General features: G+C 35.5%; 1 protein-coding gene and 1 long non-coding RNA gene across 3 annotated transcripts; both read right to left on the reverse strand.

Annotated features, from left to right (window-relative positions):
- Nucleotides 1-10204: 10204 nt before the first annotated feature.
- On the reverse strand, nt 10205-11146 carry LOC125491885 (uncharacterized). The gene has a single exon (XM_048633965.2). It carries the CDS (start codon nt 11144-11146, stop codon nt 10205-10207), a length of 942 nt encoding a protein of 313 aa, XP_048489922.2.
- Nucleotides 11147-33922: 22776 nt separating this feature from the next.
- LOC125499659 (uncharacterized) lies at nt 33923-50445 on the reverse strand. 2 transcript variants are annotated; one of them, XR_007276649.2, is made up of 4 exons: nt 50224-50445; nt 37067-37386; nt 36865-36906; nt 33923-35564 (listed from the first exon to the last, which is right to left on the reverse strand). It is a non-coding gene; the product is annotated as an uncharacterized LOC125499659 (long non-coding RNA). The 2 variants fall into 2 exon arrangements; XR_007276651.1 differs by lacking the exons at nt 33923-35564; nt 36865-36906; nt 37067-37386 and adding exons at nt 49663-49895; nt 50060-50145.
- Nucleotides 50446-72089: the final 21644 nt, after the last annotated feature.

Below are 72089 nucleotides of genomic sequence, written 5' to 3' on the forward strand. Positions count from 1 at the left end.
TTCACTATCTTTTGCCTTACTCTGCATATTGACTGATTATTGTTGTCTATAATGTTGCTCTCTGCATGCCTATTCTATTTGTGTGTTTGGATGACTAATATTATGAGATATCTGTTTGAGCAACTTGCTTGCTGCCTAGACTGTTGACTCTCTAGTGCTGCAGGTACAATCCGTGGTTTTGATAATGACAAAGGGGGAAGAGATATAAGTGTGTGTAAAATTTTTTTTATCTTAGTTCCTATGAATATTTTTCTCATCCATGTTCCTAGTCATGTCTGATCCTGTTCCCAGTCTCAGTAGAGTTTTAACTAGGTTAGATTGTGGATATTTGTAGATTTTTTTGTAGATTTTTTTCAAACAAATAAAAAACTTAAAAAAAAAAAATTTATTATTTTTCATAATAAAAAAGGGGGAATATTGTTATTTCACTATTTTGATAATGACATATAATTAACTTTTTCATGATTTTAGTTTATTAATTTGGTTTTTAGTTTATTATGTTAGAAGTAATTTTTATATGTCTTAGATTTATTTTTCTGTTTTTGTTTATTCTATTTTGTGTGGTTTATTCTTTCTAGTTTTAATTAGTTTATTTATCTTTAGATTTCACAAATAACATGTTAAATAACTTATGAAGAATTGATTAAGTGTTTAATCAAAATTAAGTCGTTTATAACTTATTTGTGATATCCAGTTAATATTATGGATGTAACAAAATTGAATATATTAAGGTTCCATAATATTGTGTTGAGTTAGTGTGTGTGCAGCATCTTTCAGTTGCCTACAATCTAGGAGCCGCAAATCACTAACCTAAGGATGCGCTTAAAAATAGAACGTTGAGGTAGTTCCTACATTTTAGGAACCACAACAACCACTCTATTTTTAAGGCGTGTGAACGTGGATAAGTAGCTATGTTTAAGGAAGCCAACTGCCAACGGAATTATCAACGGACATATTATGGAGAAGTGGCTGAAGCTACGTGGGATAATGGAGAAGATCTTGAGAAGATCGTGGAGAAGAATTCGAGAAGAAAAAGATCCCTACAAATAGAGTATTTGTAATGGTCTCAAAATATACTTTCAGAATTTTATGTAATATTCCAAGACTAACAGAGAGGAGGAGCTAAGTCGACGCGTGCGGCTTGGGCTTCCCCGACGAGGGGCTCGAAAGGGATGAGAAGAATATCAGCATCCTCCCCGTCGCGATCAAATCGGGTCGACTTCGGGTTTGGTACGTAACAGTGATGACGACCCCTTACCTTCCAAACAAACCGCTCAGTGTCGGGGGTAAAATCAATCCACCCGGCGGCTCTAATATAATTCAAATCAAGGAAGGGGTTCTCATCAACTGGAGTCAACAAAGAGAGTTGCTCCCCAAACCCAAGGGCGGAGGCAATGATAGTAACCACCCCCAACAATGAATATCGGATTTGAATAGTTCCCCACGGCGTATAGCAAGACACCATTGGAGAAATAGAAATCCGAAATTCAACTTGCCCCCAATTTCTTTAGGATGATGGGCGGCATTGTAGAGTGCACTCACCTCCTCCGATGCTACCTTACTTGGTTCCTTTTTTGAGTAAATGGCGGTAACCAAAAGGCGGTGAATGTATCTAATGATGGGGGAATGCATGTGAGAGCTACACCCGTCTTTGGATCAAAAAATATGTCCCTTTGATAGAAGACTGGATATTGCCAAGTCTCGGGGTTGCGAATGGCGTTTAAGGCATCACATTGGAAAATTTGATTAATTCCCGCCAAAGAGATGCATTAGGGTTGATTGAACAATTGGAAGGAGATTTCGTACTCCCCCTCATGTCCCTCAACCTCACGTCTCTCGATAGAGGCTAAGTATTCTAGGGTGAGGCGCTCATACGTCAAAGCACTAAACGTGTAAAAGCGTTCCATGCCTAAAACAAAGAAGGCACGCCTTACATCACGCCTTATCCCTAGACTTTCAAGGGTAACACCATGGAAAAACTTAGAAGCTTTAATCTTCCAGTGCTTAAGTTCGTCATACCAACGTTTATGTTCGAGGTAGAACTTAAGGGCCGGAAGGGTGCCCTTTGGGTTCTTTTGGGAAGAGGAACCATGGTCTTTCTTACTTTTTTTGCACGAACAAAACATGCTTGGAGTTTACAAAGAATAACTCAACCAAGTGATAGTTTTGAGAAATCAAAAGACACAAGCTCAACCCGACAAATAAGCACAAAAATGAGGGCACCGACTAAGACAAACATTTCACTAAACAAAATAAAATAAAGAAAAAAAACAAATAGTCACACAAAAAAAATCAAAGTGGGTTCCAAAAATCAACTAAAAAGAAAAGAATGAAAGAAATAACACAAAAATTAAGCTAAGTAAGCTAAAAGGAGTAAGCAACTAAAAATAAAAGAATGAAAGAAATCACACAAAAATTCAAAAAATCATATAAAAAAAAATCTATCTAAATCTACCAGCTAAATCTACAAGAAGCACAACAATCATCATATATTCAAATTTCCTAACCAAATCTAGAAGAAAAATGAAAGTTAGGGTTAGTGTTTTACCTCCCTTTTAAGAGGGGTGAAGAAATTCCACAATTGCGAACAATGTAGGTTAGTTCAAGCTTCAACCGTGTTCCTTAACCTTTTTTCTTCAAGAAATCTTCCCCAAACTTCAACTTTTAAGTGATGACGAATTTTTGAATTTAGGGCTTTTGGAAGAAAGTGGGTTCTTTGTGTAGAAGAGGAGAAGAGATGAAGGTTTTGTGAAGGAAGTGCGTGAAAATGTTGAGAAATGAAGGAGATATGGAGGTTTGAAGGTTGAGTTTTAATGGAGTTTAGAGAGAGAAAAGGGGGTTTGAATGTGAATGAATGAGTGAAAGGTTGGGGAAAGTGAGTGAGTGAGAAGGGGGGTGAATGAAAATGTAAGGGAGAGTGGACGGATGGGAAGTGGGGGTTAATTAAAAAAAACACGTGCCAAAAACAAAAGACAACGAAGGGGCGTGTCAACGAGCTGGAGCGCCCGCTCCAAGCCTGGAGCGGGGCACTCCTTGAACGCTCCGCAGACGCTCCAACATTCTGCTTCCCTTCCTTCTTTTTGCGGGGGATGGAGCGCTCGCTCCAGTTTTAGAGGAGCGCCCCCCTTTGGGCTCTTTTGGCTCGCTCCTCCCTCTCTTCTTCACACTTATCCATTTTTTTTTTCATCTTTTTCACTTCTCTTTCAATCTTTCTCCTGACAAACCTCTTATTCACTCCTCTTTTTTTTTTTTTCATTATTTCTTTTTCTCAAAGCTCAGAACCCGGGTTGCCTCCCGTAAGCGCTTCTTTAAAGTCATTAGCTTGACCTCCCTACGATTAAAATTCTCATACGGGAAGGGGGTAGTCATCCAAAGCAATATGACAAATGTGCTCAATTTGGGTTCCATCGTGGTATACCTTGAGTCTTTGCCCAGTTACTTTGAACGTCCCTTTTTCTTCGCTCCTCACTTCCACCGCTCTATGCGGGAACACTGTTTTTACTTCAAACGGTCCACTCCACCTAGACTTAAGTTTCCCCGGAAAGAGTCTTAGCCTAGAGTTGAAGAGAAGGACCTTGTCTCCTACCTTGAACTCTCTCTTCATTATCCTTCGATCATGCCATGCCGTTCTCTGCTTGTAAATCCTAGCATTTTCATTGGCATCCCGCCTAAGCTCTTCGAGCTCATGTACATCCAAAAGTCTTCTTTCCCCGGATGAGTTGAGATCAAAATTCAAAACCTTGATGGCCCAATATGCTTTGTGCTCTAACTCAACTGGCAAGTGGCATGATTTGCCATACACAAGCTTGTAGGGGGTTATACCAATTGGTGTCTTCAAAGCTGTCCTATAAGCCCATAAAGCATCATCGAGCTTTAATGACCAATCCTTGCGAGATCGGTTCACGGTTTTCTCCAAGATGGGCTTCACCTCCCTATTTGACACTTCAGTTTGGCCGCTACATTGTGGATGATAGGAGAGCCCCATGTTATGATGCACCCCATATTTGGAGAGGAGTGCTTGGAAGCTCTTTTTGACGAAATGGGATCCCCTATCACTAATCACGGCCCTCGGAACCCCAAACCTCGGAAATATCACGGACTTGAAGAGCTTGGTAACTACCTTAGCATTGTTTGTAGGAGAGGCGATTGCTTCCACCCATTTGGAGACATAATCACCCGCCACTAAAATATAGGAGTTACCAAGTGAAGAAGGGAAAGGTCCCATGAAATCCACCCCCAAACATCAAAGATCTCCAACTCTAGAATGTTGGTGAGGGGCAATTCATGCCTTTTTGATATGTTGCCAACCCTTTGACACCGATCGCAAGCTTTAACAAAGCTCCAAACATCCTTGAACATTGTGGGCCACCACAATCCACATGATAAGATCTTGGCAACGGTCTTGTCGGCACCCATATGTCCTCCAAAAGGGGATGAATGACATTTCTCTATCACACTTGCTATCTCATCATCGGGAAGGCATCTGCGATATAAACCATCCTCCCCCCGCTTGAACAAAAGTGGGTCCTCCCATGCATAAAACTTAGAATCATGGAGGAACCGCCTTCGTTGTTGATATGTAAACTCAAAAGGAATAATCCCACAAGCCAAGTAGTTCGCCATGTCGGCAAACCATGGGGTATCAAGGGCTTTGATGGAGTATAGGATATCATCCTTTAAGCTATCATCAATGGGAAGCTCATGGGAGGGGGAGTCTTCAATCAAAGGTAACCGTGAAAGGTGATCGACCACCAAGTTTTTTGTTCCCTTCTTGTCTCTAATCTCAATATTAAATTCTTGAAGGAGCAAGATCCATCGAATCAACCGCGGCTTCGCATCCTTCTTGGACATAAGATACTTGATTGCCGAGTGATCTGTGTACACTACCACTTTGGAGCACACAATATAAGGCCGGAACTTATCAAAGGCAAACACAACCGCCAACAACTCTTTCTCCGTTGTGGCGTAGTTCTTTTGAGCCGAATCAAGTGTCTTGCTTGCATAGTGAACAACATGAAGCTTTCCCTCTTTTCTTTGCCCTAAAACGACAGCCACTGCATAATCACTAGCATCACACATTAGTTCAAAAGGCAAGCTCCAATCCGGAGCTTGCACAATGGGGGCGGAAATAAGGGCATGCTTTAAAGTCTCAAAAGCGTTCATGCAATCATCATCGAAAACAAACTCATTATCTTTTTGCAAGAGGCTAGATAGGGGCCTAGCAATCTTAGAAAAGTCTTTTATGAACCAGCGATAGAAACCGGCATGACCCAAAAAAGGACGCACTCCCTTCACCGTAGTAGGTGGAGGCAACTTCTCTATGACCTCAATCTTGGCCCTATCTACCTCAATTCCCTTTTGGGAATGTAACACCCTCCAAATTTAAATAAGTGTAAAATCCAATAAGTATAGTTTTAAGAAAATCCTTTATTCAAACTTGGAGGATAAAACCGCCCATTTACTCTCTAAGAGTAAATGAAAGGCAATAAAAGATAAGTTAACCCAAAAGTCTTAAAATAGAAATATCATTACAACCAAAGTTAATAAAATCTAAAATAGTAACTCCAAATAAAAAAAAAACTAAATAAGGTCGTCTAGGTGAATTAACTAAGCCTCCTCACACGAGATCCCGTCACCAAGTCCAACCTGCAAGTAATAGAAAGAAGACAACAAGGGAGACAACTCCCAAAAATCAGAAAAACTGAGTAATTCGACTCCATCCCGTAAAAATAATAATTTTAAAAATAAATTTTGATTTTAGAAATGGAATAAAGTGCTCCAACAATTCAACACTAATGATTGGATTTTCAACGTTTGTATTACTAACTCCAAATACAAGTCATATATCATAACGTTTAGGCACACCACTTAAAATAATAATTTTAAAATTAAGAGAGGGAAATGTGAACGCCAGTAGGCCGGGACTAATCCCTATTAACCGCCTACTTCAACAAGAGGTCATCACCCTAATATAACCATGGCCAAAATCATAGAGTCCCTAGTGTGCACACCCCTTCTACTTGGATCACAACAAATAGAAGGAAGACAACAGTTCGTATCGTATTTATTAATCAACCTATAGATAGTTATACCATCGTATAGGGCAACCTGTTCAACACCCTTTCGGGCTTCATTACCCTCCTTAGTTTTTATTTAAAGGTCACAATAAACATAACTTCTCAAGTTGATAACCATACAATTCCACATGTTTTGTTAACATAAAACATACTCTAGTCATAAAGGTTTGCCACAAGAATATTCACATACTAATACTTTAGTTCAAAAGAACACATGATTATAACATATTTATACTCTTACCAAGTTATAATAACATACTCCAGTTCATAGTATTATGAGAATCCAACTTTTATAATAGTGATTACTAACTCAGAAATTCATAATATTAGTCTATAAAATATTTGTTACATACATAATCACTTAATCATATAATCACACAGATAGCCGTTTTGCAACGGGAACTAGAGTACGATGAACATCGAAATTACCTCGAGTAGCGCAGATACGAAAAATAAAGTCACCCCTAGAAAGCTCCTTCTACATAATCTCCGTCTACAATAGTAAGTGAAGGAACTAAATTAGTCACCTATGTAATATACGAATCTATTAAGTTTATGAATTGAAGGTTGATGAAATAATAAAGTTTTCACAAGATTTAATTGTCAAAAGTAGAAAAAAGAAAAAAAATCTTTGTTTAAAAATTAGAGAATGAAGAGAAAGAAAAGATAAAATAAATAATGAGAGAAAGTAAGAAGTTGCATTAAACAACTTTACTGATTCAAGGAATCAGTTAGTAAGAAAAGACAAAAAGTAAAACCAAAGAAAATAAAAGGAAAAGAAACAAAAAAGTAACTAAAGAAAATAAAATGAAAAGAAACAAAAATAAACTAAAGAAGATTGAATCAGGAAGGCAGAAAATTTTGTACGAAGGAAAACAAAAAGGCAGAACCAAAACAAGACCAGAGGAGAGAGAAAGAAGAAAGAAGAAAGAAGGAAGAAGATGAAGATGAAGGAAAAGGGCCGGCCATCCGCGGCGGTACACGACCCGTTCCCCCCTCTCTTTTTTTTTTTTTCTCATCTTCTTCTTCTCTGATCTTGTTTAACAGAAAAAAGGGTTTCTCACCTACTGAATTTTTGAAGCGAAAATTGTGTTTGAATGAGATGTAGGAGTCCGGTATTTATAGTCTTAGAAGAGGGAGAGAGGAATAATTCAAGAAGGAAGGAAAGATTTGATTGAAACAAAGAAGGAAGGTTAGAATTGATTTTTTCGAAATTTTTGGGTGATAATTGATTGAGAATCAATTTGACAGATTGCTTGGTAAACTGACAAAATTCTGGAATTTGCGTGAGATTTGCTTCAAAACAGAATTTTTTTTTTTATAAGATTATTATTTTCGAAATTTAGATTTCCAAATAATTCAAGTATTTTAGGTAATAAAGGATTTTCGAATTTTTAAAATAAAATCATGAATTTTGTAGTTTGGAGAAAATAATTATTTAGGAGTTTAAGAATTTCGGGATATTACAGGGAAATCTTGTGTCCCAACACAATGCCATCCTCAACCATGAAGTGACACTTATCCCAATTAAGCACTAGATTCATCTTTTGACATCTTTGAAGCACATTTTTCAAGTTCTTGAGACAATCGTCAAAAGATGAACCTACCACGGAGAAGTCATCCATGAATACCTCAATGGTATCTTCCAACATGTCTAAAAAGATGGCGGCCATACCTCTTTTGAATGTAGAGGACGCATTGCACAAGCCACATGGCATCCTTCGATAAGCAAAGGTACCAAATGGACAATTGAATGTAGTCCTTTCTTGGTCATCGGGGTGGATGGGAATTTGAAATAACCCCGAATAACCATCAAGGAAACAAAAATGGGAATGACCCGCCAACCTTTCCAACATTTGATCTATAAAAGGGATGGGGAAATGATCTTTCCGGGTGGCTTCATTCAATCTCCGGTAATCTATGCACATACGCCACCCGGTCACCGATCTAGTAGAGATTAGCTCTCCCTTTTCATTGGTGATGACGGTCATGCCTCCCTTTTTAGGGACCACATGGACGGGACTAACCCACCGACTATCGGAGATAGGGTAGATTATCCCCACCTCAAGGAGTTTCAAGACCTCCTTTTTTACCACTTCCTTCATATTGGGATTCATCCTCCTTTGAGGCTCAATAGAAGAAGCATGATCGTCATCAAGATGAATTCTATGCATGCATAGGGTAAGACTTAGCCCCTTGAGATTTTCAATGCTATAACCAATGGCACTTCTATGTTCCCGAAAGACATCAAGAAGTTGAGCAAGTTGAGTGCCTTCAAGCGTAGCATTGACTATCACCGGGTAAGTCTCACCCTCACCAAGAAATGCATATTTCAAAGGGGGAAGGGGTTTCAATTCTAACTTGGGAGGAGGCTTAGAACTCTCCTTAGGTGAAGGCACCTCAAGGGCTTCGATCTTCTCCTCCTTAGCACAATAGGTTGGAGAGGCATCCATGGCAAGCTTGAATTTTTTCCCTTCCTCATTATCCTCCAAATCCTCTCCCAAAAGTACATCTTCCAAGGGGTCCTTCTTATCCCTCATACCCTTTAAACTCAAGACCTCCTCATCAAAACTATCTATCCTCTTCACCTCTTCCATGATTGGAGACTTCATTGATTGCTTGAAAGCAAACTCCATGCTCTCATCTCCTACCCTTAATGTAAGCACATCACGCTTCATATCAACAAGAACCCCAGCCGTTTTGAGGAATAGCCTCCCAAGTATAAGAGGAACTTGGGAGTCTTCCTCCATCTCCGTAACCACAAAGTCACAAGGGATGAAGACCCTTCCAACTTGGACCGGCACATCCTCAAACTCTCCAACCGGGAACTTCACCGATCTATCGCCGAGTTGAATGATCCTCCTTGTAGGCTTGAGTTCAAAATTAAGTTGCTTAGCTATGGACAAGGGCATCAAACTCATACTCGCCCCCAAATCCGCCAAGGCCCTCTCGGGCTCCAAGTCCCCAATCTTCAAAAGAATAGAAAATGTTAGTCGAGTACAAACACTTAAGCAACTACAATAGGGGGGTGAATTGTAGTTGGGGAGATTTTCTTACTTTTTGCGGAAATAAAAGAATGATTGACTAACAAAGAGATAAATGCATAAACAAGAAAGAAATAAGAACACGAGATTTTTACAAGGAAAACTTCCTAGGCCCAATAGGAAGAAAAACCTTGACCACGAGGGATTTTGACTCAATTCTCTTTAATAACTTTAGGCCAAAAGACTCACTTTTGTACAACCTAAGCTCGGACCTACTCTGTTCCTCTAGGAACTGGTTCCCAATCAACTTGTTCCCTGAACAGTTGACTTTCTCTCTTGACTTCACTCGAAGTCTTTTCTCTTTCTCTCTTCTCTTTCTCTTTCTCTTTTTCTCTCAAAATGATTACAGATTTAGATTCACTCGACCCAATCTATAATACACTAAGTAATAATGAAACAAGAGTAAAATCGAATGCACTTTCACTAAGATATTACACTTAAAATTCTGAAAGCATACATTAAAAGATTGTTACACAAAACTTATTTGTAGAAGACAATCTTCCCATGATCTTCTCCATGATCTTCTCCACGATCATAATGGAGCTTGTATTCAGCCACACTCCTTCCATGATCTATCCGTTGCAAATTACCGTTGGGAGATAGGCGGTTAGTTTCCACAACTTCAGCCACTAACACACGTGTATTCATTTTCCACGCCTTGTAAGTAGGTGGGTTGTTGTGGTTCCTAAAATCTAGGAACTACCACAACTCATCCTCATTAGGCGCTTGTTAGGTTAGTTTTTGACGGCTCTTCTTTGAGGATTTTATCCAAAAGGCTGCACACAAACTAACTTCACAGAATATTATGGAATCACAAAATATCATAATTTTTACATCCATAATAATAAACGGTTTGTCACAAATAAAGTTTAACAACTTAATTTTTGATTAATCTCCTAATCAATTCTCCATAAGTTATTTAACATATTATTTGTGATATCTAAAAGATAATAAATTAAAAAGAATAAATCTAAATTATAAACTAAGTTCAAAAAATAACGACTAAATCTAATAACATAAATAAACTAATAACACACGAACAAAAATGAAACTAAGTTAAACAAAGTTAATTATTTGTCATTATCAAAATAGTGAAACAACAGAAAATGACCCCGGATCTTCAAGCTTCTTGGGGAGTTTGTTTTGAAGTACGACACTACCTTCGGCGGTCAAAGCAATAGTAGCACTTTCCTCGAGCTTGGTCTTGTTGGAGAGGAGCTCCTTAAGAAACTTGGCATAAGTGGGCATTTGAGACATGGCTTGGAGGAAAGGGATATGCACTTCAAGTCCTTTCATGACTTCCAAGAACTTCATGAATTTATCATTGAGTTGTTTCTTAGCTAGCCTTTGAGGAAAAGGAATCGGAGGCACATAAGCCTTGGGTGCCGCTTGACTAGCCTCGTTGCATTGCTCATAAAATTCTTTCTCTTGGCTCGGTACAACATCACTTTCATCCTCCACTATTACCTCTTCAAGAAGCTTCTCAACCTCCCCTTCGCTTCCCCTTTTCTCAATTTCCGGGCTTTTATTCACCTCACTAGGCATCTTAAACCCCTCATGATTTGCTCCGGATCTCAAAGTAATGGCCTTGGCATGCTCGTGAATCACGGGTTGGCTTGGGAATTGAGTAGAAGAAGAAGTGTTGCTTACTTGTTGGGCAATTTGAGCAAGTTGGGTCTCAATCATTTTGTTGTGAGCTTGCATTTGTTGAAGGAAGAGTGAATATCCCAAATTCTTATCATTATCGATTGGTCTTGGTTTGTTGGGCAAGGAAAAGTTGAAGTGTAGACTCAAGTGATGAAGGCTTTGGTTGGTTAGGCTCAAAGGGTGGTCTTTGTTGTGGTTGGTTGAAACCGGGTGGTCGGAAGTTGGAGTGTAGTTGTTGTGATTTTGTGGTGGAGGGTGTTTCCATGATCCTTGAGAGGGGTTGTTCCACCTCCCTTGGTTGTTGAAGTTTGAAGGCCCCTCTTCCTTGCACCAACCCATGCAGATGTTCCGTAGATCCTCCACAATAAGAGCTTGCATGATCGGTGCCCCCAAAATTTCACAAGAGAAAGCTTGGGAAGGTGGTTGGCTTGGGGATGCCAAGTTCACCTTCTCAGTTTCTTAGCTAGAGTGTCTAGCTTGGCATGGATATGATCCATAGCATCTACATCATACTTCCCTTTGCCACTAGCCTTCTTGCTTGTAGACCTTGTGTTCCCCGAAGAGTAATGCCTCACAACCTCCTCTATGGTGGGCTCAATGTTATCAACCGGATAGTTTGGTGAGTTGACCCCCGCTCCGGAACAAGACTAGCTCTAGTCATGGAAGCAACCCATCATAGAAGCTTTGCATCAACATCCATTGACTATACCCATGGTGCGGACACGACTTCGGAGGTCTTTGAACCTATCCCTGCCTCATTCAAACTCTCATCCTCATCTTGTATGAAATTAGAGATCTTCCTCCTAGCCTCGGAAGTCTTCTCTTGGAATAAAACTCATCAACAAAAGCCGTCGTTACTTGTCCCAAGTAGTCAAGGAATCGGGGGTAAGACTGTAACCACTTTTGGCCTTCCCGTGAGAGAGAAGTGAAAAAGATTAAGCCTCACGAACTCTTGATTAACATTATTTTGCTTGACCGTGGCACAAAGCTCAAGAAAGTTCCCAAATGGTCAAGTGGAACTCATGAGAAATCCTCCATAAGGCTCTTGCTTGATCATTCTAATCAAATGTGGAGAGAACTCAAAGTTAGCGGTTGTGTGCGCCTCGTATCCCACTTTTGAGCTCAAATGCTTCGGGGTGACCATAGTCCTCAAAGCTCTTGGAGGGTGGATCTCCCCATGATACTAGAAGTAGAAGAACGGATTATCTTCCTAAATACCTCCCCGGTTGCTCCTCACTAGTAGCTAACCCTTGGTTCCCGAAAAATCCTCCTCAACTCCCGTAAGTGCCCTCAAGATTGTGGTCGATTGGAAGCAATGATCTCTTGTAACCTTCTTGACATGCAAAACAAAAGCTAAAGGGAAAGATTAGACACCAAGGCTTACCACCAAGTAGCAAGCAACCAATCGGTAACCAAAGAAAAATAAAAATAGAAAAGGGGAGGGGGAGGGGGAATAGAGTTGACTTAGACTCAAAAATTACAATTCAATGCAATGTAATCCGTTGCCTCCCCGACAACGGCGCCAAATTTTGACGCGGTCGTTGCACGTGCCAAATCAAATACCTAACTAGGCCTAATATAAGGTAAGAAAGGGTCGAATCCACGAGGAAGCAATGATTAATCAAGGGTTGAATTCGATTTAGCGAGCTAAGCCTATTTTTGGGGGTTTTGAGATTAGTGAACAACTACGAAATTAGGAACTAAGAAACTAACAAATAGACTAAATGATTTGAATTATACTATATTAAGAGGACTAGGGATAGGGGATTCACGAGCTAACAGATAATTAACCAAATTGCCAAGCCAAGGGGATTCATTAGGGTCGATTAGGGGACTAAGTCACTCAAATGTTTCCTAATTACTCTTTCGAGCTAATTAGGAGGACTTAATCGACCGATTTTACCTATTCTCATGGTAAATCAATTAATCAAGCATTTCCACAACTCATAGTGATCCAAATAAGGTCCTAGGGAGTCAATCACCTATTTGCATGGTGAAGTCAACCTAAAATCTAGCTAAAGGTCTATCTAAGGTTTCATTTCTCAATCCTTCACCTTAGATTTCCACAACAAGCTCAAATGGTGATCAATCAAATAAACACGGCAATCAAATTAGATAGACAACACAATCTCACCTAAATCACATCCCCAAGCTTGACTTTCAAGGTCAACACATGATTAGCAAGGTCATCCCCTTCCCCTAGCTACTAATCTACTCACTAGCGATGGAAAGGAATAAATAAAAAGCTTGAAGCAACAATAGTGAAGCAACAATGGTGAAAATAATATCTAATAAGCTAATCATCAACTAATTACTACTAATTAATACTAAACTAGGTATGGAAAGGAATAAATAAAAACCTTGAAGCAACAATGGTGAAGCAACAATGGTGAAAATCATATCTACTAAGCTAATCATCAACTAATTTACTAATCAATACTAAAGCAGGATAAAACAAGTATAAAAGTAAATAAAGAGAAAAGATAGAAGAAATACTCAAGATGGATGCAAATCAAATGCAAAACTCCATTGAAATAGCTTCAATAATCCACATTCAAAAGCTTAGATCTAGTTTTTATCTCTAAGTTCTACTTCTCTCTCTAAAAACTCTCTCTAATTAGAACTAATTAGTTCCGAAATTAAAAGCTAAGTATTAGGATTATTACAAAATTGGTTTTATACCCCGTAGAAATAAGGGCAAAATTGTAAAAGACAAAATAAAAATTAGGAAAACTGGACGACGGAGTGCTCGCTCCTTGCAACATGGAAAGCCCGCTCTAAGCTTGGAGCACCCGCTCCTGGAACGCTCCTGGGCCGCTCCAAGCTACTGCCATTTTGCCTTTGTTTCTTCACATATGGAGCGCCCGCTCCTCTTCCTCGGGAGCGCCCGCTCCCCTATTTGGAGCCTCTTCCTTGCTTATCTTAGCTTCAAAACTCTCCAAGAAAATATTAGATGGAGGAGGGGGGATGCACATGCAAATGAAATGACCTATATGCAACCTAACAATATGCAAACGAACTAAAACTAAATGCTAAGTATGAGACTATGAGAAATGATGAAAAAGGGAAAGAAAAGGAAACTATATGGCCTAAAATGAATATAAATGACCTAAACTAAATGCAAATAGGTGAACCTAAAGTCCACTTATCAATTTCCCCCAAGCTTGCCAATTGCTTGTCCTCAAGCAATTAACAATCTCAAGGAAACCAATGCATGAATAAAAACTAGAAAGGGCATCTCAAAATCAAGGTCCTCGTCTTATAAGAGGTGTCAAGGCATAGAGAAATCTCGACCAACTTTTGAAGCTTATAGCCGTCCTTCCTTATCCACAAGTTACGGGTCAAAGGAGTGGTCTAAGCTAGTGCGCGAAGAAAATGATCGTCCTAGAGGTCCCTCAACTATCACACAAGCCCTCATTGATCCTAAGTGAAACCTTTCCCTACAAAATGGAAAAACTCACTCAACCTTGTACTAATCACGCCCCACAAGCTCACAAGATCCCCGAAGCTAGCCTATTTATTCACTAATTAAGTACTTTTTTGTTGCAAGGGCCCTAGACTACCTCCTCACGCGGTTTACCTCTCACCCGATTGTCATGTTTCCGAGGCACGGTACCGAGCACTCGGTATGAGACGCGATAAGAGGGTAAGGTAGCTCATACCCAAGGCATTGGAGCATCTCTAGAGGCCAAAGCATGATTTTTTTTTTTATAACTATAAGCTACTAGCCTTGTGGGAACTTATGCACCACTTATTTGGTCCAATTGGCAAAAGGGCTCTTTTTCTTTTCCTTTTTTTTTCTTTTTGTTTTTGTTTTGTTTCCTCTTTTTTTTTTTAAAAGGCTACTAGCCTTCCACTTAATTGAGTTAGATGGGTTCTCAAGGTCGCTAAAGGGCTTATCCAAGGTCAAAGGAGACAGTAAAGACTTTTTATAGGGAAATAGTGACACTAATTCACGCTAAAGGCGAGTCTCGGACAATCGAGGGGTCTATTCGTACCAAGACCAAGGCATCCAAGCTTAAAGCAACCCTAATACTCCTAACGAGCACATAAGACACTCAAGCTAATTCACCTCTACTCAAAAGTCAAGTTCCCAACCTCTAACCTCTAAATTCAAATCATATAGTCATTTCTGAATTAGGTGATTCAAAAATCTTTTTGAATTTTTTTTTTTTTAAAATTTACATTCAAACTACAAAAGACAAATCCTATATGCAATTCATAAGCTACATGCAAAACTATCATGCTATGCAACTATACTACATGCAAGTCTAAGACCTAAAGGAGAAAAGAAGAAAATAAAAAGAAAAGTAAATAAAAAAGATATATACCAAGAAACAAAAAGGGTAGAAATAGGAGAAAGTCATATAGATGTAATATACAAGAAAAACAGTAAACCATGGTCCTTATCACCAAATTCCTTAAGGCAATAAATAATGAAGCACACTCTCCTATCATGCCCCGTAAACCCGACCAAGCAATGCATCCTCTCTAAGTCGCGCACCCATAAAGACACCCCAAACCCTAAAAAAGAAGCCACATCCTGCGAGCATAATAAAATATAAACACCCCCAAAACAATCAAGGCACCATCCTCGGTATTCATTCAAAACAAGTAAAGGGGGAGCGAGGCAAGAGGAACTAGTCCTCGCCATGTGATATGGACCTTCTCCCGAAGGGGGAGGTGGTGGCATGTCTCCCGAAAGGGGAGGGTGCGGCATCGAGCCGTAGAAAGCTAAAGGGGCGGGGCCATGAGGCTCCCAACCACCCTTGTAGCCCGGTGGCCAAGCGCCACAGGGGTGGGGATAAGCGGGATCACCCATGGGGTTGGAACCCCCCGGGTGCTCGACAATCATAGGGTGGGTCGCGGTGGGGCCAATACGGGTACGTGGGTTGGCGTTCATTCCATCCCGGTACCGGCCCATGTTGAGGAGGCCAATTTGGAAAGTTGACATATGGGTCAACATTTCCACTCTCCACGTGGTGATGTTACATAGCATTAGTTTGTACCATCATACCACTCAAGTCTTCTCTCATGCCTTGGATCGTATTCATCATACGATCTTGGTTGAGAGCAAGACTGTAATAGGCCCCCTCGTAGTCAAAAGAGCAGGACAACACTAAGGCACGACGGCCGGAAGTCGGCTCCTCTTGATGGAGATGAGGAGCTAAGTCGATGCGTGCAGCCTGGGCTTCCCCGATGGGGGGCTCAAAAGGGATGAGAAGAATATCAGCATCCTCCCCGTCGCGATCAAATTGGGTCACCTCCGGGTTTGGTAGGTAACAACGATGTCGACCCCTTACCTTCCAAACAAACCGCTTGGGGTCGGGGGTAAAATCAATCCACCCGGTGGCTCTAATATAATTCAAATCAAGGAAGGGGTTCTCATCAACTGGAGTCAACAAAGAGAGTTGCTCCCCAAACCCAAGGGCGGAGGCAATGATTGTAACCATCTCCCCATAATGAATATCGAATTTGAATAGTTCCCCACGACGTATAGCAAGACACCGTTGGAGAAATAGAAATCTGAAATTCAACTTGCCCCCAATTTCTTCACGGTGATGGGCGGCAATGTAAAGTGCATTCACCTCTTGCGATGCTACCTTACTTGGTTCCTTTTTTGAGTAAATGGCGGTAACCAAGAGGCGGTGAATGTATCTAAGGATGGGAGAATGCATGTGAGAGGAGAAACCTGTAAGTGCAAGTGACACTCAAGAGAGGGGGTGAATTCAGTGTTTGTGTCCGAATGTTGTAGATTTTTCAATTATAGTAAGCACAGTAAAGGAACAGTTCTCTAGCAGCGGAAATAAAAGCAATGAATAAAAAACACAAGGATTTAACGAGGTTCGACTTTCTAATAAGTCTATGTCCTCCACTCACTCACTCTTTTATTAATCAACTCAGAATAACAAAAGAATTACACTCAATCACTTATGCACCTATGCACAAGATGATTCCCCAACTTCCACCTATGGAAGTTCGACCCAACCACCAACTATGCTGATTCATTCTTTTAGTCCTTATTGTGGTATTTGGATTTATGCTAGGTTTGAGAGCTTGAGAGAGAGAATGCTTTTGCTTAGAGTATACTAAAAATATGCGTGCAAAAGCCGTCTCGTTTTTGTGCTAGCACAACTCCTTAAATAAGCCTTTGATAAGTAAATGTTACATGATATTATGAGAGTATATTTTCCTCGGAGGTATGGAAATTATTCCAACGAAAATATACTCACTGATTTTATTTGATAATAAATAAAATCAGTATAATATCATATAACACACTTACCATATTTAAGAAATCTTGCTCACGCAACAAACCATGCATCCGTGTATTTTGAAAATCAATTTTGCGCGGAAAGAAAACTTTCCTAAAATACTAATGCATGAAATAAACTCTAGAGGACTGGTTCAGATCTGTTCCCAGACTGTTCTAATCAACCAAGTTTACTTGTAGTTGTGTATGACAAGTAACCAAGGTTTATTGTCATCCACAACTAACTCATCTCTCTAGTTTCAAACCTTTATAGTGCATCAACATCTTTATACCACTTACATTGCATCTAAGACCTAAATGTGCTACAACCATGCATGCAATATAATAGTTCAATGTGGTTTGTCATCACTCAAAACTCAAAACAGGGAACTCAACAAATTCCCCCTTTTTGATGATGACAAACCCTGAAGTTCCCCCTGCAAATAATATCATTAGTTTTGAAAACTTTTTTGTCAAACAATTTGAATTCTTAAGATAAGAACTCAAGGCAATGGTCTCGTACTATTCCTGCAGATTAAGCATCATTTACAAGTACACCAGTTCACAACTAACTGACAATAGTTTAAAAAAGAGTTTCTAAGTACCATAGGCAAATACTAATTAGACTCAGAGCTCTTAGACTTAAACATGCATTCGCAAGAAGAACATCAGTAGTCGTTGTTCAGACTTATTACTAAGCCATTAGGGTGAAAAGAAGTAAAGTGCTTTGAATACACTCACTTCCAGACCACTTCTGGTCTGTCACCTCTAACAAGGCACTCAGCCTTGCTCTCGTTACCAGTTTGTAACACCAGACCTGCTTCCCCCTAAGATTAGGTGGAAAAAAAATCAGATCAGAACTTCACACCTGATTCCCCCTTTTGGCCTCATCAAAATAAATCAAGTGAACATTCAAATTAACAAAACACAATCAGTAGATAACTACTAATTCAAGCTAAGTAGGCAGCTCAAATAACATTCTAGGGATGCTGATGCTACCAAAGTTCCTGCAGAGTACTAAAAGCTACTTGTCCTAAAGAAGAGTTATTACAGACCAATAGTAGACCAAATTACATAAGATCAAATGTTTTTGTAACTTGGGAAGGGGAAAACCAGATATAGAGTTCAATAATAGAGAGCGGTTAGCAGCAATAGATAAGAGAAGAAAAAAAAAGGCAATTCAATCTGCTCCAGAGTCATGTTCAGTCTCATCTTCCTCCTCGTCTTCCTCGAGGTCCTCTAAAGCAACTTCGTCATCTTCCTCAGCCTCCTCTTCTTCCTTCTCCTCAGAAACTAGTTCATCTCCCATCGCCTATAGCAGCAGATGAATCTTCCTTCTCTTCAGAATCCTTTGTGACTGAATGCCAGCTCTGTCAAGGCAAACCTCAACCCTCTTGTAGGATTCCTGAAGTGCATAACACAACACAGTAACAGTGTTCATCATGTTCTGCGTCATCTGATTCTGCTCGCTCAACTGCTTTACCAAAGCATGAGTGGCTTGAACTGATTCCGTACTGGTCTCTGCACTAGCTGCATCACCCTTTCCTTCAACCTTCATTTTCAGAACACCACCTGCATATGTCATGCCCTTCTGACCTATAATCTGATTCGTAAGATGAGACATGGTGCCATAGTCTCCAACCATATTAATTTTCCAATGCTTGAATACTAAGGTCAGCCATCCTCCATAGGGCAGTGCATGCTTAGCCTTCTCCACACAGCAGATCATGTGACCCAACACCATAGCAGGGAGGTTTACTGGAATGTGTTCCATTAGACAGTATATGAGAACATTATCCATCAACCGTACACTCATGCGGCCTTGTGCTCTGGGAACAACAATCATTGAGGCTATTATTTGAAATATTCTCATGATTGGCTCCTTTAAGTGGCCAATGGTGTACCCCTGCTTAGGGTCAGGTGGATCAGTGAACAACCTGGTCTAGATTTGTTCTGCTGTGAGTCCTTTAACTGTGGGCCAGTTCTCCCTTGAGTACACATCAAGTCCCATGTTTGGGACTTTGAGAATCGTCCTTAGTATGCAGGTGTTCATAAAATTCCTCAACCAAAGGCATAAACACATCAAGTTCTTTTGCAAACAAAACAGACCATTTCTGAAATTCTAAAGCTTCCTTAACCTCATGCAAGAATTTCTGATCAACCCAACTCTTTACAACAGAAAAACCAACCAGAATAGACCTATGCCTCAAATCATACAAAGGCTCGGGAGTGATAGATTTACTTTTCTTGGGTTTAGAACCCTCTGCAGCAATAATAACAGGCAGCTTCCTCTTTTTGTCAGCTGGGAACCGGTCTGGTTCTGGTTCCTGCTCAATCTCCTTGCCTTTGGAAGATTCAGCACCCTTCCTAGCAACCATCTTTATCCTTGTGCCCTTGCTAGCAACAGCCTTAACACCCTCCTTGTCAGTAACTTCCCCCTCAACATCAGCACCTTCCTTCTTCTTTAATTTCTCTACTGGTTTGGGTGTGATCTTAGGTGTAGGGATTTTGGGCTTGGTGGTTTTGACTGGATGTTTTGTGATTTTGGTAACCTCTTTCTCAACTTCTTCTTCCTCCACCTCCTGATTTTCCGAATCTGACTCACTCAACGGCTCCGACTCCTTTTCTGGTTCTGACTCCTCCATCTTCTCTGACTCCTCTGGCTTAGACTCCTCAACCGGTTTTGGTGAGGGAGCCTTTGATTTTGGTGTGACGGCTTATTTGGTGTGGTGGTTTTTGTAACTTTAAAAGTGGCGGTTTTTGGTGGTTTTGGCGGTTGATTTTGGAGTTACCGCTTTTGTGGTGATAGATTTTGTAGTGGATTTGGGTGTAGTTGTTTTTGTAGTGGTGAATTTTGTGGTTGTTGGCTTCTTTGAATTCCTCCGTATTAAAGATTCTTCTTCCTCATCTTCAACCTCTTCCTCCACAACCGGTTCCTCCATTGGTTCAGCAACTTCCTTTGTTTTCTTAGTTTCAATTTCGGGAGATTCTTCAACCTCCTTTTCTACCAACCTTGTACTCCTTCTTTTTGACATGATGAGACTGAATTCACTCTGTTTTGAGCACTTAAGAACAAGAAAAGAAAACTTGAATAATTTGTGTTTCAAGAATTCGAGAAAGAAAGAAGTAGAAAAAGAAATTAGGGTTTGATCGAGAGAATATAAGCAACGAAAGGAAAGAAAATATCAGGAAAATATGTGATCAAAGAGAATAAGAAAGAAATAAGGAAAGTATGATCACATGCAAGAATATATATAAGATGGCAAGAAAATAATCAAACGGATATTCGAAGCAAAATATATCCGTTCTTCGCAAACTGCAGTTGCCTTAATTACAACTGTCACTTCATTTATTTTCTGATTTGAAATTTGGAAAATAAATAAAATATTCAGAGAATAACCGCCTCAAGAATCTGGTTCCCAAGTGGTCTGCAACTGGTCTGTGCCAACTTACCTTTTTAAGACTTATGCTTAAGACCTAAGTACTAAGATGATCAGTTCAGCATAGCATAAGAACTTTATGAGCCCTAAAAAGAAAAACAAAAAATGTACAAAGAAGAATAAATATATACACAAATTGACATCATTTGACTAGCCACAAGGGACAAGTCAAGACCTAATAGCTCATTGTCTAATCTTAATCATACCCAACAAGGTACGAAGCTTGATGAACACTTCTCTGCTCAAAGGTTTTGTAAATATGTCAGCTAGTTGATCTTCTGACCTGCAAAACTCCAACTCAACATTACCTTTTTCAACATTGTCCCTTAGAAAATGATGCCTAATTCATATGCTTGGTTTTAGAATGCTGGACATGATTTTTCGAAATATTGATTGCACTTGTGTTATCACATAAAATAGGAACGCTTCCGAAACAAACCTTAAAATCCCTTAGTTGTGACTTTATCCACAAGAGTTGAGCACAACACAAAGTAGCAGCAATGTACTCAGACTCAGCTGTGGATAGTGCTACAAAATTTTGTTTCTTAGATCCCCATGAAATGAGAGAAGAACCTAAGAAGTGGGCCATTCCAGAAGTACTCTTCCTGTCCACAATAAAACCAGCACAGTCAGCATCAGTGTATCCAATGAGGCTCGTGCTGCTGCCTTTTGGATACCACAAACACATATCACACTACTAGAAAAGGAGTGTTGTGAAGACGCCTTTTGGCCCAATTGGCGACACTTAAAAGCGTCGCGGAATTTGCTATCGACGCTGCCAAAAAGCGTCGAGTAGAATCAGTCGGTAATTCGCGTCACCAAAAAGCGTCGCCATTGGCGACGCTGTACAGCGTCCCCCTTACCTATATAGGCGTCGCCACATTGGTTAGTGGGGTGCCTTCAATTAAATTATAAACGCTTTAAAGTGTCCTAATTCGAGACGCTTTTTGTCGACTACAATTAGTCACGACGATTTTTAGTGTTGAGAGAAATTTGGCTGGAAAATTATTCTGATATTTGTCATAAGTTTTTGACAAGGAAAAGCGTCAAGATTTTGTATGGACTCTTTTGATACGTTTTTCATAATTAATTAATTAAAAAATAATTATATTATAATAATACAGTAATAATATAATATATAATAATTTAGAATATAAAGTCAACAATGGAACTTAAAGATTACATAAAAATACTTCGAACAATGTATATGTTATCATAAATCATAAATGTAGTTCGTACAATTAAAATTCCTGCACACTTTCATCAATAATACTTCATAACTAATATGCTACTAAAAATACCACAAAATTAAAACACAGTAAAAATGTAATTGTAGCCTTACAAAACTAACTAATTAATACTAAGATCTAGTAAAATAATGATGGTAGCCAATTTGAAGCCTCAAGTAGTGTCCTCTTGTTCTTGATCTGTTGGACTTTTATTATTATTTTCGAGTACCTTCAAAAGATGAAAAATAAGACCAAAATATTAATTAGCACATGTAATATATCCCAAAAAATAGGTAACACGAGCATAAAATAATTTACCCTGACAAAACAACCCACATTCTATTTTCTTCCTTAACTATGATTCATTGAAAGTTTGAAACAGTACCACTATGAACTAATCATTCAACATTAACAATATACATTCGACATGTGTCCAAGTGAGTAAACTACCAAGAGCAACTATTCCTTCCTGTGGTAACTCGAACAAGAGAGTGGTGGTCTCAAATCCATTGATGCTAATTTGACTTTTAACCACATTGTTATGTTATTTCCGTTTTTATCACCTACAGACCACATAATCAAGTAAAGGCAACACAGCCAGAGTAGTGGAGCATAATTTTACTTCGAAAGTATAACTTTATATAAGTGTACTGGCCAACCGTGGAGTTACGGTGTCCATTCAAGTAAAGATCAATAAGATTGACATAGGAAATAATCTAGTTGGCTCCTTTCAGACTCGACCACGAGTTTTCTAGACACAAGAAATGAAGCCAACACATACTCAAATCAGTGGAAGCTTCTAATCCTCACTTCTTGACACAGTGCTTCAGAAAACAACAGTCCAGTAGCCATACACATGCAAAAGTATCCCAAGAAAGATCTGCTAGAGACTGGATCAGATTGTTTAATGTTAGAGATGAGGAGGAATTCTGATTGGTAGAAGAATGCCCGCAGATAGAACAGGAGGTCAGAAAGTATAAGGTCGTTTAATTGATTGGCAGACAAGTGTCTCCAATTACAAAAGGCATGCTCATACATATATCTGAAGTCCTTTCTCTCTCTATCCTTCCCTATTTATTACAGTTCAATGGAAAAGCGAGCTACTAGAAAGTATAAGGTAGTTTAACTGAGGTTGTTAGGTGAGTTAGCTTGTTCAGTAGGCTGATAATTCTAGAAGCATTACAACAGCAACAATAGGAGCATATATGAGCATACCTTTTGGTTTGTCACTTCCAAGACTGCTTGTGCACAATCTAAAAGGTGCATTGAAGCTTCTCCTTTACGAACTTTACCTACTAGTTGAGAACATTGTCCAACTAGCGTTTTGAGTAGAGAGTTGTTCTCTTGAACTTGGGCTTTCAAGAAGCTATTTTCCTTCTTAAGAACGGAAAATTCTTCTTTATCCTTCTCCACAACCACAGTCCTCTTTCGAACCTTTTGCTTATTCAGAACACCATGCACACCGTAAATGTCGCCCTTTCGAACTCCAAGTCCATAGCCTACGGGACGTTCTGGAATCACTCCACCGTACATGGTGTGCTCAAAGGCTTCATCTTCGAGTTCTAAGTCAGACTTAGAAGGGTATGCTTGTTTCAATGATTCCAACTTGGCATATGCATCATCCTACACATATAATTGAAATATAAAATTAAAGAAGTATTATTTTACATTCAAAGGAAGCAAGCTTAAAAAGTCATTCTAATATGTACTTATACCACAAAATCTGCTGTGACTGTCTCGGGTAGATAGCCTCCATCCTTGCCCATATGAGTTTTTTACAAAGAGCTAACAAGCTCATTTTTTCTCCATGTTCATCTTCCTATTATTTTATTAATATAAAAAAATTAAAAAAAAAATCAACAAGATAAGATGTGAAACATTCATATTTTTCCATAAAGAAGTCGAAACATTCATATTATTCAAGCAAAATATAAGTGAAAGGCTTAATTCATCCTTAATATGAAATATATAAAAACCTACTATATTCACGATTCATACATAATCAGCTTGCTCGTTCGTGAAGCTCTTCGAACCACATCTTCAAACCACATCAGCTTTCCCCAATTCTGACAGTTTCTGCACTCATTTTCATGTAGATTTATTATGGAAAAAAAGTTGATGTTTTCATGAAATAAAATAAGCAAAGAGTAAATAAAGTTTAATTGTAAGTATGTTACTTACTTTCCCTTCTTGCGAATCCTAACGCTTAACCAACTTTATCCACTGATTACTCATAATTCCGTACGGTGGATCCATATTGCACATCTCATCGAGTGTCTTCTCCTCTAGTTTATAGTGATTTGATTTGAGAGAGTGTTTGAACTGCCTCCAACTTCTACTAGCATGCTTGAGTATTTGTTTGACGTATTCAGCACCGTCGGGAATCACAAACCGTGCCTTAGTTTGAACAAAGAAACAAGCCATATATTCGCTTTGTCAAAAGTTATTCACAACAAACATATTAGAGATAGCTACAATTGATCAACAGCCAAAACTAAAACCAATATATATCATTTAGTTCATACCTGTCAAGTTCTATCATTTCATAAGCTTCATCTAGATTCTGGTTTAATAGTCAATTTTGTTCTCTTCATGTCAAAGTTAATTTGTTTCACAAACAATCTTATACATCAAATGAATTATCACATTCAGAGCATCAACTTGAACATCATTAGTTTAGAGATTATGACAATAACATCAATCTTTACTGAATATTAACAAGAACAATATGTTAAGGTCATAATACTACATCACATTGCTTGTTCAAATTACACTAACACAATGTCAAACACTGGTGTATGAGGTAGTTTTTGTGTTACATGGGCATCAAATGGCCCTTTTCATATCTCTCAATTTAGTCTTATATATGATCTAATTTCGTCGTTGAACTTGGAATATAAACAGATAGTTAGAGCTCTTGAAGGGAATATGTCCCTTACTTATTTCTGGGTTAATAATTAGCAGAATAAGCATGCAATTTCCTTCATCAGCTCATTAGGAGTAACACTTGGACTCTATCAGCATAATAATAAGCAGATTCAAACAATTATTTAAAGTAGTGAGTTCCATATACCCTCCAGCGCAAATAGTAAGTAGAAATGATATAACTCAAATACATTCGCCACTAGAACATCACAAGTTATATATATATTTCCACAAGTTTTGTGATCTTGTTACAACTGAGTATTCTTAGCTTTTCTATACGGTTCTAATCAAGTTTAAGTTGAAATCACTCTGCTAATGCAGTTGAAACTTCAATTCTTCCACACCATGCAAAGGAACATCACAATAGTTATATATATATTTCCACGAGCAAATTCAAGTTCCATGTTCTGAAAAACAAAGCAGAAAAAACTACTTTCCATTCTTTAGTTACTCTCATGATTAACTGAGCAAGCATAAGGTCTCCTATCACTGCCTATTTGATGCGTTCCATGTTTATTTTGATGTATATTATTCAACTTTAAACAGATTTCTGTAAATTTCCAATCTTAATGATTCGTAGAACGTTTTCACAGATCACGAAAAAAGGCCAACCTTTTACCTATCAATGTTTTCTGTTTAACTAATACATGTCAGATCTTGTAAATCATGTCATGTCCTCAAACAATAAAATGAATTTACTTAATCATCAATACTCTTTCACATCATGCATATTTCCATACATCTTTTTTGTCCAAGCTGTTCTAAGGTCAATCACAGCAGCAGTCTAGTATAGCATCATTACAGATTCTTACTAGCAAACATTAGAGCTATGATGTTAATGAGTGAAAGTTACTTACTTTGATCTCATCTACCATCTTAGTTTTGAGATTCTTGTCGACAGAATGCCAATTTGATTCTCCAACCGGACAATATGTCTCAACCTTTGCAAAGCTGCCAATGAATCTAACCAACATACTTCCACCTTTCCTAAGTGGTTGGCAAAACTCATTGAATTCAACGCAATATCTGACATCGTTGTTACTCCACACGTCCATTATCGGAATAGGACCATTAACCGGTGCTATGTTACCCTGAGCATCTGCATAAAAAGAAACAACGAACAATTATATTACATATTAAAGTACTTAATAGTTCACCTTTATATCAAATGATAAACCAGATCCTTAATGAAGAATAAAAACAGAATGATTTACCCTGCGTCATAACCTCCTCCTTGTCATCAAATTCTACATCTAAAGTCCAATATGGATAAGACTTTGACCGTTGGGATTTCGATGTTTTTGACTTATGTAATGGTTCTTCACCACCTTTTTGGTTTGTTTGATGAGTCTGACAATTTCTTATTGATGTATCAATATGATCAGAAGGTGGGATAGGACCAGAGCTAGTAGAAGGGTTTTTGAGTGGTTTTGGTGTAGTAAAAGATGGTCCTTTTTGAGATGGAATAGTAAGGGAGATATGAGTGGAAGGAGGATTACTATGTGACTTATGACCTGTGGAAGTAGAAGGGTTTTTGAGTGGTTTTAGTGTAGTAGAAGATGGTCCTTTTTGAGATGGAATAGTAGGGGAGACATGAGTAGAAGGAGGAATTCTATGTGACTTATGACCTGTGGAAGTACAAGGGTTAATGAGTGGTTTTGGTGCAGCAGAAGATGGGTCGTTGTGAGATGGAATAGTAGGAGAGATATGAGTAGAATGAGGAATACTATGTGACTTAGTACCAGTGAAAGTAGAAGGGTTAATGAGTGGTTTTGGTGCAGCAGAAGATCGGTCTTTGTGAGATGGAATAGTATGGGAGATATGATTAGAAGGCAGACTACTACGTGACGTATGACCAGTAGAAGAAGAAGGGTTATTGAGTGGTTTTGGTGCAGTAGAAGATGGTCCTTTTTGAGATGGAATAGTAGGGGAGATATGAGTAGAAAGCGGACTACTACGTGACGTATGACCAGTAGAAGAAGAAGGGTTATTGAGTGGTTTTGGTGCAGTGAGTGGTTTTGGTGCAGTAGAAGATCGATCGTTGTGAGATGGAATAGTAGGGGAGATATGAGTATAAAGTGGAATACTACGTGATTTATGACCAGTGGACGTAGGTGGGATTGTTGTAACTTTTGATGCAATTGTAGGTGGATTTTTCCATGTAGCTCCTGATAGTGGTGTTGGACTTTTTGTTGTGTTCAAACATGGAGGTTGAACCTTAGATGTAATGGTACTCGGTGGACTTAATGGTCCAAATCTGACACAAGGAGGAACTTGAAGTGGTTGTGAATGGAGATGTTGTTTTTGGTTGGTTGTGATGCATTTTCGGCCAAAGGTGAGGTGTTTGAGGTTGGTGACTCCGAAGAAGAATTAGGTTTAGTATTTGAGGCATGTATATCCCTCGTTCTCTTTCCTCGATAAGTCATCTCCTACAATATAGGGCAAGGCACATAAAAATAAAAGTGGTTAAAGAGAATAAAATCCGACAACATAGTGAAAAGAGAGAAACCAAAAACATTTAGGAAATAGTTTAACATTTAGGCATGTAGAGCTTGAAAGTTATTACATATTTCCCTCCAAATGTCATTATTATGTACTTTCATGTCACTTAGTTTAGTAGATACACCCACAAAAAGGACCCACTACATTCCTGATTTTTCACCATCTTCATAAGATATTAATCAGATTAAAGTTAAGGCCTTTGAGCTTATAAGAACATATATACTCAGATAATATTGACAAATAGACTGATTAGATAAACTCCAAACTCGTAAGGTGATCTATTTGCTTCTCCCAGCCCTAAGCTACAGTCATCTCTTCTAATCATCTCTAATCTCCTAATCAGTTACATCACTGGTAGCTTAAAAAGGAAAGCAAGTATAGGGAATATTATAAAGGGAAGTCTGAACTACAGTCTACACTTTAACTAGAACTACCCAAACTAAATCTAAACTAAATGTCACATAAACTATTCTTTGCTGCAGCCTGCAGGTGTATTTGAAATAGCAAATCAGTCTATGATATTTCATACTAGAATCTAATTAATTACCATGTTTATAGTTGCAGGGATAAGTCGTGTACATAGGACACCCCTTAACTTGGCCTGATCATTGGCCTGATCAGGAGCCTTGTTGGGAGAATTAGATTAATGATAACGTCTGTTATTTGGTTCAGTTCAATGCATTCACATGAAATAATTCGAAGTGTGATACAGCTTGAGAATATTCATGAATCATACTATTGGTAGGCCTTCTTTCATTGTCCAAAACTGGCAAATATAGTGTTTCTTGATATGGCTTCAACATGATTTCATACTTCATCAAGATTAACAAACATAGAAAATAAAATAAATAATAATTAAGGAAAATAATAGCTTATGACAAAAGATTGAAACACAACCTTACTTCTCTAAGAGTGTCATAAAATCCACCAAACACTATAATCTTGTGCTTGTACAGAAACTGCATGACATTTCTTATAAGACGGATGATAGACAGATCTGCAACACTCAAAGTAAATTACAAGAGTGAAGCAGATAACTGTAGATGCAACTTTTCACAAAAAAAAAAGGAAAGTTACTGATACATCTATCACTTCATACACTGCAAAAATTAACTAAAGAGGTTGAGTTACACAAAATAAACAGCACAGAGTGGATCCTAATTCCTACCATTGGCATTGTCTAGGGAGGTCTGGGGATAAGATCAACATTCATGCAATTTGTGGTTACGTTAGAGATCTTAATTGGATTTAGTTATTTGCATGCAAATGTTAGACATCGATCTTGTGTTCAAAGTGATATATAAACACTTCTCACTTGAACCACTTATATTTCAATTTTTTTTTCCAAGGTGTCGTTGCTTATTTACATTCATATGTAAAATCATATCTGCAAACAATTTGAAAGACCTAATCTTAAGTGTAGTTTTCTTCTGGATTTTGTATTGACATATGTCCTAATCGGGGTAAAATTCTCAGATATCATTCATGGTTTTGGGAAACAGATAACTTAGTGGTTGTCTTTGAAGGAACAGGAGGAAACCCATTTGAGATCTGATTGACATCACATTATAGACAAATTATCTGTGCTGGTACATCAGAATCTCACTCATTTCAACACGGATAATGGCGAAGGGATCAAGAGTATGATTTACATCTTTGTTCTTGGACTTCTAATGAGCCAATATACTATCCTAGGCTATGATGCATCTGCTCACATGGTAAGGATCCTTGAAAAAATTGCTCACTAAGCAACTCATAAATCATTCTAGTGTCTAGGAGACTTCATTTTTGCCAATATATTTTACCATGTAATAGTAGTAGAATTCAAATAGAATTTAAGATGGATGACACAACAATTATTTTGGAAAAGATAAAACAAGTTCATAAATTATAACATATTCTAAAAAAGGTAAACAGAATTGGACTAATAAGTTCAATTTAAGTTCTACTAATGTTTAATAGTTTCACAAAAGTTCAGTTCAGATAAGTTCAATACTTTTAGTTTACAGGTGAAGACAACAAACGTAAGTCTCCACAGGAACAAGAAAAGAACAGCTTACATCCTTCTCAGAGAGGCAAACCTAGGGAAACAAAAAAGAGAACTATTCGTCCTATAATCCATAAAAGAAAATCAAGCTTACTGAGAAACATATGAGAAAACATCTAATCATCCTCATCATGTGATGCCTTCATGTGGCTAGTTGGCTACCACCTATTAAAGAGGTAGTCGATCAAATATACGCAACAGTATTTCTGAGTTTGCAGAAAGGCTGTATTCAGTCAGTCTCTTGATTAAAGCAACAATGAGTAACTGCTATTGCACTACTTCATGAGAATCTGAAAGTAGAGGAAAGTTGAGCAAGACCTCCAATTCTGTCCACCACAACTAAATTACTGGAAAACTACAACACCTTCAGCACACTGGTAAGGTGAGAGAGCACTTATAAGTTATAACCTTCAGTATACTATGAATCCATAATGTAGGCAGGAATAGTTGATTACACTTTTGCCGAAGAAAAAATAGTTTATTATTCTAGCGACTGAAGTCTAAAAAAAGACACAGACATGTAGAAGTCTGTAAAGCTAATTAGTGTCAATCTAGTTTCCTTCTCTGTGTTTCCTGCTTATGGCGTACCTTAACCACAACAAAACTTTCAACATAAATAGTTTTCTCCATATTCATCGAAAAATCAACACTTTCTATTCATTACAGATACTACATGTACATCAGGTATTCAGTCATGTAAAGGAAATCAACTTATTGCACTGAATTATGAAAATTTCAAGAAACAATAAAGCATAAAAATTTCAGTTAGTCGACATTTGTATATTGTATAATGAGAGGCCTTTTAATTATTCAATTTACAATAATTCCATCAAAAATCATATCTTTGAGATTGAAGAATAAAAAGAGGCAAGAAAAACCTTTAGAATTTATGAATTATGAAGTCTAAATTGATGGGAGGTTGAAGATAAAGAATTCAATTGTAATTCGAACAAACATATTGACATTTACAAAATTCATAAAAAAAAACAACAATTCGAGACAATTTACAGAAGGCATTGATCCAGTCAGACTCTAGTAGGGCATCATTGTGATCTAGAGGTTCTGTCATGGACATAAAGGAATGGAATGCACATAAGTTATTGAGATGGGATCTTGTCTGAGTTCCCTTCTCAATGTTACTTATGATTAACTCCAAAGAATGGGATCTCTGGTGTTTCCAGGGCCTTGGTTCAAAACTCCTTGTTCATGTTCCTTTAACTTGAGGTTCTTCAGTTGCTTCATTTTCTGGATGAATTTCTTCTACCTGTGTTCGTTCATCTGCTTGTTCCCCCTGAGGAATAGGATCAGGAACAATCATCTAATTTTCTCTTATTAGTACCTTCAGGTGTTAGTTCCTCATCAAAGTTGACTGACTCTTCAGAACGAGTCAATCCAATTTGAAAATCATTTTCATAACATGGTTCCTACAGAGAGTTAGTTTCATCAAAAGTGATATGGACACTTTTCTCAACACACATTATTCTGTTGTTAATTAGACTCTATATGCTTTATTATTTAAAGCATATCTTATAAAAACTGCTTCATCACTTCTTGCATCAAATTTTCTTAAGTTATATTTATCATTGTTGTGTACAATACATCTACATTCAAAGACTTGAAAATAAGAGATATTGGGTTTTCTTCCTTTGAGAAGCTCATAGGGGGTTTTCAAGGTAATGGGTCTTAGCATTGACCCTATCGATGATATAGCAAGCGGTGTTGATTGCCTCTGCCCAAAAGTTCTTTGGAAGATTGCTGGCTATGAGCATTGTTCTAGCCATGTCCTGCAGAGTACGATTTTTCCTTTCAACCACACCATTCTGTTGCGGGGTCCTAGGAGCAGAGAAGTTGTGATCTAATCCTTCATCACTGCATAAATCATCAAACTTGGAGTTTTCAAACTCCTTACCATGGTCAGATATTAAATGTTTTAATTTAAAACCACTTACCTTTTGAATTCTTTAAGCAAAGGTCACAAGTTCATCATAAGTGTCATCTTTGCTATGAATAAAAATAACCCAAGTATATCTTCAAAAATCATTAACTATGACTAATGCATATCTTTACCTGATCTGCTTTGGACTCGTACAGGGCCACATAAGTCCATGTGAATCAATTCAAGTGGACTTTGTGTACTTACCATCTTCTTTGGTTCGAAAGAGGATCTAACATATTTTCCTTTTGCAAATGCGCCACAAACTTCATGATTGGAGACCTTGATTGTTGGAAGACCAACAACTTAGTCCTTACCACTTAGCTTATGGAGCAAGTTCATACTTTCATGACCACACCTTTTATGCCAAAGGAGTTGTTCATCATCTATCGCACTTAGACAAGTCAGATTGTTCCTAGGAACGAGGTTCTGGTCAACAACATAAGTGTTTCCCTTCCTAGTTCCTTCCAGAATCTTGGTACTTGTAATTACATCACTTACTACACACCATTCATTAGTAAACTTCGCATTGTTCCCCTTGTCACAAAATTGAGAAATACTAAGTAAATTATGTTTCAAACCCTCGACAAAAAATACATTATCTATGGAATGTGACTGAGATTTCCCAACCTTACCTATTGCTACTATATTACCTGTATGATTGTCTCCAAATGTCATAGTTCCTCCTTCATAGATTGAAAGTGATAGAAATTTGGTTTTGCCCCAGTCATGTGCTTAGAACAAACCGCTATCGAGGTATCATAGCTTGTTCCCCCTCACTTTAGCCTGTATCCAGAATAATTAGTCAGTGGTAGGAACCCAGTCTGACTTGGGTTCCTCTATAGGGCTTGATTTCCTTTTAAGTTTCCACAGTTGCTTAACTAAGCGAGTGTTCCTTTCAATATGTTCTTCTCTGGTGGAACAGTTAGATACTAAGTGACCATTGTTCCCACAGTAAGAGCATACTCGGTTGCTTGGTAGATCAACATATTTTTTCATTTTATTTTTCTTCTTATGATTGAAACCTAGTCCATTTCTTCCTTCATTTTTATACTTTTGTATCCCGCTTACTAGATCAGGAAGTTTTATTCTTGAAGATTCCAATTTCTTTTTAAATACCAAATTTTCATTTAAAACTGTATCGTATTCAGATTTCAAGTTTTCGAAATCTGTTCTGATATTTTTTAGAGGAACTGGCTCCTTCAGGAACAAAGAGTTTCAATTCTGCCATCTCCATATTAAAGAAGTAGTTTTCATTTTTAACCTTCTCAAAGGCTTCTTGAATACGTCGGTTTTCATCAAAAATCACAAAGAACCTTTCCTCAATACTTGCATTTAAAGTTTTAAACTAGCTTGAATGTTCTTTGGTGACTTCCAACGCATTCTCCATATTCTCTTCTCTAATGCAGATTGCCTTGTAATCGTCCAAAGTCTCCAAAAGTAGTTTTGTAAGTTGGCTCTTTTTAAGTTCTGATAACTCTTCTTCAATAACATTAACACATACCTTGTTGTTTGGCAAGTCCTCTTCATCATCTGTCTTTGCCATGAGACATAGATGAGTGGTTTCTTCTTTAGGTTGTTCCTACTCCTCGTCAGAATCGGAACCCTCCCAGGCTGCAACCATGGCCCTTTCATTTCCGTTTTTGACAAAGACTTTTGTTGTTCCTTTCCTTTCTCCTTGTATTTTCCTTTACTCTTGTCATTTTCCCAAAGTGGACATTCCTTAATAAAGTGCACAGTTATGGCAGCTTAACTTTATGGGCTTTCTCGTGCTCTTCCCTTTGTAGTTTATATTAAAGAACTTCTTGAACTTTTTCATGATCAATGCTGCTTCCTCATCATCAGTTTCTGAATCATCTTGTTCTTCATATTTGAGAGCCAAAGCTTTAGGTCTACTAGGATCAGCCTCATGAGTTCCTAGGTGCAACTCATGAGTAAACAAGGAACCTGCAAGTTGCTCGATGTTAAATGTGGTGAAGTCCTTGGTTTCTTTGAAGCTGTGACTTTCGCCATCCATTTGTCACTCTGTGGGAGACTTCATAGAACTCTTCGAACCTGTTCCTCTGGAGTAATAGCCTTCCCTCGAGAGTCAAGCTCATTGATAATGTTGAAAAACCTAGTGAGCATATCATGAACTGACTCCTTAGGCTTCATCTGGAATAACTCAGACATGTGCGTGAGCATATCTATCTTTAATCTCTTGACTTCACTTGTTCCTTCGTGCATAACCTGTAGAAGTTTCCACATTTTCTTGGCCGATTTGCATCCCATGATTCTATTGTGTTCATGGGGACCAAGACCACAGTAGAGGATCTTCTTGGCTAAGTTGTTCATCTCCATCTTATCGAAGTCATCTTTATCATATTTTGAGAGAGGTTTGGAAATAGTCTCGCCTTTTTCATTTTTCTCTGTGACTTTAAAGTCACCGATTTCAATCACTCTCCAGACTTGATAGCTTTCAACCTTAATGAAATTTCCATACGATTCTTCCAGTATGGATAGTGCTTGCCATTAAACATAGGTGGATGTTGAGTTGAGTAACCTTCATCTAATCTTTTGTCCCGTAGTGTTCATGATTACCAGGTACTAGCTTCTCAGTGTTAACTGATTTTGGAGGAATCGAGCTCTGATACCAATTGTTAGTCTATTATAAACACTAGACCAGCTACAAGAGGGGGGATTAATTGTAGTTAGGGAGATTTTCAAACTTTTTGCGGATAATAAGACTTGAAAGATAATGAAGAGAAATAATACAAGGAATAACGCTCGAAGATCCTTTTAACAAGGTTATCTTCCTCAATTCTTTAGGAAGAAACCTTGCTCTTTTATTTATAAAAGTTATTACAACTTATTAAAAACCAGTCCTCACTCAGTTCCTCTAGGAACCAATTCCCAGTCACCTTGTTCCCCATGAACACGTGACTTTCCTCACCTGACTTCACTAGAAGTCTTCTCTTTCTCTCTTATTTTTCTCTTTCTCTTTTCTCACTCTCGAATACAAGATTTGATTTCTCTCAACCTACACTCTAAGAATATTACAAATATAATTGCTTGAACAGTAATAAACCGAAATATACTTCCTTATAAAATATTACAATAAATCTGGTAAGTGTTAAGTTTATTCTGGTTCATTGTTGAGCTATATATAGAAGATCAGCAGCTCCTAATTTTTTTCCACTAAGCAGTCATGGGTGTTAGAAGTGACCCATGATCTAACCGTTGTTGGAGCCACATTATCCACGATCTTCTCCAACTAACTCCACAATCAAAATCCACGTACAATCAGCCATTACTTCCATATTCAGCGTGATGTTTGTTGTTGAGGCTGAATATTTGGAAGTTTGTTAGATTTCCTGGATTCTAGGAACTGACTGGTCAAATAGTTTCCAGTCTCCTAGATTCTAGGAGCTGACTGGTTAGTGAGTTTCCAATCTCCTGAATTCTAGGAACTGCAATCTGATGTGTGTTTCCTTCATTATAGCCCGGTTTGTTATTGCATGTCTTCGTCAATTTAATTCTTTCAACCTATAAAATAAGAAGAAAGACATACTCCAACAAATATCATGGAAATTATGTTATTCAAAATAATATTCCTATTTCGTTGATTCAAAGCAATTCATAACACATAACATTTCGAGAATAGGAATTAATTTATTTAAATAAGTTGACTAGGTTAAACTCATAACCATCTCTCCACAAGTTATAATTAAATAAATTATTCTCAAGATAATATGAAAATTAATTCTAAGTTACACAATTAATTTTCTAGACTCAACTTATTTTCCTAGACTCAATCATTATTTGTCATCATTAAAACCTTGAATACAACACCCTCTGCACAATAGAATTGCTTATGTTCAACGGAAGATTTTCCAAACTAGACGACCTTTGACTTTGATTAGATAGCATTGAGACCCTTTATTATTGTGTGGTTTTCATTGAATCCTATTGAGGTCGCTTTCTACTCCGTGTTGTAAATTTCCCTTGTGATTCCTCCTTTATATATTCATTTTTCGAGGTTGGATGGCACCTTTTCATTAGACTTTCCATTCCTATTTGAGAGTCACTTGCATTGTCTTTGAGCATTGCAGGACTTATATGTTGGGCTAAAAATTGTAAAATAGAAAACCATATTATTTCAAGAATGTACCAAGTTAGTTAAAAATTATAATTCACAAATTAAGTACCACCTTTTTACATTGAGACCTCAATGTTATGCACTCTTCCCTTTTATCGTTGTCATCCTCTTCACTAGAGTGGATCAATAACTGTTCACAATCTTCAGTAGGTGTGTACTCATCATCGTTATCCGGCTTTTGATATTTTTTCTTATTGTTGCATGTCCCTTTTTCCCTTCATTGATTGACTAATTTCATAAGCCATAGACTTAACTCCTATCTCTTGCAACTTCAATCGATTTTTCGATATCCTTATTTGTCCATATTTCTCAAAAGCTGCCATCTTATCCTAAGAAGAAAGAAATATATAATCTATGTAAACTACAAGCAAAGACCAATGAGAAAATTACCATTGCAAGGAGGTATAGACTACTGATAATTATACTACTGTATCCATGTTATACTACTATTCAGAACTTCAGTAATAAGAAAATGCTACTAATAATGGCAAGGAGGTATAGACTACCAATAATTATACTACTATTCATGAATTTCTCTTCCATTTGCAGAACTATTCCACAGCATTTGGGTAGCCTAAAGCCTTAAACTAAGTATCTAACGTATCTAGTTCTCTAGACATAATTGTTACCTTTTAGATTACTCCATTTTGGTATAAGCAATGGAAAAACAACAACCTCGTATGGCTCATGATATCGGTGAGGTGGGTTGGTGAGGTTCAAATGTATGCAACCTTATGCCCTAATCTAAGCAATTGACACTAGTAAACCAGGTATGCTTCCAGATATTCCAAGCTACCCATGTACAAATTCCTTTTGCAATGTTGTGCAACTAACGAGTCATCAAGAGATGTAGATCAATGTAGATCAAAACATGGACTTAATAGAATTTACAGCAGTTTGCTAGAGTTTACCACTGACATGAACTTGTAAGTAGGATATCAAACTTAAACTTTGCAGAACCACATTAGTGAGAAATTTAAGACATGGGAGCTCCAGATCTACCATCTGAGAGGCTAAAACTAGTTACATGTGCTCTAGACAAAAGATGTTGGAGTATGTCAACATGGATGACTTTATGCTTAAAAAGTGATGAATTTTCAAGAAATCATTTTGATGGCATATGTGATTATAGATATTTGCTATTTTAACTTTTAAGTAGCAAATATCTTTCCCCTCAAAAAAAAGTAGCAAATATCTTGTTGGGTATGCCGAGCCCTCTAGATTTCATCCAGACTTATAGAAGATGCAACATATTGTTGTCTCATGAATAAGATATCTAGAAATTCAAATACCAAAGAAAGACCAAAAAAATTGACATTAACTTGTACATGCTTTGTTGTACGTAACACTACTTATGTATTGGCTTATTCAGTAAAATTGACAGTAAAATGGGCCTAAACTCTTATGTTCTTTCCTTCAATTATGGAGGTTCTTTTTAGTTCTTTGAAATCACAGCAAAATCTAAGGAAAGAAATTAGATTCTAGAAGAATCTTTTGTGCTCCCACCATCCCAATTGTGACCTCACTGTTGCAAGCTTCAAATAAAGATTCCATTTTATTAATCATTATACATAAAGCAATAAAAATGATAAAGAAAATTGAAACTAACAACGCAAATGGACAACTAACCTGGACAAGAACCTCACTGAGAAAATACTTTTTTTCTCAAATCTGCAACAACATAACCATTCAAAATTATAAGAAAAATAAGGAATATAATTAGTGGAACATGATATTCTCTTTGTGTCAATTCCTTAAATCAAAGACTTTAATCATATGGAAAATCAGAAACTAGAAGTATATAATTTAATAAAAAAAAGGTATTATTAACCTCTTTTATACATGCAAACTTGTTGAAGAGACCAATTTGCTAGTAGTAGAGCTTTTCTCATCATCTTTATCAAACTCAAGTCCATTTTCTCAAAATCATTCCGAACACATACAAGTACCTCTACATTTCCAAGTTCGGTCATAAAAAGAACAAAGGCATTAAAAAAACCAAACATCGAAAAGGCTAAGAATACTCTATTGCAGCAAAACACCATATCCCTTAGCATCTCCTGGTTCACATATCTCAATATCACGCAAGTCACCAATCTCAATATCACAATACCTTTTTTCGAAATTGTGATCTCCTGCCCTAACAAATACCTGTGACATAGAAAAAAAAAAGTGTCATCTGAAAGGGACGTTAGAGGTATGTTAGCATCTAACTGGAAATTAAACAAATAAAGCATTTCTTTTAGTAATCTATTTAAATCTGATAAGTAAATGTAAAGCTAGCAAAGAATTAGGTGAAATCAAAGCAAGTAAATATAGGATAATGATATATGAGGATAAAATCAAAATCAACAACAAAGTGAGTTGTCTAACTGAAACGTATACAATTAAAATATACTAATATGAAAATAAGAATCACAAAATGGCATTCTATCTTGGACAAATTTCAATTAGCAAAATCAAATTTAAGACTCCATCCAATCCTAGTCAGTCTCATCTAAATCATCATTATTTTTGTGGCAATTGCCACTTGTTCCATTATTCACTCTGTTGAGTACCTCAACTACACATCACAACCACCTTCTCTACACCAAATGATGTCATCATCATTCACAGTAGCCAGATTGAGATTCTCGGCATGTTCACGAACTTCAACAGGATAAGTAGCTTCATATTCCACCTTAATTAGCGTAAGAAAAGTCTCTTGGAAACTTTCTATCCACAAAATGCCAATCCGCTTCAATGCCATCCTCCACATAAAATACTTGATGCACTTGTGACGCTAAGACAAAAGGGTCATATGTGGAACACAATTTCTTGAAGTTTACACTAGGCTGTAGTCATATATTATCGAATGAAACCAATCACATTTGAATAACACAACACCGAATGCACTCTAGTAATCTATCTCAATTATTTCTTTTATGATCACATAATAAGTAACATTACCAAAAATGGGATTACTATCTTTACTACTTGCAAAGCTTGGTGTTAAAGCAGCCAATGAGACACCACAATTCTGGGTTTTGCATTTGTTATCATGCCCTCTTGTGTAGAACTTATAGCCATTGCAAAAATATCCATTGTATCTCCTAGCAACACTAGAAGAACCCAAGGACAACCACTTAATACAATCATTGGCATTATCCAACTCAACCTTTTCTTTATACCAATCCATGAACTCATTACTATGCTGTTGAGGTTCTCTCACTAGTGGAAAAATGAAGAAGGGCTGCGCTGAAAATGACATGTAGGGCTGCCCTTTTAATAGCAGCCCTTCACTTTTTAAGTACGGCTGCGCTTTTTAGTAAAAGCGCAGCCCTTTTAGACAAAAAAATAAAAAAAAATATTGAAATCATATAGTTTCATAAAGCAACAGCAACAGCAACAACAGGCGTGTAAATGCAATTCCAGAATTAATATTTAGATTTTTATTGATTCTGATGAATATCATACAACCAAAATAATGTAATATACAACTGAAATTAAATAATTCTAGAAATTAAATAATTCCAGAAAAAAAAACGAACAAAATAGAAGAAAAAAGAACGAAAAGAAAAACATAAGTTAACAAAAATGAACAAAAAAAATGAAAAAATAACCCTAAAATTATAGATCTGAAAATGAACTAATCTGAACATTAACAAAAATTTAAAAAAAAAACCCTGAAAAAAAACCAATCTGAAAAAGAACAAAAAATGAAAAAAAAACGAAAATGAAAAAAAAAACCTAAAATTATAGATCTGAAGTTGTTGCTCTCGTGGTTGTTGTTGCTGTGTTGCTCTCGTGGTTTACAAAATCGTCTTTACTCGATCATTACTCGAACAGAAGGGCTCTCGTGGACCAAATGCTAGAGCGATCATTTCTTCGATTAGTCCCAAATCCATCACACAATGTAACGTTTTAACAGTTCGAACGAAATTTCTCGGAAGAATTACTCGATCTTAAAACCCTAACAAAAATAAAATCGAAAAAAAAAGCTAAAATCAGGAATTGAGATGAACTGAAAATGCAGAAGCTAAAATGTTAGAGTTTAGTATACCTAGGAGAAAGAGGGTTGAATGGAGGAGAGAGAAAGAGAGAATGAGACGAGCCCTTCTGTTCTGTGAACTGAGAGAAAGAGGGTTTTTTTGTGAGGAGGCGTGAGGAGGCATGAGGATGAGAGGCGTGAAGATGAGAAAGGAGTGAAGCGTATGAGGGTTTTTTTGTGAAGAGATGAAAAGCCTTCAACCGCGTATGAGTTTAGCAGGCTTCATTTAAGGCCCAATAGGGCTGCGCCGGTTAAAAAAACCGCAGCCCTACAAAGTAGAAGGGCTACGCTTTTTTAAAATGCGCAGCCCTACTAACTGAAGGGCTGCACTTTTCTACAAAATCGCAGCCCTTCTGTTCTGTAGGGCTGCGCTTTGTAGAAAAGCGCAGCCCTTCATTTATAGGGTTGCGCTTATATAAAAAGCGCAGCCCTTCCTTTTTTTTTCCCTAGTGCCTCCACCTTCTTTTCCGCCTGTCTCTAGATATCTTTTTCACAACCTCTTCATGTTCACTACATTAATAAATACATCAAATATAAGTAAATGAAATGTACAAAATTCTACACACAAAGAAGAAGATACTAATAATAATAGACAGATAACTTGTTTATCTTCACAATTAAATAACACTTATCGATGAGTTAAGATCGTTGTCTCCAAGTAAAGATTGAATGCCGTCCCATTTTTCTTTCCATTCTTTTTCCTCCCATGAGGATAACCTATTTTAGGGAATAAAGGTGATTCCTTGTCAACTTTATCATCTTTTTCATGTCTTTGATTGAATCCCTTTAAACACTTCTTTGCACCATCATCCAAATACCTCGAACAAAGTATCAAGCACTCCTCAGCTAGATAACCTTCTGCTATAGATGTTCCCGGCGACTTCGATTCCTAACGTAAGATTTCAACTTTCCTAAGTATCTCTCTATAGAGTACATCCACCAATGACACACAAGACCACCAAGTTTTATTTCCTTTACTAAATGAATTGGCAAGTGCTCCATAATATCAAAAAAGGATGGTGGAGAGATTCTCTCTAGTTCACAAATAGTCTCATTAATCTCTATTTGAAGGCAATCCAAATCTTTTGGAATGATGACTTTATTACATACGACTTCAAACAAGGCACTTAATCTAATAAGAGGTAAAGCCACATGCTTTGGTAGTGTGTCTCGAACCGCAACTAGAAGAACATATTTCATTATAATATGAGCATCATGGCTCTTATACCCTGATATTTTTCCTTCCTTCACTTGCACATACCTTGCAATATTCGATGCACATCCTTGTGGTAACTTTGCCTTCTTTAAAACACCAAAAAATATTCTTTTCTCCTCCTTTGTCAGTGAAGATGATGCTTTTGGCAATAAAACATACCAATTGTCACTTGAATCTAAAGGATGTAACTATGGCCTTAACCCATTCTTTTCAAATTTAAACGAGCCATGTAATGATATTTAGACTTACTAGGCACATTTAACAAAGTTGCAAGCACATTATCACAAATGTGTTTTTCTATGTGCATGACATCCAAAGGATGGCGACACCTATTATCTTTCCAGTGAGGGAAAGTATGAAACATGAATAACTTTCTCCATGGATAATGTCTCCAATTAACCCTGGGTTGTAGCTTCCCAAACTTATTTTTCCAAACTTTCAGCAAGCTTAAGATTTGTGTCCACATCAAAAGAATGGGGGTTGTCCTCTCTTCTTTCATCCCATCAAAGGACTTCTCATCATGCCGCCAAGGATGATCGGCATCCAATGTTCTACGATGTGCCATATAGATTGTCTTGCTACTATTACTCAAATGTTGATGGGCGGTTGTATAGTGGCAATGGGGGCAAGCAAACTTTTCTTTTGGTGCTCACAATATAGCACATCCTAGAAAGTCACTTGTCTTTGATCATAAAACCGCATGCATTTTGAATGAGTGCTGCTTTGAAGCGTCAAAGGTATCCAAGCCAAACTCCTATAAATATTTTAGCTCGTCTACTAATGGTTGGAGGTAGACATCAATGTCATTCCCAGAAGAAGTAGGCCCCGAAATTAATAAAGACAACATCAAAAACTCTGACTTCATGCACAATCATGGGGGTAAGTTGTAATTGATCAGCACAATGGGCCATGTAGTACATTGTGTACCCATAGTTCGAGATGGATTGAATCCATCACTTGCAAGGCCAAAGCGAACATTACAAAACCCCTCTTTAGAAAAATTTAGGAATGTCAGATCAAACTCCTTGCAAGCATCACCATCAGCATGATGTCTTAGTTATCCATCTTTCTTCCTTTTCTCATCATGCCATCTCATTAACTTCGCTGTCTCAGAACACATGTACAACCTTTGGAGCCTAGGTTTTGAAGGTAAATGCCAAACAACTTTTGATGGGATTTGATTAGCACTCTTAGGTGATTGAGTTCATGTTTCTTCTTGGTTTCCCTTCTCTTTCCACCTTGGGGCATGACATACATGACAAAATGTAGCCACTTCATAATCCTTCCAGTATAACATACAATCGTTATGTCATGCATCAATTTTGTCATAATGAAGACCCAAATCCTTCACTATTTTCTTGGCCTCATTGAAGGACTTTAGCAATTTGGCTTCGGGAATTAGTTCTAGAATCAACTCTAGAATATCAGAAAAACAATTATTTGTTATGCCATGAAGGCATTTCCAAAGGTACAAAATAAGGAATGATAATTTAGAAAAAGGTTTGCACCCAGGGTATAGCTCTTGTTTTCCATCTTCAACCAATTAATAGAACTTCATAGCCTCTAGACTAACATTATCTCCAATGCTTTCAAGGCCATTACGGAACTCTTCGACGACATCCCTGTAGATGTCATTTAATAGATCATCCATGTTATCTTCGATATCTGGCATTTCAGCACCAGTAGTCTTCTCATGATAATGAAATTATTCGCTGTCAAGCTCAATGCCATTTGCGATCAAATGATCGTACACTTTGTCTATGTCATGCCAAAATCAGTCATAACACACCTTTGCACGGGTAACTAATCTGATCTCCCATTGCTCGCATAGCGAATGCTTTATCTAAATAATACACAACTTCTTCCTCATACTCATTACTAGATTGTAAAAATTCGGTCCAACAACTCATTTTGTTACCTTAAAACAATACATGAAAACAAGGGTTTAATCTTAAACATTGACATCAGGTTATACCATGTCATAGAGGAAATTAGCAATAACCACAATGGTAGAGACACATGATTATTTACTACAAAATAAGAATAGATCGCATACGTCTTACAAAAATTACATTAAGAATAAAGTAATGTATTAATGTAAAAAAGATCATGTGAGAGAATTACTCATCAAAAATTTCTTTACTCTTTCACTGCCTTTATTAATTCTTTTGTCCTAATCCTTATAATAGGGAACCATGAACTAAACTCCTTCAATCAAGCCTTTTACTATTGTAGAGAGACACAAATAATTTCTTTACAACGCACAAAAATTTATCCGTTATATATAAATATATGTGAATATATATGAATATCTACCTAGTTATGATTACAACCTAAAAAATTCAGCATAAAGAGAATCACCAATAGATTGAAACAACTAAGGAAAACGTAGGTAGATTACCTAATTGGGTTCAAAGATATATCAACGAATAACAACAAGTAACATCGAACAACTCCATGGAGTAATTATTTTTTACAATCATAACTCAATAACTGAAGCCATGGAGTAGAGTTTTAAAATATATGTAGAACCAAGCCATGGAGCAGTAATGTTCTTGTAAAATTGAGGATATCGTCGACTCTCTTAGTGTTATAAAATGTCTAATGTCACACCTATATTTAGTTGGTTATAGTTTACACCATGTAATAGTAGATTGAAATCTGATTTTCAAAACTAAAGAAACATGTAATCTAAATCAATACTACGAATTTGAAAACATTACCCCAATAAGAAAGTTCAAATCTTTAACCTTAGTAAGCCTACAACCAATGCCAATCAAAATACAAACTATAAACTCATTCCATTATAAACTTATATAGAATTAAAACAAAACCCACAACATAAGCTTTGTGAACAATTAACATTAAGGTAATTGCATTGGTGCTCTATTAGCAATTGCCATTCACTTGAGCCCTAAGAACTTAACTTTATAACTTACGAATCAAGTGTCATCAACTAGTGGTATATAAGGTCAAAACCATTAAATAACTATTGTTACCAAATACATAAGCAACAGGTGTCACTATAAATGGTTTTCATACTGCAGATGCATTGCTAGAATGTGCAAACTAATCCATCCAAAAAAGTAAGACATGGAATATAAAAGAATGTGCAAGTTCTTATCAGACAAGTTCATGTTATCTGACAACAACATACTACGTTTCAAGAAGCATGAGAAGGAAGCAATTATCTATAACACAACTCTAAATAAATCTGAGTAGGGCCTCCTAACATCCTCTAGTAAAAGAAACATTAATCGTTTCTCATGCTGTTTATGTTCAAATATATTTCAACAGTGAAAAATAAGAGGTTCAAGGAAGTTGAAAATGAAATACAGACTTTACTAAAAACAATCATCAATAAGAGGAAGCAAGAAATTAAGGTTGGAAAACCAATAAAAGCTAACCTATTAGGCATACTAATGGATTCCATTCTAAACAGACCCAAGAGGTTGTTAGTAGTATCAAGATTCAACAGCTTGGAATGAGTATACAAGAAGTAATTAATGAGTGTAAACTATTTGACTTTGCCGGACAAAAGACTACTTTTGTGCTATTAGTTTGGACATTGCTTCTGCTAACCAAGCACTAAGATTAGCAAGCACGAGCAAGAGAAAAAGTTTTACAAACATTTCAGAATAGTGTACCAGACTTCGAAGGTTTCATAGTTGTGTTTCATAGTACATAATTTACATGATGAACTTGCATATTGAGCATTTTCAGTAATGGTTACTGTTTTATGAATTTATGGAGATCTTCAGTATCATGATGTTGAGCATAGCTCAAATGGTTGAAATACTACAGTAATAACTAACTAATGCCACATCAGCATAGTTAGTTATAACAACTTATTGTATTGTTTCTGAATAGTTGTTATCCTACTGTATGTAGTATATAAGGAAACTCTCTCTATTAGATTGTAATTCATTCATAATACAATACAATCTAAACCTTCTCTTCTTCTCTAAACATTCTCTCTCTATCTTTCTTACATCTAAGCTTTCTTGTCTAAACTCATCAATGGAGGTTATAACAACCTCGAATTGAATTGATACTAATCTGCATACTTTATCATGGTATCAGAGCTGCGAAATTATTGCAATCATATTCTTGAAGATCAAATACTCACTGATGAAATCTAAATGTCTGTAAGTTCTAAAATTCTGCGATCCTTCTAAAATTCTAAAATTCCGCTCTCAAATTCTCTTGATCGAAATTTCTTTGATCTAAATTTCTTTGAATTCTGTTCTTCTTTTCATATATTTTGATCTGCTTCACAAACAAATCTTCTGTTCTTGATTCTATCTTTCTGTTAATACTAAAATCTTGAAATCTAAACTTGATATCATCATGCCTGAAATAGTAGAAGAAGTTTCAAATAGAAACATTAACACTGATCCTGGACAAGATTATTCTAGTCCTTTCTATGTTCATCCTAGTGATAGCCTTAAAATGTGTTCAGTTCCAAGTAATTTGATGGAAATGGATACAGTGATTGGAAGAGAGCAATGCTTATAGGATTATCTGCTAAAAATAAACTAAGCTTTGTAGATGGAACACTTGAAATGCCAGCCATTAGTGATCCTACTTATCATGCTTGGAAAAGATGCAATGATTTGGTTATTAGTTGGTTACTAAGTGCCTTAGAACCTACCATTGCTCGTAGTGTTCTATATTTCTCTACTGCAAAAGAAATCTGGAGTAATCTTGAAGAAAGATATGGTCAATCTTCTGGACCACAGTTGTTTTCTCTTGAACAACAATTACATGACATATCACAAGGAAGTGAAAATGTTGCTGAATATTTTACAAAGATGAAAATGCTATGGGGTGAACTGGATATTGTAAATCCTATTCCTACCTGTACTTGCAATGGATGTAGTTGCAACCTCAATAAGAAATTATTGGCTGCTCGAGAGAATCAGAGACTCATTTAATTCTTGATGAAGTTGAATGAACACTATGCTATGGTAAGAGCTAACATTTTAATGATGCAGCCACTGGTAGCTGTAAATCATGCATACAGACTTCTTGTTCAAGAAGAAAGAAACAGAACTATTGCTCATGATATGCAAAGTTCTAATTCTTATTCTGCAGAGAATCATGCCTTAGTTGCTGATAGAAGAACACACTATGATCATAGCAGAACAAAGCCAAATGTTTATCAACCACCTTATAAGCAACATCAATCTTATTATCCATCAACTGATAATAAGAATAAAGGAAAAGTGGTGGTCAACAACAGCAACAAGAGGAGTTTTTCATACTATTGTGATCACTGCAAGATCACAGGACATTCCACTGAAAGATGTTTTAAACTCAATGGGTATCCTCAAGATTTCAAACCTCAATCCAAGAAATATGCTCACCTTTCACAAGGAGCATCTCTTGATAATGAGAATTATGATAATCCAGCTGGTTTTGGGAATGAATTAGTCACAGCATCATTTACTCTGGATCAGTATAACCAGATCATTGATATTATGCATACCAACTACAACCCTGCAACAGATAATCTTGAAGAAGTTGGTGATGAAGATAATACTCATGGAACTGCATTTCTAGCAGGTAAAACATGCTTGTTTTCTTCTTTTCAGAGTGATTGGGTATTGGATAGTGGTGCTACAGATCATATGAGCTATAATTTGTCTTTATTTGACAATTACAATATAATCACATCTGGGGAACATAGTATTACAATACCTGATGGAAACAAAGTTCATGTTACTCATATTGGCACTGCTGTTGTGAATGGTGTTTCTCTTCAAGAAGTATTATATGTTCCAGGCTTCAAATTTAATCTTATTTCTATTCCTAAATTATGCCAAGATCTCAAATGTGAAGTCATATTCACTGATAATGCCTGTTTTCTTCAGGGTCATTCAATGAGAATGCCTCTTGGTAAGCTTAAAAGTGGCTTATATTGCACTGTTATTACTTCATCATCTGTTGCTGCTGATGAATCACCTTGTGACCTCTCCTCTGCTCATGGTTTTTCTACCACTTCCACCTCAGTTCTTGAAGAAATCAAGCTTCAACACATAAGACTTGGTCATATGCCATTTCAGCAATTGAAGCACTTATTTCCTTCATTACCTATAAATGCATCTGTTGAGTGTATTTGTCAAGTGTGTCCTACTGCTAGACAACATAGACTTCCATTTACTTCAAGTTCTATATGTACTACTGCACCTTTTCAGTTGATCCATGTAAATCTTTGGGGGCCCTATAGGGTATCTACTTACAATAAATGTACTTTCTTCATGACTATAGTGGATGATTTTTCCAGAAGTACTTGGATTCACATGTTGAAGTTCAAATCTGATGATGTGGTTATCTTACAGAATTTTGTTTCTTATGTGAACACACAATTTCACATTCTTGTTCAATGCATTAGAACAGACAATGCCAAAGATCTTTGTGAAGGGGAACTAAAGCTGTTCTATGCTGCCAAAGGTATACAACACCAAAGAAGCTGTGTTGACACTCCACAACAAAATGGAGTTATGGAGAGAAAACACAGACATTTGCTAGAAACTGCAAGAGCACTATTCTTTCAATCCAACTTACCTATCTCATATTGGGGAGAGTGTATTTTAACAGCTGCTTACATCATCAATAGAATGCCTTTAGCTTGCCTCAACAACATCTCTCCTTTCACCAAGCTTTACAACAAAGAGACTAATGTTTCTCATCTAAGAGCTTTTGGGTGTTTATGTTTTGTTGCAACACTCAAACAAGGTAGGAGCAAATTTCATCCTAGATCACAGCCTCATGTGTTTATTGGATATTCATCAAATCAGAAAGGCTACAAAGTACTAAACCTTGCAACTCATACCATTTCCATTTCAAGAGATGTAGTGTTTTATGAAAAACACTTTCCTTTTCATTACAATCCTTCTCCCACCTCATTTAACACCACTAAATCTTTTCACATTTTTCTCCCCTCCACTACTTTGTCATCCTCCATTGCAGATATCCCTGATGTTTTTCATTTTCATCCTACTACATCTATTTCATCAGACTCACCTTCTTTATCCTCACCTTCTAATTCTTCTCCAGATTCTTGTTCTCATACACCACAATCATCTCTTTCTACACCTCCTATACCTTCTTCCCCTCCTTCACCATCACCTTCACCTCCCAGCCCTTCTCCTCCACTCAGAAAATCAACCAGACCCACTAAACATCCTTCCTATTTACAGTCTTATGTCTGCAATCTTGGCTCTTTTACACCACCTTCTTCACATTGGTGTAATCTAGTCACTGCTGATTCTTTACCTACATCTCATCTTTCTCTTATTGCTACCATAGATTCTTTTTCTGAACCTCACTCTTACAAGGAAGCTTCTCAATCACCTGTTTGGGTAGCAGCAATGGACAAAGAGCTTCAAGCTCTAGCTGACACACATACTTGGGATCTTGTTGCTTTACCTCCCCAAAAGAAACCTATAGGTTGTAAGTGGGTGTACAAAACTAAACTCAAGGCTGATGGTTCTCTAGAGAGATGCAAAGCCAGACTTGTTGCTAAAGGCTTTACACAACAATATGGCTTGGATTATGAAGAAACATTTTCTCCAGTGATCAAGATGTCTACTATCAGGTGTATTCTTGCTATTGCTTCTAATAAATCATGGTCTATACATCAACTTGATGTTAATAATGCATTTCTTCATGGTGACTTACATGAAGAAGTGTATATGAAGCCTCCTGAAGGTCTCTCTTGTCCTCCTGGTTTTGTTTGCAAGCTTAAAAAATCTTTATATGGGCTTAAGCAAGCCAGCAGACAATGGTTTGCTAAACTTCTATCAGCTCTACAAGCTCAGGGATTCATTCAATCTAAGAATGATTACAGTCTTTTTATTAAGAAGACTTCAAACCACATTACTCTTGCAGCAGTCTATGTGGATGATATTCTGCTTACTAGTACTGACATAGCTAGCATCATTTCACTAAAAGCTTACCTTCACACTACCTTCAGCATCAAGGATTTGGGGTTACTCAATTATTTCTTGGGTATTGAAATCACCAGAACTTCATCTGGGATCATTATGACTCAAAAGAAGTTCACTAAGGAACTTCTTGCATCTACTGAGTTAGATCTCTCTCATCACACTGTTACTCCACTTCCTTTACATCTCAAACTCTCAGCTCTTGATGGTACCCCCCTCTCTGATCCTGCTCAGTATAGATGTCTAGTAGGGAAACTCAACTTCCTAACAAATACTAGACCTGATCTCTCATTCACTGTTCAAGCTCTCAGCCAGTTTATGCATGATCCTAGATCTTCTCACATGGATGCTCTTCACCATACTTTGAAGTATGTTGCTGGTACTGCTACTCAGGGTATTCTCCTACATGCTAGTTCTGAATTAAAACTCTAAGCTTTCTCAGATTCAGACTGGGGTGCATGTCCTGATTCAAGGAGGTCCATTTCAGGCTATCTTCTTCTCCTAGGCAACTCACCTATCTCTTGGAAGTCCAAGAAACAAGCTACAGTCTCCAAAAGCTCATCTGAAGCAGAATATAGGGCCATGGCCAGTGCAACTTCTGAAATTACATGGCTAGTTAGACTCTTGACTGAGTTGGGTGTATCTGATTCGCAGCCTGTCACCCTTCATTGTGATAATCAATCTTCTATCTATATTGCTAAAAATCCTGTCTTTCATGAAAGGACAAAGCATATAGATATTGATTGTCACTTTACTCGAGAAAAAATCATGGAAGGCCTTCTACAGCTCTCCTACTTGCCTACAAAGCATCAGTTAGCTGATGTGTTTACTAAGGCTTTACCTTCAGCACAGTTTAACACTTTGTTGTCCAAGCTGGGAATGCTTCTTACAGATTCCAGCTTGCGGGGGGATGTTGAGCATAGCTCAAATGGTTGAAATACTACAGCAATAACTAACTAATGCCACATCAGCACAGTTAGTTATAACAACTTATTGTATTGTTTCTGAATAGTTGTTATCCTACTGTATGTAGTATATGAGGAAACTCTCTCTATTAGATTGTAATTCATTCATAATATAATACAATCTAAACCTTCTCTTCTTCTCTAAACATTCTCTCTCTATCTCTAAACTTTCTTATATCTAAGCTTTCTTGTCTAAACTCATCAATGGAGGTTATAACAACCTCGAGTTGAATTGATACTAATCTGCATACTTTATCACATGATAACGTGAAGCTTATGTTGTGGATTTTGTTTCAATTCTATATTAGTTTATAATAGAATGTACTGCGGGTTCTTTATCATAAATTTTTGTGCTTGTATCAGATGTTTTTGTTTCGTGCCTGCAGAGAAACCCAAATTTGTGAAATTGGTTGAGTGGCCAAGAACAACCACCTAAGTCAGATAGTTGAATCCCGTGAGTTTCTAAATGAGAGAGTTTTTTGGTACTTTCATCTTTTCTGTGGAATTCAGAACAAACTCACTATCGACATTGAACAAGCAATTGGTAAAATAAACAATTGGTAAAACAAACAATTAAGAAATTATGAACAACCAATAATTCGACATAATTGATAGTAAAATCAACAAATTGGTAAAACTAAGTTAGGGATTTCAAACTCACTAATGATGAAAATCGAAATTTCTTCTGATATTATAAAAATAGTGAATTCAAGGAACAAAGATGACAATGTAACATGAATCGCTGCTCTGAAAATCAAACAATATAATAGAGATGAAGATCAAATTAAACTGGATGAAAAAAGAGTTTGAGGACTGGAAAATTACCTTTGACGTTGCGGATGATCAGTTGTGAAGTTGTTGGTGGTTCTTCGATGTACAAGGAATGTTTAAGGCATTCCAGATAATCGACTATCTCACTGCTAACTTGTGATTTGGGATTTTTGTGTTTAGGGATTAGTGTGGAATCTTCAATGGCGGCAAAAAGTAGCGCCCATTATAATTAATTTTGGGAATTACCATAATACGCTATATCTGCTCCAATTATTACTTGTCTGTAGTTAAAAAATCTTTATTTGAAAAAAAGAATCTAATGTGTTACCTATTTAACATATATTAGTGTTACCTAATTTATTAGTGTTACCTATTGTATTGGGGTTATTTAGAGATGTTATCATATATATAGTGTTATTTGGTGTTACTTAGAGATGTTACCATATATATAGTGTTACTTAAAAATGTTACATTTTATTGAAGTGTTACAATAGGTGTTACAATATACTATAGTGTTACATGTATAGTCAGGAAAATTGGACTTTAAAAAGTGTTGCCAAAATGTGTTACTTAAAGTCAATTATGTAGTAGTGTTTTTCAATGATAAAACTTAATTACTTAAACTCCTAGCATAATACTTACTACACCCGTGGTTAAAATCCATTACAAAACACCATAAAATACTTCCTTTAAATTTTCAACATTATAACATAAGTCAAAACTTCCTTAAACATATTCAAACATTATGCTTAGAATCATAATGATAATAAATTTCACAACTTATAATAAACTACTATGTTTTTCTAACTTACAACATCCTAAAAATAATTCATGCTTTGATATTTACAATCTAATTTAAACTCAAATATGCAAATTTGAATATTATTTCATCAATACATAAATTATATAACTTAGATTCAATATTAAATCATTAAACTATAACTTTTAAACATAAATAAATCAATACAAAACTTCAAAGATGTAAACTTTGAACAAACTTGAGGAGGAAGAAAACAAACTAAAGTAACAAAAAGAGGACAAGGGTCACGCGCCGGCCAAAAAAGGGCAACGACGACATCGAGTGGCGGTGGCCGGAGAAGAAGAGCCGAAGGAAAGAGGAGTGCCGAAGGAGAGAGAAGTAGAGGAGAAAGAGAGAGAAAGGAAGAGGAGAGAGAAAATGTTCTATGCGGGAAAATTATGGGTTTAATGAATTTATGTACGTGTTTTCCTTGTGAGCTTAGCAAAAGACAATTGGGCTTTAAATAGAGTTTAATGATGAGTAAAATTGATGTTTGGATCTGCTAACACCACTAGAAGTCCTTTTCCTAATCTAAATAGTGTTTAGGTCCCTCAAGCCCATTTATACTCCTTTTTTAAATCCAAAAGTATTTCAAATGTTTTTCAAAGCATGCCTAAACAAAATATTTTAACTTCTTCAAATCCTTAAAATAATTTCTTTAACTTTTAAATAGTCAACCTTTAAAGAAATAATTTATTTTAATACTAAATTATATTTAAATATATATATATATATATAATTCATAAATTTACGAGGGATTGCATTATCAATGAAAGAAATAATATTTCGAATTACGTAGCAAAAGTTATACACAATCAAACTCTAATTTTAGTTTATCTAGAACTCGTTATGTGTATTTAAATCTACGTAGAACTCTATATTTATAAAAGATTAAAATAAAATTTGATGACATTATCCTACGTGGCGCACTCTATGACCTCGAAATCTTGGGGAGCTCCTTATGGTCTCGAAAAGTTCCTCTATATATATATATAAATATATATATATATATATATAATATATATATATATATATATATATACTAGCTTTTTAAGCACACGATGGGTGCGATGACAATTTTTCATTATGTTTTCATAATATCGAGTAATTTGTTTTTCATGCACACCATACATGCAGCGACAACTCATTATAGTAGTTTAAGTTGACAGTTTTTTCAATAAAGGCTCAGTTTTGTTCAACTTATTAGAAGTTATTTTCAGCAAAAAATACGTTAAATCAGTTCAGATAGGTTCATATAAGCAAAAACAACACTATATGCACGCGATCTATGCGATAGTATATTAATATTAATATTAATAGTTACATTAAAAAGTGTTAAAAAAAAACTAACCGAATAGTGTAATATGTATAGTGAATATCGATGAGCATTATGATTTTTTATTTTCATTGTTCTACTGTAAAGAGTAACGTTTTACAGAAAGGATCATATGGAGGTAAGACATGTTATCTTGTATTTTGTAGATAATTCAACAACTCTCCTTTTTATATATATTTTGTGAAAATAGCAATTAACTTTTATCAAATCCATAAATATTTGTGTTCTATATTTTGATTTTGAGCAAGATAGTACACAAATTTTGCTTTTCTTTTTGGTGAACAAAGGTAACATAACATAATTAACAAATTTTGATTGATCTGATTTACATGCAACAATTAGAAAACAGAGTTACATGTATGTTTTCACTCCTTCAATTCAAAACTAAACTCGTTCATAAATTACAACTTCACATCACCAAAAAATGAAAAAAGAAAGGTTAAAGAAAACAATAAACAAAAAGCTTAATATCCTTAATAGATAATTTCGCAAAAAAGTCAATCTCAATTCTTTTTGACTTCGAATTCATCGCTGTTATCTTCCTCTCTGTTGGTTGGTTCCTCAATTGCTGATGCTGCCATGTTGATGTACCTGTGTTTTTTCATCTGGGTTTATCTGTTCGAAGTATTTCTATGTAGGAGTTTTTCTCTCTCCTCTCTATTTCTCACTCCAATTAATCGAATTGTTGTTCATTTGGATGAATTACAGAAAAAATGAGCTAAAATTCGATCATGAAATTGAAAGAATTTGGTATTGAGGGTTTGAGAGGAGGGAGATGCAGTAAAATAAATATTGATATTTAAAGATGTGTGAGTTGTTTCCTTTCATGACAATATTCAATTTGATTTAATTAGGGATTATTTTTTGGAATTAATTTGTTTCCTTAAATATAAATTGCTAGGTTTAAGTTTACCTTACACAACCTAAATCTACACGATTTGCAATCTTTTTAAATCAAATACAGTGACACGTGGCAAGTGAATGAGAGGCATGGAAAAACTGAGAAGCAATGAGAGGGGATAAACAATATGGGGCTGCCACATAGGATGAAGTTTTCTTGCTTTAATATTATATATGATGATTTCATTGTTCTCTTTCGACTCGTAGTAATTTGCCTGTATTTCCAAATTTTCTTTGACCAATACAACTCCAATTGACAAAAGACTCGTTGCCCCCAAATCCTTATTAACAATCGTTCTGGTATCTTCAACTTTGTTTCGCTGTCCTATTTCCCGAATCGATGTATATTTATCCAGTATTGAGGTTTTATATAAAAGAAGAAGAAAAAAAAGACATTGAATTACTTATGAAACTGACAATCCATGGTGGTCGGCACGTCGTCACTAAGGATGAAGCCATAAAGGTGATGTCGACATGTTGTTTACACTTGGTTGTTGTCTACTCGTTGGTGTTTTACTTCTCTCAAATGCTCAATCTCGGTTTTTTTTGCTCAATTTAATTTTTCAATCTCTCTATTATACTCCTCTGTTTTTATTATTTGCTACATTTTTCAAAAAGGGTTATTTTTTTTTATTTGCTACATTTTCTTATTAGGAGACTTGGTCCACCAAAAAGTAATAGTATTATATTTGTTTCCCCTCTTCTTCCACCAAAAAGTAGTACTTTTTTCCCTTTTCCCATCCTATTTAATGCTAAAGTGGTCAAAAAGTACACTAAAAAATAATGAAAATGATGTCTCCTAAATTCTTGTGTAAACCAAAATGTAGCAAATAAATAAAAGTGGAGGGAGTATAACTATATAAGGCAACCCATTTAGAGGAAAATTTTGCTTCTTGGGCAGGAGGGTGATGATTAACCTATAGGCAATGGCATAGTGAAAGGAGGAACAATAGTTCATGATATGATTAATGATTATGGCAAGGAGATTGATCATAATCTTTTTCATCATTAAGTAAATCAAGACCATCTTCATTATATGAGCTGTTCCCTTGCCATGAACCCTTGGAATTAAAACTTTATTGCAAATAAAGTGGAGGACCAGCATAATGGGTTCATGCAAATTATCAGATTAATAACTAGCGTTCTTGGAATAGGAAATAGCAAACGAAAACTGAAAAGTCTCCTCGGATGTTTCCCAACAATAGTAGACTAACCATCGCCAAGATACTTATCAAACCGATTTCTAGCAAGATTAAGCAGACGAGGAGATCTCACTTCCAATTTCCCAACAATAGTAGACTAACCATCGCCAAGATACTTATCAAACCGATCTCTAGCAAGATTAAGCAGACGAGGAGATCTCACTTCCAAAAACAGTAGATCCCAAACACATATTAGGTAATTGCTTCAAATTCACATAAAATTCTCTAACAACATCCACAAAAGCATTTTTAAAATCATTAAACATAAGCATCGAATCATGAAATTCCAACAAATCACGAACCTCAGACAAAGCAGCTATATCAAATAACCATCTCGTACATATCATCCAGACAATACACTTCTATCAACAGTAAGACTAGAACCAGTAGAAACAGGAGTACGAACAAATTTACCTTTTACAACGGAAATTGTTCAAAGAAAGAGCGACAGAAAAACATAAAATCAAAGAGCATCATCAATGGTCTTCTCCGCATCCGACTGGGACAGAAGATGCGTCAAGGACTTGAGTGTCCATATGGGTAGAGGTACCATCAATCACATCATTCGTCAACTGAACAACATCAATGGCAACCTTCGTAGCATAACACTCCTTAGCCTCTCATAGGCCAAACTCTCAAGAGTTTGGATCCCAATCAACATGCTTCCCTCCGCATACTCCTCCATGGCTTCAACCCTTGCCAACCAAGACTGTATACCCATCTCGTCAAGATGCCCATTGTACTTCTTCACAACATCTTTTGCAGCTTTTTCAAAATCTTCCTTAAAGCCTTGCACCTCCTGTTGCTTTGCCTCTAGTTTGTCTACCCAATCCCTACACCTCTCCTCATCCTCCTCCTTCTCCTTTGTAAGATTAGCAACTTTTATCACCATTTTAAATGAGTTTTGATGAGTTGCGAGGGAAACTTGCAAACACTAAATACAAGCAACATCGAGGGAAGAGCATGCAGTCAAGTTAAGCAAGATACCAAAGAAGTGAAGATGGAAGAGCAGGATTATCTAAACAGAGAGGCTAACATATTTTGAAGCAATAATAGTAGGCGACATGGTCTCATTGCATGTCTTGGCAGTAGGAAACATTCATTTTGTGTTGTAACGCAGTTCATGTGCTCCGCCTTATCTATGTTGCATTGTTTCATGACCACAAACTCTTGACATGTGGCCATATAGCAGTGGCATCAGCAGATTTAAAGAAAAAAAATCTTCTAAGACTTCGATTTTAATACTTCTCCTCCTTTGGCCAATCAAAGAAGTAGCAGGAGATGCCGATGTTGATGCAGCAGAACAAATTTTCTGGAAAGCAGGACGGGGGGGTTGACACAATTGAGGCAGTATGTATAGTAGGGACAAGACCGTTGTTGCGCATCATAACAATTAGCTTGTGGCTAGAAAGTGAGGCTTAGAGCTGATATGCGGTAGTATCTGCCACACAAGACATAAGTAACTCAAAAATAAAGTGGCGAGATTTCAATTGAGCATAATAGTGTCTCCCACAAATTGTAAAAGCAAGGTTTATGAAAGCTACCATAAGACATGTTGGAATTAGAACGGACTCGATTGCTCCTCCTTCATTGCGAATTCGATGATGTTGGTTGGCAGTTGGCACAAGTAGGAATAATGGGGAATTTTTTTTCCTTAGAGTCAAGATCCATAATCCAATCTGTAAAACTTGTAGATTGTTCGCGACCACTGGAATTCAAGGAGATACCTGCCAAAGAAGGAAAATGTTTGGGTAACCCTTAGGGTTGCCAACCCTCTTAGACACATAAGAATAAAATATTGATATGTATGTAATAAATGAGGAGAGAAGAGATATAAAAATAATGTTTTAATGTATTCCTAACCAATGAAAATTCAATAATAAGAGGGTTGGCAATCCTTAGGGTCACTCAATCAATGTCCGCCAAAGAAAGTGTGTGAGTAAAGCCTTAAAACTCATAATGTAGAACAAAATCACTAAAACACAATACCTTCCACAATCCGTAAGTATCTTTGAAGAAAGATCCAAAGTCACTTACAGTATCCACCCTTACAAATAAGTACCTTGCACCCCAACCAATGTCACGACCTCTGTCAAGTTTCTCAATTAGCGCATCTCGGACTTCCTTGGTGCCTAAGGTAAACTTCCCTTTCTCAAAAGGTCTAATGTGGTATAAAAAAGCCAAATCATCCACCGAGAATTCTATTCCCAAGTTCTTGCTAAGGGTTTCGACACCCGCCAAGATTCTTCATGCCTTTGGCATGAGTTGACAATGTGTCATGTTTGTGGCAGCAAAGAATTAACGGAGAAAAGACGGGAAAGGGATTTTATACCCTAATTTTGCAAAAGGGTAGTCATAAAACACAAAACCACATCTGATCGTGTTAGGAGTATTGGGCCATAGCCCATTAGGTTATGTTGTGTTAGGTTAAATTTATGTTATGTTTCTCTATATAAAGGGTTGTAATCTTTATGATATCACACAAGCAATAATAACATCATATTATTCTCTCTCTTCTATACTTAACATGGTATCCGAGCCAGCCAAAATATTGGATTGAAAAATTCAACGCTTCCGCAAACTCCACGGCCGATGGGTGTTGATGTAAAAACCCACCGGCTGGATATATATTTTCTTTAGCCTTTGAATACATTTTTTTTTCTCTCATGCTCATTCTGCCTTCTTGCGTCCAAATTTTTTATTTTATTAGATACTTTTATCTGTTTGTGATGGTCTGCTTGGTTTGTCTCACAAATTGGTGCCCCCTACATTATTACGAGTGATTTTGCTATTTATATAAAAAAAAAAAAAGTAGTGTGTTGCAGGGAGGTTGTTACGAAATGTTTATTGTTGGTAGTGTTTGGTTTGATATTCAGTTTTAAATCTGTTTCAAAACAGATCAGTTTTTTTTGAAAAAAAAAAATGTCGATGATGTTCATTCCATCGAAAATTTGTTCTTTGTTTCTGTGATGATGATCATTCCATAACAACTTTCACAAAAATTGGTTCTTTCGTCTCAATTTCAGATCTGTTTCAAAACAGATTGTGAGACTTATTTCGGCTCTCCGTGTGTCATGAGACATGGATTTTATTTGAAGCGGCTCTCCATGTGTCGTGCGACATGGATTTATGGGTTCTCCTTGTACCTTGAGACCAGGTTTCTTCCTTGAAGATTTGAAGAATAATTGAAGAATTTGAGTTTTTTTTAATTGTCCAATCGTAACGTTCGTGTTACTGCCGTTACGATTGCGGGGGGTGTTAGGAGTATTGGGCCATAGCCCATTAGGTTAAGTTGTGTTAGGTTAAATTTATGTTATGTTTCTCTATATAAAGGGTTGTAATCTTTATGATATCACACAAGTAATAATAACATCATATTATTCTCTCTCTTCTATACTTTACAGATGGGCATGCCTAGTCCATATTTTTGTCACCTGGCCTAAAGGAAGCATAATCACATCATCCTCGGGAAATCCATAATTGTGCTTAATGGTTTGCAAGTATGCTATAGACAATTCACTCGGGAGATCGTTACTTTGATCTAAAATATTCAGGGGGCGATAAATTTTGGATCCTCGGGAGGGGAATTGCTCCTAGAAGAAGATATAACATGTGCTCTAGTCATGATGAAGCAAAATGAAAGAGACGAAATTAGTTTAATGCAAAACCTAAAGCAAAATAAAGGAATTAAACTAAAGATTTTTAAGACAAGTGCAAAAGAAACAAGAAAGAAGATGAAAGATTACATGAGGAAAAAAAATTAGGCGAATGAAGCAATAAAAGGGATAAGTGTTATCTTGAAACAAGAAAACTACATTTATAAAAGGTAAGAAAAGCATGCAAAGAAAACCATCATCATTGGGCGCGCATTGCAAGGCAGTTTGCAAATTTAAAATTAATTTCCCTTCTTTGGTTTGCCACCCAAAAGAAAAATTAAGGGCTATTGTTAGGGGGTGATTCGTGTAATATGTGTTAGTTCACAAATCCAAATGGTGTCGCATTATTGTTCAAGTAAGAGGAGTTTGGGTTGCTAACTTGGCAAGGTTGCGGAAGGCTCCTTATAATTTAGGAGATGGCATTGAACATATAAGAAAGTAGAGCGGAATGCAATGGTTTTTACTAAAGATCTCTAAGAGATTCCTCCCAAGTAGGATCTAAGGCCAACCATGAGCAAAAGGGGAAAACGGCTATGAAAGCAGCGTTGATATTATCTTTTTGTATAAAAAGAGTTCACTAGCTCATATTGTAACACATATCAATCATCACTATCTCTCTGTTCTCTTGTATTTAAACGCAAACTCGAGCATACATAGTGAATTGGCAGGATACAATCCTCCCGTGGTTTCTTCCCTCTTTACTAAGGGTTTTTTAAAATTTATTTTATGTCCATATAATTTTTCACACTTTATTATTGGAATATTTATAATTAAATGGGCATTAGATTGTTTGGAGTGGTTTTACGGAGGTTAGACAAAAGAAAGGAAACACGAGGAAGGGAACAAGAGCTTGAGAAGCGTAACCGCGGGTTACGACCTGCCTAGATGCGAGGTGCGATGCGATTCACTTTTGCCTTTTTTGCTGGAATTTTCTGATTTTGACGGTTTTAGTCTGTTGCTTTGCGATGATTAGTCATTATTCGGTTTTAAGTGAATGAATAAGTATCTTTTGACTCACACAGGATAGAGACACAACATCATGAACCTCTCTAAGTTAATATAAGAAGACTAACTTCTTTCCAAATGGTGTGATTTGAAGAAATCAGTTTTTCATTTTTCACAAAACAAACTTGCATCTTTTGAGAGAAAAATTATGTACTTTTTCTCTCAAGTGTTCTTGGAGACTATAAGGAAAGGAACAAAGTGGGATAACGATGACTACATTTGCCGGAGTAGGTCACATCCTCGACTCTCTTTCTTACACTTTGTTTGATCATCACCAAAATGTGGAGAGTGAAAATGAACTTTGGGATGCTCTTAAGGCCAAGTATATTTCGGAAGATACTTCAAGTAAGAAATGTCTTGTTAGTAATTTTAATTCATTTAAAATGAGTAATGATAGCCCTATTAAAGAGCAATTTTCTGAAATTCAACATATTTCAAATCAAATAAGATCACATGGTACGGTGATGGATGAGGCTATTGTTGTTGGCCTCAATCATTAAAAAATTACCACACTCTTGGAAAGACACTAAATATTCCTCAAAACATAGGAAGGAAGATATATCCATAACGCAATTAGGAACCCATCTTCGTATAGAATAAGGGATCTGGGCTCAAGATGGGGCTAAGGATACTAATACTAGTGTTCCTAAGTCTTCCATGAATATAATAGAGGTTGGTGGGTCTATTGGGACCAAGAAATCCAATAATAAGAACTCTAAAACCAATGTTGCAAAAAAAAAGGGGAAGGCCATCATTTGTTGGGTATGCAATGGACCTATTTTTTAGAGGGTTTGTCTTTCTAAGAAGAACAATAAGACAAAGGATGAAGAACCTATTGTTGTTCAAAACCAAGGTAAAATTGCTAACGAAAATGTAATTGAAGAAATGAACTTTGTGGCTATGATTTTTGAAATTATGGTTGTGGAGGTTGATGACTCTTGGTGGATAGATTCAGGGACTCTAGACATGGGTGCAATAATAGGCACTTCTTCAAGTCTTTGGAAGACTTGGATGATGTTCCAATCTTGTATTTGAGGAATGATTCGACGATGAAGGCAAAGGGCATACGCCAAATAGATGATCAAAACCACCTGTGTGATGCAGGCCGAGACCTACTCGTTTTTCGGGGTTTTACACTTTTATACTATGGCGTGAAAAGACTCAAGATGGAGGAGTTGTGACCTCCTATAAGCTTGAGACACCTTCACATGCTATACCGCTCACGACAGTGGCTCCATACGATATCAAAAAAATCCCATGAGCATGAGAAGAAAAGAAAAAAAAAATTAAAATTTTCGCCGATTTTTCGGAACGCCCTAATTTTATTTCCTTACGGAAATGGAACGGGAGAGCAAAGGGGATAAAATCCCCCCTGTGACCCCCCCTTTCGGCCTTCCCCCTTGACCCCCTAAGGGGGAACCGAACATTGTTGCTAACCTCGAGAAAGACTTAAAATGTCTGGTATGTTGTTTGTTACCGAAAGTTAGGAAGAATTTATTGTCAAGGAGTCTTTTGAATAAATTTGGTATTAAACTTGTATTTGAATTATACAAGTTAATTGTTTCTAAGGGTGGTATTTATGTAGGACAAGGATATTATTGCAATGGAATGTTTAAATTTAGTATCAGTGCAAATGATACTAGTTCTATTTACATGATTGATGTTTCTTCTCTATGGCACAATCGATTATATCATGTAAACTATCATATATCATATGATATGTCTAAGCTAGGTTTAAAACCTCCTTTCAATTTAAAGTTAAAGAAATGTAAGACATGCATGTTAAATAAAATTCGAAAGAATCCTTATCCTAGTATGGCTAGACAAAAGGTATTGCTAGAATTGGTGCACGATGACTTGTGTGACTTTCATTGTTCACCTTTTTTAAGAAATAAAAAAAATATAGGGACTTCTATTGATGATTATTCAAGGTTTTGTTTCATATATTTATTATTTACTAAAGATGAAGCACTAGAAAAGTTTAAGATCTTTAAGACTGAAGTGGAACTTTAACTTAATGCAAAGGTTAAAACTATTCATACGGATAGAGGTGGTGAATACTATAATCCTAGATATTTAGTTCCATTGGTATAATTAATGAAACAACCGCACCATACTCACCTTAAAGTAATGGTATAGCGAAAAGGAAAAATAGGATTCTAAAAGAAATGGTTAACACCATACTTTCTAATTTGGGTCTTGGTGACAGTTTTTGCGGTGATGCAATTCTAACTGCATGTTATATATTAAATCGAGTTCCTAATAAGAGCAATAAGACCACCCCTTACAAACTTTGGTGTAACAAAAATCCTAATATAAAATACCTTAAGGTATGGGGTTCTAGGACAATCGTCAAACTGACGGAACTTAAAAGGAAAACAATAGGTAAAAAGGAATTGATTGCATTCTTATAGGCTATGAGAAACATAGAAAAGCCTATAGGTTTTATGTCATTGAGCCTAATGATTTTGTCTTTATCCATACCGTGATAGAGCCAAGGGATGCAATATTTGACGAGACTCGATTTTCATCGATTCCAAGACCAAAGGACATGATACCAAATACTAGTTCCAATAATGTTGTGGACGACATTAACAATGATCATGATAGTACAATACCGAAAATTAGGATAAGTAAAAGAATAAGAAAAGGAAAATCTTTTAGACCGGATTTTCAACTATATTTAGTTGAAGGGTGAAGAGAGTCAATTGTGACTCAACTTTCATATTGTTACAATGTGGACGAAGATCCTAGGACTTTTTATGAGGCTATAAAGTCTCATGATTTCGCCTTTTGGAAAGAGTCGGTGAATGATGAAATGGATTCAATAATAGGAAATTATACTTGGGTTTTAGCAAATTTACCTCCCGGCTGCAAACCACTAGGTTGTAAGTGGATTTTCTTAAGGAAAAGGAGGATCAATGAAACCATACTAAAAGATAAGGCCCGGTTAGTGGTCCAAGGTTTTAGAAAAATATATGGTATCGGTTACTTTAACACTTATGCTCGAATGGCTAGAATAGCTACCATTAGACTTTTAATAGAATTAGCTACGATTCATGGTCTAGAAATTCACCAAATGGATGTCAAAACTGCCTTCCTTGGTGATGAATTGGGTAAGGAAGTGTACATGAATCAACCTAAAGATTTTATAGTCAAAGGACAAAAGACTAAGTTTTGCAAACTAGTTATATCTTTGTATGGTCTTAAGCAAGCACCTAACCGATGGCATAAAAAATTTGATGAAGTCATTTTGTTTAGTGGGTTCAAAATAAATTAGTCTGATAAGTGTGTATATAAAAACTTGATAATAACGGTAATGGAGTTATAATTTGCTCATATGTTGATGATATGCTTATATTTGGGACTAATTTGGAACAAGTGGAAAAGACCAAAGCCATTCACTCTATTAGCTTCTCAATGAAAGATTCAGGTGAAGCGGATGTTATTCTTGTTATTAGAATAGTGAGAGGTAAAGGGTCAATTTCTTTGTCACAATATCATTACATTGAGAAAGTGCTCAAGAGGTTTAATGAATCAAACTCGACTCATTTTGCTACTCTGATGGATCCTAGCTAGTGTTCACTTGATTCCGAGTAGTGGTACTCAGATGCTAGTTGGATTTCAAATAAGGAAGATTCATCCACAGGTGGATGGGTGTTTCTTCTTGGAGGAGGTGTTATTTTATGGGCATCCAAGAAGCAAACATGTATAACAGATTCAACTATGCCATCGGAATTCATAGCCTTTGCATCTTGTTGCCAAGATGCGGAAGGGCTAAGGAATGTGTTGAGTGAGGTTGACTTATGGGTCAAACCTATGTCACCTCTTGGTATTCATTGTGATAGTGCATCAACCATAGATAAAGCTTATAGTGAAGTCTACAATGGCAAGTCAAGGTACATTGGAGTGAGACATAGCTATGTACATGAAATGATAAGAAATGGTTGTATAATTATTAATTTTGTTCGCTATAGTTTGAACTTGGCAGATACATTTACAAAATATATGCTAAAGGAACTAGTGAATAAAATGAACATATGGATGGGTCTTAAGCATGTTGATCAACCTATAGTTAGAGAAAACTCGATTTAACATATAATACAATGTTAGATCTCAAATTCAATGAGGATAGTACTTGTCTTGAAGATTGGAAGAACTTATTTGACACATCCCAACGTTAGTGTTTGATTTTACAATCATAAGAGGTTGAATTTAATTTCTTAATAAATCTTTGAGAAGTGCCCAATTGTAGGAGCATGTTCGTAAAGATTTACCTATATGACCTAGAGGTTTGACCGCTTCACCAAGTCTAAGGCTGACTTGAAACGCTTATGAATGGATATGGACACAAAGACTTCATATTTGTCAGAGGTTAAGAACTAAGTTTATACTTATGTGTATTAGTATCTTAAATGAGTTGTGGTGGTTGTATGATTCAAAGCTTTGTCTATCATTATGACCGATATTATTGCAAAGTATACTTTTACTAAGTTGGAATTCAATCATAAGATATTTTCCTGATGAATGAGCATGTCTTGTTTATAATTAATAGCAAGTTATAAGCTTTTTAACATTAATACTATAAATGGGAGGAGAATTGTTGGAACATTACGTATAGTGAAAATCGGCTTTGGGCTGTTTGGAATGGTTTTACGGAGGTTTGACAAAATAAAGGAAACACGAGCAAGCGAACAAGAGCTTGAGAAGCTAAGGTCGCGGGATGCGACTAACCTGGTCGCGAGGTGTGATTTGTATCGCACCGTTCAATTTCTATCGCACCGCACGATTCACCTCTACCTTTTTCGCTACGAGTTTTTATTTTGACGGTTTATGTCCGTTGCTTTGTGGTGGCTAGTTTTTTATCCGATTTTCACTGAATGATTAAGTATATTTTCACTCACTCAGGATAGAGACACATCATCATTAACCTTTCTATGTTAATATAAGAAGATTAACTTCTTTTCAAATAGTGTGATTTGAAGAAATCAGTTTTTCATTATTCACAAAACAAACTTGCTTCTATTGAGAGAAGATTTTGTACTCTTTATCTCAAGTGTTCTTCACAAACATCAAGCACAATTTTTTTGTTGATTGACTTAGAACATCATCTTTGTACATTGTTCTCTCCATTTTATCTCATTGGTTATTTCGTGTTAATGTATTGATACTAGAGGAGCGAAATTAAACTAATAAGAAAGGGTAGTTTCCGTGCCTTGTAATGGTATATCCGGTTTCCTTGTTGATCACACATATAACATTGATTTCGCATATTTATTTGATATATTTCAAGTTAGTTTTCACCCCCTCTGCAAGAAAATTAGTCTTTGTATAAAACTAGTTTTGAAGCCCCTGCGTTGCACGTGTTATTGTTTATTTTATTTTTGTAAATCTTTTGTTAACAATGTTGATTTTTTGTTGATGTCAAATGAGAATTTTCAACACAATTGTTATATAATTTCTCCATTCTTTTTCTATTGTAACAATTACCACTTTGAGTAGTTTCATGTATTCGAATCACTTAACTTTTGGTAAAACAAAGCAATTATAGTTGACAACATCGCATTTACTTTATGTTAATTAAACCATCATTATATACTCAAATTGCCTCATAAAGTTGCATTTATTTTATTAAGGATTTTACTTATCTCCTACTCTAGTTTAACCTTCTATGCTAAACTACCCTTTTTTTATTTTCTTATAAACCATGCCCAAACTCATTGTTGCAGTAGAAGAAGACAGAAAAAGTATTTGTCGCTATACTTTAATTTCTAGATTTGTTGTTGTGATATATAAATTTTATATTTTTAATGTTCAGTTGAATATTGTAGCTAAGTCTATAATTAAATAGTGTCCCAATAATTGATATGACTAACAATAGAAAACACATTTTTAACTTGAAAAATACTCGAATGATACTTTAAGAAAGTAGAGAGTAAAAATTCAATAGATGCAGGACAGAAAGAATAGAGAAAAAATATGAGTGTTAGCCACAACTTCAACCTTTAATTATTAGCACATAAACACTAACACATATAGAATAGAAGATGGGAAAGCAAAAAAGAAGATCATAATGATGGTATCACGAATAAATTAAATTAAATATAAAACTAACCTCTATTAATAATCGAAAATATTATTTAAGAACAAAAATATATTCATCAATTATGACCATATCAAGACTTATCAAACTTCCCCTTTTCTATGATATGCGACCTCAAATAATCTAGAAACTCGAACCTTTATTTCCCAAATTATTTTAGTAGAATTAAATTGATTCAGAAAATAATAAGATCTGACATATATATACATATATATAAATAAAAACATAAATAATTATTTATACAACAAATATTATAGGAATAAAATAATTAGTCAATTGCATAATACCTCTGCAATATCGTTGACAAACTGTCATTTCATTCTCCATGTAATGTCATCATGGTATGCTATAGGTTCAAAATTATATGTTTTGTATTTTTTATCTTTACATAAATTAATTTTTAAAATTACGATTTTGAGAAGCATAATTGCTATTGGTACGTTTAAGACGTTATTTTTATAATTAATTTTTATGTATTTAAAATAAATAATAAATAATACGTTATTATACATCTAAATAAATATATTTTCATAAGTTGTAAAATATAGTGTATATGCAACTTATTTCGAAACATATTTCAAACACTCTCGAGTCTCGATGGTAAAAGAAATATATAATATTTCAAATTATGTAGCAAAAGCTATATTCAATTTACATGGTGTAATAATTCAGGTTGTTTATTGAAAATTAGAGTGTAATCTTCACTTATTAAAAACTAGTCTTACATGCACGCAATGCGTGCGATAACGTGTGATAACAAATGAAGTAGAAAATAAAATTAATTGGGTAGAACAACTGTTTTTACATTTTATTTTCTCAAAAAATTGATATTTCAAATGTACTACTTCCCCCCCTCCCCCCTTTTCATTCAAATGAAACAGTTAGTTATCCTCTATTTTTTTTTCTTTTTTTCCTTTTTCTATTGTTTGGTGTCCCCCCATGTGTTGCCTTATAGAATAGAGATACCTTATATGTGATTATATTATGTTAAACACTATTTCTTGGAATACTAAATTATTTTTGGTTCATTTGAGTAAAACTGGTGTTTGGATCCTCTAGAGTTCTAAAAGAGCTCTACAATGTAGAGTTTGAGCAATATCAATATTGAATAAAAAATTAATAGCTCATATATTATCTTTCCAAAACCCACTCTATTTTTTCTCATCAAAATTCATCCCCTTATTTCCCCTTTCATCAATACATACTCTTGATTTTAAAATGTATGGTTCATATACAACTCTACTTTCTACTAAAACTCTAGAGGCTTCAGACTTGTAAGACTAAGGTTTTGAAAGATAATATGTTTAATCATGTAAGTTGAACCAATGGTAAAATGCTATAGTCACATACAATACACTATAATTATAACTATTACTCCCTCCGATTTTTAATGTTTTGTGCATTTACTATTTGGGGGGGGGAACTAGGAATAATTTATTATAATGTATGTGGGGTCAAAAAGCAAAAATAGATTGGAGAGAGAGTGTGTAAAAAGGAAAAAGGTAAGGAAAGATGGGAAAAATAAGGAAAAAGTGGGGTCAAAAACAAAAAATAGATTGGAGAGAGTGTTTCCCAAAATAGAATAAAGCACAATGCATCTATACTAATATATTAAAAGGCGTGCGTAAACGAGGAACGGTGCCACGTGGCACTCTCCCTAGGGGGTTTTAGTTCATGTAATCCATGTACAATAAAACAATTAAAAATTGCATAGTATAGGTTTTGATCCCTTGACCTCAAGTTCATGTACTAAAGTTTTAAGCACTAGACCAAGTTTTTTTTTTTTTTTTTGAATAGTAAAATTAATTCATTAATAAAAAAGTCATACGACATCTACATAAGCAATCGAATCAAACAAATACATAAGTTGAATCAAACAAAAATTTCCTTCATAAAAACTACGATCGTCAAACAAATCTTGCAATGTGGAACATCTCCCGCTTATATCGCTGGAAAATACAGCCTTGTTGGAGAGACAATCTAACGATCCCTTGTAGTCGTGAGGATGATTTCCGTCGGATTCATCTGACCGTATTCGAAAAATTGATAACCTTTGTGATCTCGCATAATTCTTCACCAACAAAATAATTTCACGGCAATCCATTAGATCTAGTATTCCGGATTGTAACCTGTAGAAATTCCCCCTCTAAAAGAGGAGAAAAACCCTGTCTTTCGAAGGAGGTCGAAAAACCCTGTCTTTCGAGGGAGAAATCGTTATTGGAAACCTAAAAACAAATAAAAAAGCAAAGGTGGGGGCTTTCCAACGGTAAAAACCGATGGAAGCCCCTTTAAAAATGAACAATGGAGGCTAGGGTTTTTGAAAGTAGAGAGGAGAGAGGGGAGAGAGAAAAAAAAGAAAAAAGTAGGCTGCTAACTACTTTAAAAATATTAATAAATGAAAATTTTTCTTATTACCCGGAGCATAGGCTGGGCCTAATAACTAGTTGAATATTAAAAATCGTCCATATGAGAAAATTACACAGAACATCAAAAATCGGAGGGAGTATTATATTTATCTAACAGAAATACTAAATAATGCCTTATCATTCGTCTAGTGAAATATATTTTTAGGAGTTGTAAAACTATATTGTAAATGAGTCTTATTTTGAAGTATATTTCAAGCACTATCAAATGGTAAAAAATTATAATAAATACATGTAGGACACTATTTTTTAAAATCAAAATATAAATTAATGACATTACAATCTTAGGTGGCACTCTCTATTTCATAAGTTGTAGAGCTATATTGTAAATGGATCTTATTTCGGAGCATATTTCAAGCACTATCCAATGGAACAAAAATTATAATATTCCACATTATGTAGCAAAAGTTATACACAAATTACATAATATAATTATTTAGGTTGTTAATGCAAAATCAAACTCCAATTTTATCTTATCTAGAACTCCTTATATTTTTGAATCTATGTAGAACTCTATTTTTATAAAAGAGTTCTCGTTATCCAAAACTCCTTTTATGTATTTAAATATATGTACGAATTTTTTTGTTGAAATATTTAATATAAAAATGAGTGACATGACAATCCTACGTGACGCTCTCTATTTCATAAGTTGTAGAACTATATTGTAAATGTATTATATTTCGGATCATATTTCGAGCACTATCCAATGAAACAAAAATTATAATATTTCGAATTACGTAGAAAAAGTTATTCAATCAAACTCTAATTTTTGCTTTTCTAGAACTTCTTATGTGTATTTAAATCTATGTAGAACTCTATTTTTAAAAATATTTAGAGTAAAAGTTAATGATATGAGAATCCTGTATGGCGCTCTCTATTTCATAATTTGTAGAACTATATTTGTAGATGAATCTTATTTCAGATCATATCTTGAGCACTGTCCAATGGAACAAAAATTATAATATTCTAGATTACGTAGCAAAAGTTATACACAATTTACATAATATAATAATTTAGCTTGTTCATGAAAAATCAAACTGTAATTTTAGTTTATCTAGAACCTCTTATGTTTATTTAAATCTATGTAGAACTCTATTTTTAAGAATATTTAAAATAAAAATTAATGATATGACAATCCTATGTAGCGCTCTCTATTTCTAAGTTGTAGAACTATATTGTAAGTGGATCTTATTTCAAAGCATATTTCGAGCACTATTCAATGGAACAAAAATTATAATATTCTGAATTACGTAGCAAAAATTATACACAATTTACATAATATAATAATTTAGGTTGTTTAGGCAAAATTAAACTCTAATTTAGCTTATCTAGAACTCTTTATGTGTATTTAAATCTATGTATAACTCTATTTTTGTAAAAAAAATAAAAAATTAATGACATGGGAATTCTACGTTGTGCTCTCTATTCATAATTTGTAGAACTATATTTTATATGGATCTTATTTCGAAGCATAATTCGAGCACTATCCAATGGTACAAAAATTATGATATTCTGAATTACGTAGCAAAAGTTATACACAAATTACATAATATGATAATTTAAGTTGTTCATTCAACATGAAACTCTAATTTTCGCTTATCCAAAGCTCAATTTATGTATTTAAATCTATAAAAAAACTCTATTTTTGTAAAAAAAAAATGCCAATAAAATTGATGACATGACAATCCAATGTAGTGCGCTCTATACTCCCGAAAATTTCCTCCTTTATATATATATACTAGTTTTGAAACCCGTGCGTTGCATGGGTTATAGTTTATTTTATTTTTGCAAATTTTTTGTTAACATTGTTGATTTCTTATTGATGTGAAATGAGATTTTTCAACACAATTGTTATATAATTTCTCCATTCTTTCTATTATAACAATTACCACTTTGAGTAGTTTCATCTATTTGAATCACTTCACTTTTGGGAAAAAAACAACTATAATAAAAACAACACCTTTACTTTATGTAAATAAAACCATCATTAATTACTCAAATTGCCTCATAAAGTCGTGTTTACTTTATTAAGGATTTACTTATTCCGTACCGTAGTTTGACCCTCTATGCTAAACTACCCTTTTTTTATTTTCTCACACACCATTCACAAACCCATTGTTGTAGTAGAAAAAGACAGAAAAAGTATTTGTCATTATACTTTAATTTCTAGATTTGTTATTATGATATATAAATTTTATATTTTTAATGTTTAGTTGAATATTATAGCTAAGTCTATTAGTATATAGTATCCCAACCATTGGTATGACTAACAATAGCTAACACATTTTTAACATGAAAAATATCCGAATGATACTTTAAGATAGTAGAGGTTACACGTGTAGAATAAATGCTTATTGTTGCGGTCATTAAGTGCCCTATTGCGGCGGTTTTGGCAGCACAACAATTGGTAAATAATATATTGTTGCGGTTTTTAACCGCAACAATATTTCAACACATTGTTGTGGTTTCTAGGGAAAACCGCAGCAATATTAGTATTTAATATCAGAAAAATACAGCATATTGCTGCGGCATCTGGGGAAAACCACAACAATATGTTGTATTTAATAATAAAAAATATTCATATTGTTGCGGTTTTGCCCAGAAACCGCAACAATGTACTGAATTTATATATATATATATATATATATATATATATAATATATATATATATATATATATATATATATATATACTATGCACGTATTTCCTATCCAACCTCCTCATGCAGGAAGCAGGATGCAGCAAGCACAATGCCGCAATATGCAAAAAATATTTAGCATAAATTTCAATAGAGCTTCGTTTGTAAAAAAATTTGGATAAAATCCATAATTGGGAATTAACCTATACAACATTAGATACAACAACCAACATCCATCATCCGAAATTCATCAAACAAATAACATCCATCATCCAAAATTCTTCCAAAATTCATCCAACAACCAACATCCGTCATCCTCTAAGAACCAATTTTCCTCCAACATCCACCATCCAAATTCCAAGTTCAAAAATAAATAAATACGATTCAGTCAAACACAAATATCATGCGAATCCAACATATATATATATCATGAAATCCAAGTCAGTACGATAATGTTGGTTGGTACAAGTTGCACTAATTTATATTCGTCCTAAAGTTAGAAAAACAAAGAAAATTTACATTAACTAAGCTACACAATGCCATTATCAATAAAGTATGTTGCACACTTATTTTTCACCTTATTGATTTTATCTTCCGTATAAGGATCATGAGTAAAGGTACGAGCAACCTGAAAATAATTCACCAAAGTTAGCCTCAAATATTTAAATATATAAAATATGAAATGAATAATTAATAAACAAAAACTTACTTCACCGAAATCCTCCAAACCAAAATATGAAGCGAGTACGTCAAAAATGTATCGCGTGATAAAATAACCGCACTCCGTGCCTCATTGTTGTTGTGGGCACTTTATCAAAAGTTTTAAGAAAGTGAGGAAATTAAATTAAATATAAAACTAACCTCTATTAATAATCAAAAATATTATTTAAGAGAAATAATATATATTCATTAATCATGACCATATCAAGACTTATCAAACTTTCCCTTTTTTTTTTTTGATCTACGACCTCAAATAGTCTAGAAACTCGAACCTTGATTTCCCAATTAGTTTTAGTAGAATTAAGTTTATTGAGAAAAGAATAAGATCTGACATATAGATATATGAAAAATAAAAACATAAATAATTATTTATACAACAAATATTCTAGGAATAAAATAATTAGTGAATTGCATAATACATCAGCACTGTCGTTGACAAACTTTCATTTGATTCTTCATGTAATGTCATCATGGTATGCTATAGGTTCAAAACTATATGTATCTTTTATCTTTATATAACTCAATTTTTAAAAGTATGATTTTGAAAAGCATAATTGCTATTATTACATATAATATGCTATTTTTATAGTTAATTTATATGTATTTAAAATAAATAATACGTTTTGTTCATCTAAATAAATATATTTTCATAAGTTGTAAAATTATATTGTATTTGAAACTTATTTCGAATCATATTTCAAACACTCTCGATGGTAAAAAATATATAATGTTGCGAATTATGTAGCAAATGCTATATTCCATTTAAATAGTTGAATAATTTCGGTTGTTTATTCAAAATCAGAGTGTAATCTTTACTTATTAAAAATACCTTATATGTATTTATATCTATGTTTAACACTTTTTTTTTTTAAAAAAAATTAAAAAGAATGACATGTCATGTTTAGGTGAGTTTGAACAATATCAACCATTGAATAAAAATTCAATATTTCATATAATATATTTTCAAAACCCACTCTATTTTTCTCATCAAAATCCAGCACTTTATTTCCCCCCTTTCACCAATACACGCTCTTGATTTTAAAATATATGGTTCATATACAACTCAACCTTGTAGAATTTTATTAGAACCCTAGAGAATCCAAACTTGTAAGACTGAGGTTTTGAAAGATAGTATGTT

This window comes from Beta vulgaris, chromosome 7 (genome assembly GCF_026745355.1).
Source record: "Beta vulgaris subsp. vulgaris cultivar EL10 chromosome 7, EL10.2, whole genome shotgun sequence".
NCBI classification, from domain to species: Eukaryota; Viridiplantae; Streptophyta; class Magnoliopsida; order Caryophyllales; family Amaranthaceae; genus Beta; species Beta vulgaris.

Bases quoted from the DNA above. Each gene is read 5' to 3' on its own strand.
- LOC125491885 (XM_048633965.2), bottom strand. From the start codon at position 11,146: ATGCAAGCTCTTATTGTGGAGGATCTACGGAACATCTGCATGGGTTGG.